General features: G+C 35.1%; 1 protein-coding gene across 1 annotated transcript; it reads right to left on the reverse strand.

Moving 5' to 3' along the window:
* Nucleotides 1–34308: 34308 nt before the first annotated feature.
* LOC111877276 (uncharacterized) lies at nucleotides 34309–35263 on the reverse strand. The gene is made up of 3 exons (XM_023873798.1): nucleotides 35135–35263; nucleotides 34913–35088; nucleotides 34309–34819 (listed from the first exon to the last, which is right to left on the reverse strand). The coding sequence occupies exons 1-3, from the start codon at nucleotides 35261–35263 to the stop codon at nucleotides 34309–34311; spliced, it is 816 nt and encodes a 271-aa protein (XP_023729566.1).
* Between the last annotated feature and the right edge of the window lie 24953 nt (nucleotides 35264–60216).

Consider the following 60216-nt stretch of genomic DNA (forward strand, 5'->3'; position numbering starts at 1 on the left):
GATACATGTCCTCATAGGACTTTTGGAATTCGACGTTCATAATTGCTTTCATGATGCAATGTACCTTCGTTGCGTCACGTTCATGAGTCTCAAAAGCAGTCATTTCAGCCGGAGTAGCGATTTCTGGGTTGATTGTCTCGAGCTTCTCATCGAGGACATACTCCTTGTCCTCGTAGTGAGCAATTGTGCGAATGTATCTTATCCATTCGCTAAAGTTCGTTCCATCGAAAGTCACCTTTTGACAAAGGCTCATCAATGTGAATGAGCTAGCAGCAGCGTTGTTCGCGTTCGACATCTACAAATAGAAAGGACAAAGATAGATTAAAATTTGAATCCCTAATAATCACCCAATAAGAAAATTTAGGGCTAGGATCCAACAACAATATTTACATATTAGAAAATGGATGCCGTAATCTAACATGAAAACAATTTGAAGGTAAGTGAATGACGATTCACTAATTCTCCACCATGAAAACATAACTTTAAGTTCTAAATGATGGGTTTTAGCCATAAGAACTTTCCTATGTGCGCATGCAAAACCCTAATGCTTGGATCTAGGCTTTCTAATTAAACATGCTATGAATCCAAGACTTATAATGACTATTTAGGTGTAATAACAATATTGAAACAGATCTAGAATCATACCTTTGAATTCCTTGTTGATCTTGTTGTCTTGGAGCTTCTAGAGTCACAATTGTCACTCCTCTAATGGCTTACAAACACCAAATAGCAAGGAGGATGATTTGAGAGAGAGGAGAGGGGAGGAAATCGGCCAGGGTTTCTATGCTTTAGATGAAGTGCCGATTTCCATTAGCCATAGGGTCTATTTATACTTGTAGACTCCTTAAGGGTTACAACGTAAACCCTAATTGGATAATCTTCTCTTAAGGCTATCCAAATCCTTTCCATAGATATCCCCTTGGATGATTTGAAGCTATCCTAGCTTCTAGAATCCGTCCATTGCATATCTATATGGATTTACAGTCTAAAGTTTAACTATCAAACAATTGACAGTTTATACCCTCTTATTTAATTAATCTCTTTAAGTCACCAAATTAATTCCAATTAATTCTATGACTTACATTAATCAAATAACAATATATTTTTCTTTATATTATTCTCATAATATATTAATAATATTTACTCTCTCTTAATAAATCATCCTATCAAGTTGCTATGGTGAAGGCTGTTGGATTAGTGTCTAAGTCCATAACTATTTTGGTATGTACTTGACCCGATGGTGCATGGTCCTTTTGGGTTGCCTTCACCAAAGCAACTTGATTGGAGAAATAAATAAAGAGAGAGAGGTTATTATGATTTATTAATATGTTATAAGGATAATATATTAAAGGAGAAATCATATTTGTTTAATTAATATTGGTCAATAACTAATTAAGAATTAATTTTGTGATCAAGTGTAATTAATTAAACTAGAGGGGCTGAATTGTAATTATGTGATAGTTACAAAATAAGGTAAGAATTATCTTATAAGTATGGTGAACGAATTTAAGGTTGGAAAGCCTTAGAATTTGAGTATGATAAGGATTCAAGGATTATCTTATTGGTTGCTTAATGGATAATCAACTAGATAAGGATAATGACTGAAACCCTATCTTTACACCTATATAAACACCCCTAGGGTTATGAATTCGTGTATCCCCTTCCCAAGAAGTCCCAAACACAAATTCTAACCTCCCTCCTCTCTCTATATACCTTCTCCACTTGCTTATGGTGTTTGTGAGCCATCAGAGGAGTGACACTTGTGACTCTTTGCTTTCCAAGGTCAATTCAAGGAGGAATTGGATTGTTATTGCTATATAACAATCAAGGTATGTTCTTAAACCTATTTACATGTGAATTCTGATTTCCATATGCTAGTATTAGGGTTCAAAGTCTTGGATTCAAAGTATGTACAATAGAGAAACCTAGATCCGAGCTTTAGGGTTTGTATGAGCACATAGGATGTCTTATGACCAAAACCCATCAGTGGTATCAGAGCCATGATTGGTTTCTATTGTATTGATGCTTGATGTAACTGAAAATCGTGTTTTGGCCTCACTGTTCGACCTGACTCGGCGAGTCACTCTTGGACTCGGCGAGTCAGCCTTACTCGGCGAGTTCCAGAGGGTGACTCGGCGAGTCGGTGCGTCAGACAGTGCTTATCTCGGGATTTCTTGCTGTTTTTGCATTGGGATAATTACCTTATCATGTTAGATTAATATTAATCCGATTATATGATATATTTGACTATAATTATAATCTAATTGAAGATATTTATCAATTAATAGGATAATTGTTTCCTTATAAGATAATTGATTAATTATTTTAAGTAAATTGATAAATTATTTTGCAAGAAATCATCAAATATGGATAATTATGTGATTAAATGTTAATTTGAATTATTTGTTATTTGATCCTTGTTGTTGTGAAAAGTTTCATATTTGGCCCTTTAGGTTTTATAGTTTAAAATTTGAACCCCAAAAAGTTTTGTTGTTTTGAAATTTAAATAGTTGAAACCCTAATGTTTTGAAAAAGGTTTCAAAACTTGCCCTCAAGTTTTGGAATTTAAATTTTGATTAAATAGTTTATTTTTGATGCATATTTAAATTCTAAACCCTAATGTGTTGAAATGTTTCAAAACTTTCCCTCAAGTTTTGGAATTTAAAAGTTGATTAAAAGTTTAATTAGGAATGTTAAATTCTAAAACTCTAGTATAGTTTTGAAAAAGTTCAAATCACACCCTTATGGTTTTATTAATTAATTAAGGTGTATAATTAAAAGAGATTTAATAAATCCATAAAAGTTTAGGTTAACCATTTAATTAAAAGTATAATTGTTATAGTTAACCACATAGTATTTTAAAAGTTATAAAATACACCTTATACTATATATAACATTAAAAGTCTAACATTATATATATGTATAACTAAAAGTCAGTCTTACCGTTAGTAGGCCTCATTCACGAAGCTGGTCTATAAGGGGTGTTTAAGGAAATTGCCTATAAAATGGCGATTGAATGGGTATCCACTCTTACCCACCGCACTCTTGACTAGTGGAGGGTCGTTAGCCGAACGGGTAGGATAGGACGAAACCTTCCATTATAAGTATAATGAATTACTAAAGTAACTAAATGTTTTTCATAAAATTCCCAATCTTAGTTACTTAGGCAAAAGTGAATTGATGCAATTCCATGAAATTACACTTTGTGCTCTTGCGAAGACGTTAGTGGAGCGTGTGTGGTTAACCGGCACACTAAATGGGTCTAAGCAAAGGTAGCAAAGGGTGACTCAATGTTTGTCATAGTTCGGTGGAGCGTGTGTGGTTTACCGGCACATCGAATAGGTGATTGTAACATGTGAGGGCACCATGTAGTTTGCATGGTTATTCACACCCGCTTTGTGATCCTCGGCATCCCAGTCACAAACAAGAGGGGCATATCGAGATATAAACATGCCATTGAAAGTTCAATGTATCTCAAAGGATCTAGGAGTTTTCATAGATTTAAAACTTAAATTTCTTTTTCGTTTTTCATGGTGGAAATTAGTGAATCGTCATTCACTTACCTTCAAATATTCTGCAACTAGATTACGGCATCCCTTTTCTAGGTTGTAGCGTATTGTGTTGGGTCCTAGCCTTGGAATTTCATTTGGGTGATCTACCAAGGACTCAATCTATCAACTAACTTGAATTCGTTTTTCTCCCGTTTTGTAGATGTCAAAGTTCGACAACTATGGTCTTCTCAAATCCCGTGGAACAAGCATTCCTCATGAAGATGGTATTCCACGATTTGATCGAGGAACAAGAAATCATGCTTCACTTCCTCCTCCTCCTCCTATTGTTCTCCCCAACCCACAAGATCGAAGAATTGAAAGGTTTAATATCACTAAAGCCTTATTGGAAATGAAACATGAAGATGGTAAACCCGTGTGTGCCCACGTTCTAGGAATGAAATCACACATTGATAGGTTGATAATGTTGGGTGTGTCATTCCCAAATGAGTTGGCTGTGAATTGGGTTTTGCAGTCACTTCCAGAATCATATAATGAGTTCAAAAGAAAGTATTATATGATGAATCATGACGACAACCTCATTGACCTAACTTACATGCTCATTGCTGCTGAATCAGAAATGATTTGGCGAAGCAATGGAGCACATTTGTTGGGAAAGTCAACCGACCATACTTCCGAGGACGTTCTAGGAGAACCGACCTGCGTTTGCTGCCAAAAGAAAGGGCGTTGGATACAAGTCTGCCACAAGAGCCTGAAGAGTCCAAAAGATGGGAGAGTCAAAGAGTATGGCTACACTTCAGGTAAAATCCACTATCTAACTCCATTAAGTTCCTATTCATTGATTCTTAATACATAATGTGATATGATTGCATTTGAATGTTTTGTAGGATCGGTGAAAAGAAAGGAAGCTTGGTAAAAGAGCAAGAAGAATCTAATCACAAGGAATGGATCTTGATCGCATGGACTTGAAGATTAGATTTTGAGCTTAGAAAGTTATGATAGAGTTGTTAGAAATTTTCTTTTGTACATAGTTTTCAATGGATTTTGCATTGTAAGGACAAAATTTTCCGCTGCTTTTATAAATAAAAATAAATTTTCGTTTGACTTATTTATTTGTTTATTTCCTTGCAATGAAATCGTTATGAAAATTGATGTTTGAATATTTCTACAACGAATGGATATGATTCTTGTTTATGTTATCTATGGAAATGTCAACAATTTACCAAATAGGGAGAGTTTCTCATTACCCAAAGTTTCAATCGGACAGAAATTTGGAATCATGCAACTTGGTTGCATGATGAATGAGAAATTCATATTTGGAAAATAGACCAATTCATTGACAAAGTGTCAAGTGAAGGACTAAGAGATCGAGTACACAAAGTTGTGTGTTGATCAAAGTCCACCATAAGAGTAACAATGATATTCGTCATGATTTACTAAAGGTTTAGTAAATATGATTATACTTACAAGATTAAGTGTAATTCTGAATTGATTAAAGGGTTTAGATCAATAGCAGAGCGAATAAGAAGAATCAAGTAGGCAGAAAGATAAAAGTTTCTCCATTCTAAGAAGAAGGGAGAGTAGCTTTTATGCTTTATGATATGTCTTAGTGATTAAGAACCATATCTCAATTGATCCTCTAAGTGAGTCTTAGTACAATTGTATGTCTAAGAAGAGGAATCAAGATTTGAAGAAATGGTTAAATCAAGAAGTCTATCATACTTCGTTCCAATAACAAGTCTTAGAGTTAAGATTGTGACAATGAGTGAAAAGAATTAAAGGTTTATAACATTCATCAAATGTAGGAAGTTGTGATGTCTTGAATAAGACAAGGACCAACTTGGACCAATTTATGAAGTGTTTTGATAAAAGCTACACTAACTCTTGAATATTTGTTTGTCAAGAAATGTTTTGACAAGAGAATCGTATATGTCAAGGAGTCAGTGGGAGTCTTAATGGTCTTGAAAGGTTTCAAGAACAAATCAAATAAACCTAATCGATCATCACTAGCACACGAGTTGAGGTTTACAACCTATCGTGTTGACATTATTTTGATTTTTTTTGCCAATCCAATCGAGTTAATTATGCATATGAGTTCTATGAGTTCTCATTTTGAACGCATAAAAGGCAAAGCACCTTAATCAATGGAAGGTACATTGATAAGAAAAGGTGAGCCGCTTAACTACTTGGAAGGCATGGTGGGCAGCTGTGCTACCATAAGGCAAGAAATCAAGATTAAGAAAGTTCGGTCCATATGAATTTGAATTTGCCATAAACTTTGGTTTTAACAAATTCACATGGATAGGAACACATACACCGCTCAAATCTAAGTGTCATAAGATTTCCTCCTTCATGAAAATGATTGTGAGAAAATGCTTTCACTAAGAAAGATTTTAAGAAGATAGTGATTGTAAAATTGCATTCTCGAATTCAATTATGGTTACGGCATCCCTTTCCATAATTTGAATTGTGAGGTTTGGCAATTAGTCTTAATTGTTTAGACACACATATGAACTATCGAAGACAAAGGTGTATAAGTTCAAGAAGCATTGATAAAGGATTATCAAAGCACTAAGTATTAGAAACATGAACTTAAGAAATTCAATAAGTATTGTTTTCTGAAAGTTAAGATGTTTATGAATACATGTCGAAGCTAGTGGGAGCATAAGTGTTATGTTTTATAATAATCATCATGATAGTAGGAGCATAAATGTTATGATTGTATGATTATTAAGGAAAGTATTGCAAGGTTAGCAATATTAATTATAGAAAACAAGAGTCATACTTTGCAAAGTTTTAAGAGTTGAAAGGTTGTTTTGCTATAATTAAGGGAGAGAATATTATGCTTCATTTCAAATCTAAAGGATTAGGTTGAGAAATGTTAATAAATTTAGTCAAAGTTACATAGTGTGTTCTTAAAATTTCGATTATGATTACGGCATCCCTTTTCACAATTCGAATTTTGAGAACATAGCAAATAAAACATTATGCGTCGTGTCCCATACGCTTAGGGTATAGGATCGATTGCAAATGCTTTAATGTTGAACCATTCTAAAATTTTCCAAATGTCGAGCGCATTTAGAGGGAAAAGGGACTAGAATTGGTTTTGACTAAAATAATTAAACAACTATCAAAGGACAATCCAAGTTCGACGAGGATTGGTCACTTGTGAGTAGTTGGAAGTATAGTATTGGAAAATATGGAAATGTTTCCATATTGGATGGACCATATTGACATCATTACGAATAGATAAGATTCTATCAAGAATGAGTTGTCATATGGAACATATGGAAGTGTGTCCATATTGGGAATTGAATATTGAGAAATCTAGATTAGAAACTTCTATGCAAAAGGATGTTCAAAGAAAGTACTTTGAGTGAGAGACATCACATCTATGGAATTGTCTTGTAACAATCTCCGATAGAAGACTTTGTAATATCATTGCGATAGTCTTTGTGACTTTGGTGCAGTGACATTACGAAAGGATAGTTGCATAGAATGTTGGAATCTAGCATATTCTATAAGTAGCAAGAATTTGATATTCTTTAACTTATGAAAAACGGATTTGGAGTTGTGAAATGAGAAGGATTGGAAATGTGTTCAATGTGATCTATTTCACAAAGTAAGAACCATAGGTAAACATTGTGTGCATGCTAGGAGCATGAGACAAGTGTTGGAATTCAAGTAAGAAGTTGATTACCCGAAATGACAAATAATGAGTAATCAATATGGTGATAAATAAAAGGTGTTTCATTTATACTCAAGGGTTTGAGGCCATATGGGATTAGTATTATGCTTGTGTTTCACATTTGCATGTTTTGACTTCCAGAATAATTGAGTTTATTAAGAATAATCAAATTATTCAAACGGGCCACAGTCATTCATATGTTGGAAGTAGATATGAATGAAGACTGTCGTGAATTGGTGTGTGGAATGTCTAGAAAAGTATTAGACATAAGCAAATGTTTGCTGCAACGTTCATGAGTGCTTATGAATGTGATTTGAGCATTGGATTAGACCCACGCTCACTTGGATCACTCCATGGATTGTATCACGAGTGATTGGTGAGACGATAACATCTTATATTCTTGAAACCGAGATGTGTGAGTTGTATCTTGCAAATCGGTTACACATTGATAATATGTAAACGCACCAGTAACTTGGTGTTATAAAACATATTGTTGTGTGTGATTCGGTGCGTGAGTACAAGCAAACATTGTATCAAAGTTTATCCGTTCCTTTTATCCAAAGTAGGATAAAAGCGATATCTTTGGGCCCCTCGATGGTTTAGTGATGACAAACGTAAATGCTCGGCCGGGCTAGGGCTAATTTGATTTGTTCAATTAGTCAGTCGTCATAAATCGAAAATCGAGATATAGTACAAAGAGAATGATTTGAAATCATATCTCATATGATATCTAGAATGGAGGAATATATGATCCCTTATCTAAGGACACGCGTATTTGATATGATCAGAGTTGACAGCGGCTTTGGAAAGCTACGATTGCAGATCGGGATCTGAAGTTATACGCAGAATAGTTATTAGACTTATCCAAGTGGGAGACTGTTGGATTAGTGTCTAAGTCCATAACTATTTTGGTATGTACTTGACCCGATGGTGCATGGTCCTTTTGGGTTGCCTTCACCAAAGCAACTTGATTGGAGAAATAAATAAAGAGAGAGAGGTTATTATGATTTATTAATATGTTATAAGGATAATATATTAAAGGAGAAATCATATTTGTTTAATTAATATTGGTCAATAACTAATTAAGAATTAATTTTGTGATCAAGTGTAATTAATTAAACTAGAGGGGCTGAATTGTAATTATGTGATAGTTACAAAATAAGGTAAGAATTATCTTATAAGTATGGTGAACGAATTTAAGGTTGGAAAGCCTTAGAATTTGAGTATGATAAGGATTCAAGGATTATCTTATTGGTTGCTTAATGGATAATCAACTAGATAAGGATAATGACTGAAACCCTATCTTTACACCTATATAAACACCCCTAGGGTTATGAATTCGTGTATCCCCTTCCCAAGAAGTCCCAAACACGAATTCTAACCTCCCTCCTCTCTCTATATACCTTCTCCACTTGCTTATGGTGTTTGTGAGCCATCAGAGGAGTGACACTTGTGACTCTTTGCTTTCCAAGGTCAATTCAAGGAGGAATTGGATTGTTATTGCTATATAACAATCAAGGTATGTTCTTAAACCTATTTACATGTGAATTCTGATTTCCATATGCTAGTATTAGGGTTCAAAGTCTTGGATTCAAAGTATGTACAATAGAGAAACCTAGATCCGAGCTTTAGGGTTTGTATGAGCACATAGGATGTCTTATGACCAAAACCCATCAAAGGCAACCCAAAAGTACCATGCATAACCGGGTCAAATATTTGCCTAATATAGTTGCAGCCTTAGACACTATTCCAACAGTCTCCCACTTGGATAAGTCTAGTAACTATATGCACAAATACAATTCGGCTTGCAATCGTAGCTCTCAAAGACGCTGTCAAACTCTGATCTAATCAATCTTGTCCTTTAGATAAGGGATCGTACAGTCCTCTGTTAGATATCATGCTGACAATCCTATGGAATGGTTAGTCAAGCATTTAGGTTTCTCGATCTCTGACTTATTTGACACAGAACTTAATCGAACACATCAATTCAGTTCTGACCGGGCCCGGTACATAAGTCAAAATAAATCATCGAGCGGCCGAGATATCGCTTTTACCTTCTTAGATAAAAGTTACAGATAAACTTCGACTTATATGCATTTACTTATTCATTAACCAACTATACACAACAATGCTTTTTATAACACCGAGTTACTGATGTGTTTTCGCATTATCAATGTACAATCAATTAACAAATAACAAACCATATATCTAGGTTTTAAGACTATATGATATTATCGTCTTGCGATCATCTTTTTATATCATATTCCATAAGATGATTCCAGCAAGCGCGGGTTTGTTCCAATGCTCAAAACTAGTTCATAAGCACTCATGAATGTTGCAGCAACCCTTTGCTATGTCTAACACCATTTAGACAATCTACACACCAATTCATGACAATCTTCATTCATATCTACTTCCAACATATGAACGATTGTGGACAATTTGAACAATTCGATTATTCCTAATAAATTCAATTATTTTGGAAGTCAAAACATGCAAAGTGAAACAATAGCTAAACAATTAACATAAGATAGTAACATTACTCATAAATAAAACTCCTTTATTTAATCACCAAATGTTAATTACATTTATCTATTACATGTTTCTAATACTATCTAATCTATGCTAATATCATCCTTCAGCCCAATACTCCTAGCATGCTGCAACTGCTTAACCCTACTCAGTCCCTTCGTAAGCGGATCTGCTGGGTTATCTTCTGATGATATCCTCTTCACTACGAGTTGTCCTTCTTCAACACGATGTCTTATGAAGTGATATTTTCTGTCGATATGTCTTGATCTACCATGATCCCTCGGTTCCTTGGTTAAGGCAACCGCTCCTTCGTTATCACAGAAAATCTCCATGGGCTCCTTTATGGCAGGTACAACTCCAAGATCACCGATGAAGTTCTTCAGCCATATCGCCTCCTTCGACGCTTCGCTCGCTGCAATGTACTCTGATTCGCACGTTGAATCAGCTACAGTTTCCTGCTTGGAACTCTTCCATGTCACCGCTCCTCCATTCAGGGTAAAGACCCAGCCTGACTGCGAACGGTAGTTGTCCCTGTCGGTCTGAAAACTGGCGTCACTATACCCTCGCACCTTCAAGTCATCACTCCCTCCGAGGACTAAGAACCATTCCTTCATCCTCCGAAGGTACTTAAGGATATTCTTAACCGCAATCCAATGTGCTCTGCCAGGATTCCCTTGATATCTGCTAACCATGCTCAAAGCGAAGGCTATATCAGGGCGAGTACAAGTCATAGCGTACATGATTGAGCCAACTGCGGAAGCGTATGGTACTCGGCTCATTTCTGCTATCTCAGCTTCGGTACTCGGACTTTGAGTCTTACTCAACTTGGCATTACTTTGTATCGGTAATTCTCCCTTCTTCGAGTTTTCCATACTAAAACGTTTTAGTACCTTCTCCAAGTAAGTGTTTTGACGAAGTCCAATTAGTCGCTTACTTCTTTCTCTTACTATCCTTAGAATAATAGAAGGAGATCATACTTGTGTGATGGTCCTCACTTGATCCGAGATTGTCCGAAGAAAAAGACATTTTATGTGATCGTGTTGTAAGAAGAAGAAAAAAAAAGCTCACATGAGTTCCATGTGACTTCTAAACTCTATGGCAAAAGACGAGACATGGTTCTAAGGTAGGAAGTCTCATGCTAGTCGAAGCCAATGTGAATGGAGTAAATACCAAGGCGCTAATAGATTCAGGTGCGACTCACAAATTCCTTTCTGAAAATGAAGCAAAGAGATTGGGGATCCACTACATGAAAGAAGAAGGCCAATTGAAGGTTGTCAATTCTCTATCCAATCATATCATATGAGCTTTCACTTGGAGTACTCATGAAAATCACAGAATGGGAAGGCACCATTGATTTGGTAGTCGTACCCATGGACGACTACAACACGGTATTAGGAATGGAATTCCTAGAAGAAGTACATCCATGGTCATTCAAAAATGATAACAATATGTGTATTTCTAAAGGTACAATCATCGTACCTCTGGAAAGGACTAGAACAAGGTCTCGAACACAATCGACTATGATGTTTAACAAAGACCATAAAGAAGTCGTGAAGATACTGAACAATACCCTAAGTTGGAAGAAGGAACATAATTCACAAGCGAATAGTAATCATAATGATCGAATTAAGAAGTATGTGAGACCAAACAACATAGTTCAAGGTATCGACACATGTCGATGCAAGATGGGGTCGCGATCACCCTTGAGAATTGGTTTGGTATTCCATGAGGCTACAAGAAGACCCAAAATAGGCAAAGTAGTAAGAAAACAAGTGATACCTCACCTGAAAGATCGCTATACAAAAAGACTCGACGTGGACATCAAGGGTTTAAGTGGAGGAAGGTGTCATGGACCAAGTTTCTGGAAAATTCCACGATCGTTTAGAGAACTCTGGCATGATCAAATATACTTGAGAAGGCTCTAGAGAGATCAGGAATGCTCTACGAAACCCTGGAATATGCTAGAAAATTATAGATGTCTGTGGAGCAAATGAGAACGATCTGGAATAATCAAGAGGGCACTAGACGAAGCTAGAACGACCCAGAAGACTTTGGAACGATCTACAACATGCTAGATCATACAATGACGATTTGGATAATGTCTGGACGACCTAGAAATTAAATGATGTAGAATATGTAATAAATGCAACATGATTAACTAAAGGAATCCAATAATGCAACGTTATACATTTAGTAGCGAGTTTACACTATTGTAAATCATGTCATAATTCCAAGTTTATATACAGTATCACTCGATAAAACGTATACAACACCAAAACCCTGAAGGTTGAAACATCTACGTTATTGGACTAACCAAATGAGATCTCAACATATATAAAAGTCTTTCGATCGAACTCTAATACTTATCGGTAACTTGTTTAATAAATCGAAGCAAAAGTTAGACCTGATATTTGTCGTCTACAGCGATGGTTTCGTAAGCATTTTGAAGCTCCTTCACGCCATAGTTCGTCGAATAGGGAAATTGTGTCCCGCCAAATTTCCAGAAATAACCATTGGAGTTTGGGCGCTGATCGAGAAGCGGCCACCCATTTGTCGGAGCGTTTGGTTTTTTGGCCAATACTGGGACTCTTGACCTTGGTGAGCGGCAACCAAGTTTGTTTTGCTTAAATGGCGAAGGGGAAAAGGCTGAGAGGTGTCTAGTAGGTATAATGAAAGAGAATGCCAATTTCGAGATAAACGCATAAAGTATAGGAGATTTCCGAAGTGGCTACACAATAAAGGAATAAGGTTTTGATTTGATTTGGAGGCTTTGCAATGGTGATGATAGCTGCTCTTTTTCTGTCTCTCTCAAACTTTTTTTTCTCATAACAGAGTACGGATGGACAATGAGCATTAGAAGGCACTAACCGCCAAAATAAATATTTTGCAAATCAAATTTCTTACAATAACTCGTTTTTAACTCTATATTTTTTTCATATTAAAAGTATAGAATTTTGAATATTTCATCTACTATTAAAGTTAAAGTTATACATTAAAAAATATAATATGAAAAATATAATTACGTTATATTATTGATGATATTTTTTATACAAATTGCATTTTAATATTATTTTGTATTAAAATGACATTCGACATTTGCTAAATTCAACCTTTAAATACCAATGAATCATTATGTTGTGATATAACACGATAACCAAAATACACCGTGGACAAAATTTTTGCATATAGCAATTATAGAAAATTGACGAAATTTTGATAACGCATGACATTTAAGTGATTATGAAAAGATATATATTAAACGATGAGAATTGCTTTTTATTTTTTATACCTTCAAATATTCTTTCCCGTTAACATTATTACAAGTGTTATAATTCCATATTTTTTTAACTATCTCATTAAGAGTATATTAGGAATATATAAAATCTAATTAAATTGAATGGTGGAATAATGACACGTGCCATAATATTAGTGAGTAAGAATATTTGTAAGCATAAAAATTTGAGACAATTTAATTTCTCTAACATGAAATGTCTTGAAACATATATTTAATTTAACTTAAATTATATTAGAATGGCTATTTCATTTTCTTGTATAAAAAGTTATAAATAAAACGACTAATAACAATTGTGTTCTAAAAAACTCCAACTACTTGTAGGTTGTAACAGATTTCGTATTAACTTAAAATCATATTAAAAGTTAGTTGTAGTCTATATCTTAGAAACTATATAAAGTTCGGTGCAAGAGATATTTATATTTTCATTTATTTCTATTATAACTCTTTTATATATATATATATATATATATATATATATATATATATATATATATATATATATATATATATATATATATATATATATATATATATATATATGGAGTGGTTCAAATGAAAACCACAAAAAAATTAAGAACTCTAAGAACCTTGATTTCATAGTTATTAAACATTTGGATGCTTATTAAACATATAAAAATCCTAACTTTTTTATGTCTTTTTTGCTAATAAAAGGGCAAATTCAAAATTTTACAGTTTAATATTTTCATTCATATTTTAACAAAGAAAAAACATATTTCATAATTGAATATAGTCTTTTACAATTTAATATACAAAAACCACAACTTAATACAACCATTTTACAATAATTCAAATTTTCAAAAAAATCAAACCATAAATCTACCACCACGACTAACTAACACACGTTGCTACCAACCATCTATGTCAATGTCGCTACCATCATTCTTTCAAAATCATATCTGTATACTATATTCACAATTTAATATATCTATTAATTCACTAATTTAGAGTTTAATGCTAAAAAAATTGTAAATAACAACACATTTTTACATATTCATGCAACACAAAAAATTAATACATTCACAGCTTAATATAATAAATTTCCAGTTTAATACACAAAAAGTATGTATTCACAACCATATTATCAAATTAAAACTCTTACAGTCAATTAATAAAATTGACAAAAAAAAAAACATTCATTTGTAGTTTAAAATTTATAAAACAGTAAATTACGCGAATGGTCCATGTGGCTTAGTATAAATTGCACGCTTGGCCCCTAACTTATTTTTCTAACTCGGATTGTCCTCAAGTTTTAATTGTGTACTGCGTCTAGTCCCTATTTTAACAATCTGTCAGTTGTTTCCGATAGATACCCCACGTGCCTTGCACGTTAGGGGTATAATAGTCATTTGCGATTGCCAACGTTCTACCGCCAAGAAATAAAAGATGTACCTAAACCCTGAAGGTTAAAACATCTACGTTATTGGACTAACCAAATGAGATCTCAACATATATAAAAGTCTTTCGATCGAACTCTAATACTTATCGGTAACATGTTTAATAAATCGAAGCAAAAGTTAGACCTGATATTTGTCGTCTGCAGCGATGGTTTCGTAAGCATCTTGAAGCTCCTTCACGCCATAGTTCGCCGAATAAGGAAATTGTGTCGCGCCAAATTTTCAGAAATAACCATTGGAGTTTGGGCGCTGATCGAGAAGCGGCCACCCATTTGTCGGAGCGTTTGGTTTTTGGCCAATACTTGGACTCTTGACCTTGGTGAGCGGCAACCAAGTTTGTTTTGCTTAAATGGCGAAGGGGAAAAGGCTGAGAGGTGTCTAGTAGGTATAATGAACGAGAATGTCATTTTCGAGATAAACGCAGAAAGTATAGGAGATTTTAGAAGTGGCTACAAAATAAAGGAATAAGGTTTTGATTTCATTTGGAGGCTTTGCAATGGTGATGATAGCTGCTCTTTTTCTTTCTCTCTCAAACTTTTTTTTGTCATAACAGAGTACGGATGGACAATAAGCATGAGAAGGCACTAACCGCCAAAAAAATATTTTGCAAATCAAATTTCTTATAATAACTCGTTTTTAACTCTATATTTTTTTTCATATTAAAAGTATAGAATTTTGAATATTTCATCTACTATTAAAGTTAAAGTTATACATTAAAAAATATAATATGAAAAATATAATTACGTTATATTATTGATGATATTTTTTATACAAATTGCATTTTAATATTATTTTGTATTAAAATGACATTCGACATTTGCTAAATTCAACCTTTAAATACCAATGAATCATTTTGTTGTGATATAACACGATAACCAAAATACACCGTGGACAAATTTTTTGCATATAACAATTATAGAAAATTGACGAAATTTTGATAACGCATGACATTTAAGTGATTATGAAAAGATATATATTAAACGATGAGAATTGCTTTTTATTTTTTATACCTTCAAATATTCTTTCCCGTTAACATTATTACAAGTGTTATAATTCCATATTTTTTTAACTATCTCATTAAGAGTATATTAGGAATATATAAAATCTAATTAAATTGAATGGTGGAATAATGACACGTGCCATAATATTAGTGACTAAGAATATTTGTAGGCATAAAAAATATGAGACAATTTAATTTCTCTAACATGAAATGTCTTGAAATATATATTTAATTTAACTTAAATTATATTAGAATGGCTATTTCATTTTTTTGTATAAAAAGTTATAAATAAAACGACTAATAACAATTGTGTTCTAAAAAACTCCAACTACTTGTTGGTTGTAGCAGATTTCGTATTAACTTAAAATCATATTAAAAGTTAGTTGTAGTATATATCTTAGAAACTATATAAAGTTCGGTGCAAGAGATATTTATATTTTCATTTATTTCTATTATAACTCTTTTATATATATATATATATATATATATATATATATATATATATATATATATATATATGGAGTGGTTCAAATGAAAACCACAAAAAGATTAAGAACTCTAAGAACCTTGATTTCATAGTTATGAAACATTTGGAAGCTTATTAAACATGTAAAAATCCTAACTTTTTTTTTTTTTTGTCTTTTTTGCTAATAAAAGGGCAAATTCAAAATTTTACAGTTTAATATTTTCATTCATATTTTAACAAAAAAAACATATTTCATAATTTAATATAGTCTTTTACAGTTTAATATACAAAAACCACAACTTAATACAACCATTTTACAATAATTAAAATTTTCAAAAAAATCAAACCATAAATCTACCACCGCGACTAACTAACACACGTTGCTACCAACCATCTATGTCAATGTCGCTACCATCATTCTTTTAAAATCATATATGTATATAAAATCATGTATATTCACAATTTAATATATCTATTAATTCATGTATATAAAATCATGTATCGTCAGATTAAATACTATATTCACAATTTAATATATCTATTATTTCACTAATTTAGAGTTTAATACTAAAAAATTGTCAATAACAATACATTTTTACATATTTATGCAACACAAAAAATTAATACATTCACAACTTAATATAATAAATTTTCAGTTTAATACACAAAAAATATCTATTTACAACCATATTATCAAAGTAAAACTCTTACAGTCAATTAATAAAATTCACAGCTTTAAAAAAACATGCATTTGTAGTTTAAAATTTATAAAACAGTAAATTACGCGAATGGTCCACGTGGTTTAGTATAAATTGCACGCTTGGCCCCTAATTTATTTTTCTAATTCGGATTGTCCTCAAGTTTTAATTGTGTACCACGCCTAGTCCATTTTAACAATCTGTCAATTGTTTCCGTTAGATACCCCACGAGCCTTGCACGTTAGGGGTATAATAGTCATTTACCATTGCCAACGTTCTACCGCCAAGAAATAAAAGATGTACCTAAACCTTGAAGGTTGAAACATCTACGTTATTGGACTAACCAAATGAGATCTCAACATATATAAAAGTCTTTCGATCGAACTCTAATACTTATCGGTAACTTATTTAATAAATCGAAGCAAAAGTTAGACCTGATATTTGTCGTCTACAGCGATGGTTTCGTAAGCATTTTGGAGGCTTTGCAATGGTGATGATAGCTGCTCTTTTTCTGTCTCTCTCAAAATTTTTTTTTGTCATAACAGAGTACGGATGGACAATAAGCATGAGAAGGCACTAACCGTCAAAAAAATATGTTGCAAATAAAATTTCTTATAATAACTCGTTTTTAACTCTATATTTTTTTTCATATTAAAAGTATAGAATTTTGAATATTTCATCTACTATTAAAGTTAAAGTTATACATTAAAAAATATAATATGAAAAATATAATTACGTTATATTATTGATGATATTTTTTATACAAATTGCATTTTAATATTATTTTGTATTAAAATGACATTCGACATTTGCTAAATTCAACCTTTAAATACCAATGAATCATTATGTTTTGATATAACACGTTAACCAAAATACACCGTGGACAAAATTTTTGCATATAACAATTATAGAAAATTGACGAAATTTTGATAACGCATGACATTTAAATGATTATGAAAAGATATATATTAAACGATGAGAATTGCTTTTTATTTTTTATACCTTCAAATATTCTTTTCCGTTAACATTATTACAAGTGTTATAATTCCATATTTTTTTAACTATCTCATTAAGTGTATATTAGGAATATATAAAATCTAATTAAATTGAATTGTGGAATAATGACACGTGCCATAATATCAGTGAGTAAGAATATTTGAAGGCATAAAAAATATGAGACAATTTAATTTCTCTAACATGAAATGTCTTGAAACATATATTTAATTTAACTTAAATTATATTAGAATGACTATTTCATTTTCTTGTATAAAAAGTTATAAATAAAACGACTAATAACAATTGTGTTCAAAAAAACTCCAACTACTTGTAGGTTGTAGCATATTTCGTATTAACTTAAAATCATATTAAAAGTTAGTTGTAGTCTATATCTTAGATACTATATAAAGTTCGGTGTAAGAGATATTTATATTTTCATTTATTTCTATTATAACTCTTATATATATATATATATATATATATATATATATATATATATATATATATATATATATATATATATATATATATATGGAGTGGTTCAAATGAAAACCACAAAAAGATTAAGAACTCTAAGAACCTTGATTTCATTGTTATTAAACATTTGGATGCTTATTAAACATGTAAAAATCCTAACTTTTTTTTTGACTTTTTTGCTAATAAAAGGGCAAATTCAAAATTTTACGGTTTAATATTTTCATTAATATTTTAACAAAAAAAAAATCATATTTCATAATTTAATACAGTCTTTTATAGTTTAATATATAAAAAAACCACAACTTAATACAACCATTTTACAATAATTCAAATTTTCAAAAAAATCAAACCATAAATCTACCACCGCGACTAACTAACACACGTTGCTATCAACCATCTATGTCATTGTCGCTACCATCATTCTTTCAAAATTATATCTGTATATAAAATCTTGTATCGTCAAATTAAATACTATATTCACAATTTAATATATCTACTAATTCACTAATTTAGAGTTTAATGCTAAAAAATTGTAAATAACAATACATTTTTACATATTTATGCAACACAAAAAATTAATATTTTCACAACTAAATATAATAAATTTCCAGTTTAATACACAAAAAGTGTGTATTCACAACCATATTATCAAATTAAAACTCTTACGGTCAATTAATAAAATTGACAAAAAAAACATGCATTTGTAGGTTGAAATTTATAAAACAGTAATTTATGCGATTGGTCCATGTGGTTTAGTATAAATTGCACGCTTGGCCCCTAACTTATTTTCCTAACTCGGATTGTCCTCAAGTTTTAATTGTATACCGCGCCTAGTCCCTATTTTAACAATCTGTCAATTGTTTCCGTTATATACCCCGCGTGCCTTGCACGTTAGGGATATAATAGTCATTTACCATTGTCAACGTTCTACCACCAAGAAATAAAAGATGTACCTAAACCCTAAAGGTCGAAACATCTAAGTTATTGGACTAACCAAATGAGATCTCAACATATATAAAAGTCTTTCTATTGTAACTCTTATATATATATATATATATATATATATATATATATATATATATATATATATAGAGAGAGAGAGAGAGAGAGAGAGAGAGTGGTTCAGATGAAAACCACAAAAAGATTAAGAACTTTAAGAACCTTGATTTCATAGTTATTAAACATTTGGATGCTTATTAAACATGTAGAAATCCTAACATTTTTTTTGACTTTTTTGCTAATAAAAGGGCAAATTCAATATTTTACAGTTTAATATTTTCATTCATATTTTAACAAAAAAAAAACATATTTCATAATTTAATATAGTCTTTTACAGTTTAATATACAAAAACCACAACTTAATACAACCATTTTACAATAATTCAAATTTTCAAAAAAATCAAACCATAAATCTACCACCGCGACTAACTAACACACGTTGCTATCAACCATCTATGTCAATGTCGCTACCATCATTCTTTCAAAATCATATCTGTATATAAAATCTTGTATCGTCAGATTAAATACTATATTCACAATTTAATATATCTATTAATTCACTAATTTAGAGTTTAATGCTAAAAAATTGTAAATAACAATACATTTTAACATATTTATGCAACACAAAAAATTAATATATTCACAACTTAATATAATAAATTTCCAGTTTAATACACAAAAAGTATGTATTCACAACCATATTATCAAATTAAAACTCTATCAGTCAATTAATAAAATTCACAGCTTTAAAAAAACATGCATTTGTAGTTTAAAATTTATAAAACAGTAAATTATGCGAATGGTCCATGTGGTTTAGTATAAATTGCACGTTTGGCCCCTAACTTATTTTTCTAACTCGGATTGTTCTCAAGTTTTAATTGTGTACCGCGCCTAGTCCCTATTTTAACAATCTGTCAATTGTTTCCGTTAGATACCCCACGTGCCTTGCACGTTAGGGTATAATAGTCATTTACCATTGTCAACGTTCTACCGCCAAGAAATAAAAGATGTACCTAAACCCTAAAGGTCGAAACATCTACGTTATTGGACTAACCAAATGAGATCTCAACATATATAAAAGTCTTTCGATCGAACTCTAATACTTATCGGTAACTTGTTTAATAAATCGAAGCAAAAGTTAGACCTGATATTTGTCGTCTACAACGATGGTTTCGTAAGCATCTTGAAGCTCCTTCACGCCATAGTTCGTCGAATAGGGAAATTGTGTCCCGCCAAATTTCCAGAAACAATCATTGGAGTTTGGGCGCTGATCGAGAAGCGGCCACCCATTTGTCGGAGCGTTTGGTTTTTTGGCCAATACTCGGACTCTTGACGTTGGTGAGCGGCAAGCAAGTTTGTTTTGCTTAAATGGCGAAGGGGAAAAGGCTGAGAGGTGTCTAGCAGGTATAATGAACGAGAATGCCATTTTCGAGATAAACGCAAAAAGTATAGGAGATTTTCGAAGTGGCTACACAATAAAGGACTAAGGTTTTGAATTGATTTGGAGGCTTTGCAATGGTGATGATAGCTGCTCTTTTTCTGTCTCTCTCAAACTTTTTTTTGCCATAACAGAGTACGGATGGACAATGAGCATGAGAAGGCACTAACCGCCAAAAAAATATGTTGCAAATCAAATTTCTTATAACAACTCGTTTTTAATTCTATATTTTTTTCATATTAAAAGTAAAGAATTTTGAATATTTCATCTACTATTAAAGTTACAGTTATACATTAAAAAATATAATATGAAAAATATAATTACGTTATATTATTGATGATATTTTTTATACAAATTGCATTTTCATATTATTTTGTATTAAAATGACATTCGACATTTGCTAAATTTAACCTTTAAATACCAATGAATCATTATGTTGTGATATAACACGATAACCAAAATACACCGTGGATAAAAAATTTGCATATAACAATTATAGAAAATTGACGAAATTTTGATAACGTATGACATTTAAGTGATTATGAAATGATATATATTAAACGATGAGAATTGCTTTTTATTTTTTATACCTTCAAATATTCTTTCCCGTTAACATTATTACAAGTGTTACAATTCCATATTTTTTTAACTATCTCATTAAGAGTATATTATGAATATATAAAATCTAATTAAATTGAATGGTGGAATAATGACACGTGTCATAATATTAATGAGTAAGAATATTTGTAGGCATAAAAAATATGAGACAATTTAATTTCTCTAACATGAAATGTCTTGAAACATATATTTAATAAAACTTAAATTATATTAGAATGGCTATTTCATTTTCTTGTATAAAAAGTTATAAATAAAACGACTAATAACAATTGTGTTCTAAAAAACTCCAACTACTTGTAGGTTGTAGCAGATTTCGTATTAACTTAAAATCATATTAAAAGTTAGTTGTAGTCTATATCTTAGAAACTATATAAAGTTCGGTGCAAGAGATATTTATATTTTCATTTATTTCTATTATAACTCTTATATATATATATATATATATATATATATATATATATATATATATATATATATATATATATATATATATATATATATATATATATATATATATATATATATATATATATATATATATATATATATATGTGGAGTGGTTTAAATGAAAACCACAAAAAGTTTAAGAACTCTAAGAACCTTGATTTCATAGTTATTAAACATTTGGATGCTTATTAAACATGTAAAAATCCTAACTTTTTTTTGTCTTTTTTGCTAATAAAAGGGCAAATTCAAAATTTTACAGTTTAATATTTTCATTCATATTTTAGCAAAAAAAAACATATTTCGTAATTTAATACAGTCATTTATAGTTTAATATACAAAAACCACAACTTAATACAACCATTTTACAATAATTCAAATTTTCAAAAAAATCAAACCATAAATCTACCACCGCGACTAACTAACACACGTTGCTACCAACCATCTATGTCAATGTCGCTACCATCATTCTTTCAAAATCATATATGTATATAAAATCATGTATCGTCAGATTAAATACTATATTCACAATTTAATATATATCTATTAATTCACTAATTTAGAGTTTAATGCTAACAAATTGTAAATAACAATACATTTTTACATATTTATGCAACACAAAAAATTAATACATTCACAACTTAATATAATAAATTTCCAGTTTAATACACAAAAAGTATGTATTCACAACCATATTATCAAATTAAAACTCTTACAGTCAATTAATAAAAGTCACAGCTTTAAAAAAAACATGCATTTGTAGTTTAAAATTTATAAAACAGTAAATTACGCGAATGGTCCATGTGGTTTAATATAAATTGCACGCTTGGCCCCTAACTTATTTTTCTAACTCGGATTGTCCTCAAGTTTTAATTGTGTACCGCGCCTAGTCCCTATTTTTACAATCTGTCAATTGTTTCCGTTAGATACCCCACGTGCCTGGCACGTTAGGGGTATAATAGTCATTTACCATTGCCAACGTTCTACCGCCAAGAAATAAAAGATGTATCGCTTATTAGCGTAATCATACACAAACATTCACAGATAAAACCTTTGAAAACCCTTGATCGAAAGAACCCTACATTTGAAGACGACGATGGCGCCTTGGAGGATACGTGCTACCATGGACGAGATTGACGTTGCTCGTCGATATGGTAAGTGTTCACTCCCTCGATCAGTTAGTAACTTAAACAAAAAAATATGTGACTGATGTATCTTCCCCTCAATCTACAGTTGGACATCCGATGATATTCTCTATTCGATTACACCATGGTGGACAGTTTACATAGTTCCCTGGAAGAAAGTACGTCAAAGGCAAGCAAAATTAAGTTGATTTACTAGACACTGACACCTTTTCCATTCACGACATTGACGAGATGATGGAGGAACTTAGGCATATTGATTCAGACCAGACACTGCTCTACTATCAATTCCAGAGACTGTTTAGCGATTTGGATTTTGGGTTATTTGCTTTGGGTTCTGATTAGGATGTTCACCATCTGGGTGCGTATGTTGGTAACCATAAGCTAATAGATGTATATATTGAGCATGGGAAAACAAACTTACACACTTATTCTATGTCCCTAACTTTAGTAAGGTTAAAACCGTTGAAATTAAAAAGCCACCAGCTTGCTCCGAAAGGTTGTTCTTGGAGTGGCATGACTCTCCAATTGAGCATGAGAGTGTTCCAGACCTAACCCTAGTTGACCATGAGAGTGTTCCAGACCAAACACAAGTTGAGAATAATAGTCACTTATACAAAGAACCATCTGTGGTCGACCATGTTGATTTTGAAATGAATTTAGAGAATAGGGATGACGATGATGATGATGATGGTAGTGGAAACAACAATGGCAGTGGAAGTGATGAGTTTGGTGATGATAGTGAGGGTCGAGATAATGATTTTTTTTATTGATGGGGACAATCTCATACATGATGTTGATGTGGATATTAAAGATTTCCATATAAACATTGACAAGGATGTAGAATAGGTTGGAGGTTCTTCTGAAAGTAATGTATTTGAAGATACACAACAAGGTGACTTGGAAGTGATTAACACAGAGGTTTTGTTGTCTGGGTCTTCATCGGATGAAGAAAATGATGGTAAGCGAAGGAAAACTATTAGATCCATACAAAGGGCTTATGAAAATGATGCAGCTTTGGTTAGTGAGCCTTTCTACATTTTTCAAACTTTCAGTTCATCTAAGGAATTTAAGACACAAGTGAAACTACATTCCATAAGGACAAGAAGGGAAATACAATTTGAGAAAAATGATAAGAACAGGGTTAGGTTTATGTGTAAGGGCACTATACCAAATCTTGCTACTAATGAAGAATACAAATGCCCATGGGTTATCTACTGTAGTAAGTGGAAGCGTGACATAGATTGAATGGTTAAGACATACACAAAAAAGCATTAATGTCTATAAAAAAGGAAAGTTAAAGCATGTGACTATAAGTTCCTTTCAGAGCATATAGTACAAGTTATTGAAACAAACCCAAAGATTCCTATTAGGGCTTTACGAGAGCAACTCCAACGTAAGTACCAGATGCACATTTCACATATGAAAACTTTTAGGTCAAAGCAGGAAGCTTTAAAGCATGTTCAAGAAGATTATGTCAGCCAATACAGGTTATTGAAGGATTAAGTTTTATAGGTACAGGCATGTAACCCAGATACTACAGTTAAAATTGATGTTGAAAGTGAAGAGAATCCAACTGCTGAGACAAGAACATTCAGACGTATCTATGTTTTCATTGGAGCTTTGAAGCAAGGTTTTGCAACGGGAAGAATGGACTTTTTTGGAATTGATGGAGCCTTCATGAAAGGTCCATATCCATGCCAAATCTCATGTGTCTTCAGCTATCTCGAGGCATAGGCTATGACTTTACCTCGTTGCATTAGAACACATCCGATTCCTTGATTGGATGCATCGCAATAGACAACGAAGTCTTCTACCCCTTCGGGGAGGGATAGTATCGGTGCGGTGCACAAGGCTCGTTTGAGCGTTTGGAACGCTCTTTCTTATTTCTCTTCCCAGTCAAAGGCCACCGCTTTCTGGGTCAGGGTTGTAAGAGGTTTCGCTATGCTGGAGAAGTTCTGAATGAACCTGCGATAGTAGCCAGCGAGACCTAGAAATTAATGAATTTTTGTAGGTGTCTTCAGTGCTGACCAGTTCTCAATGGCCCTGATTTTGGAAGGGTCCACGTGTATTCCCTCTTCGCTAACAACATGGCCCCAAAATTCGACTCGCCAGATCCAAAACTCGCACTTGGAGAACTTCGCATAGAGCTTCTCCGCTCGTAATGTTTCTAAGACTCTACGGAGATGTTGACTATGTTCCTCCTTACTTCGAGAGTAGATAAGTATGTCATCAATGAAAACAATGACGAACTGATCCAAGTAAGGCCGACACACCCTATTCATTAGGTCCATGAATATTGCGGGCGCGTTAGTTAATCCGAACGGTATCACCACAAACTTGTAGTGTCCATAACGAGTTCGGAAGGCTGTCTTGGGAACATCCTCCTCTAACACTCGCAGTTGGTGATATCCGGATCGTAGATCTATCTTCGAGAAGTAGTTGGCTCCTTGAAGTCGATCAAATAAATCATCAATGCGGGGCAAAGGATAACGATTTTTAATGGTAAGTTTGTTGAGTTCTCTATAGTCGATGCACATGCGAAACGATCCATCTTTCTTCTTGACGAACAAGACCGGTGCTCCCCATGGTGAGAAGCTTGGCCTAGTGAATCCCTTCTTGAGAAGTTCGTTAAGCTAACTGGAAAGTTCCTGCATCTCGGCCGATGCCAGATGATAAGGAGATTTGGCTACGGGGGTACCTCCTGGCACTAAGTCGATTCTGAACTCGACTTGGCATTGTGGTGGTAAACCGGGAAGTTCTTCTGGGAAGATGTCGGGAAAGTCGCGTACTTCTGGGATGTTCTGAATGTCTTTCATTTCTTGACTTGTATCGACGACGTGTGCGTGGAATGCATGATATTCCTTTCGCAAGCACTTGTGGGCTTGAATGCACGAAATGATGTGAAGGCTCGTACTAGGTTTGTCGCCATAGATAACTAAAGTTTCGTTGCTAGGAAGGTTAAGACGAACTGCTTTTTCAAAGCACAAGATGTCGGCGCGAAGAAGACTCAACCAATCCATGCCGATGATAACGTCGAAACATTTAATTGGGACTGGCATGAGATCTATCTTGAAAGTATGGCCATCTAAAGTTAAAGTACAACCTACGTATATGCAGTTTGTACTCTCTGTTTTCCCGTTAGCCATTTCTACTGTGAATGTATTATCTAGTGCGCATGGTTTTTTTTAAGCAGGTGTGCAAATTTGTGACTTACAAAGCTTTTCTCTGCTCCACTGTCGAAAAGTATGCATGCATATGAGTTATCGAGGAGAAACGTACCAGTAACTATCATAGGATCAGCTACCGCTTCCTCGTGGCCTAGGGCCATAACTCTTCCTACCCCTCCAGCCGTCCCCGCTTTAGGGCAGTTCCTCTTGTAGTGGCCCACTTCGCCACAACCGTAGCAAGTTTGAACCATACCGGCGTTAGGTACCTAGGCGGCTTGAGTTGTTAGAGTCTAGCAGAAACGGACTGTGTGCCCCTTCCTGTTGCAGTTAGTGCACTGCATCTCCCTGCAAGGTCCGCGGTGGTGGAAGTTGCATTTGTTGCACTTCGGGAGAGATTCAGCATAAGTTTTTGCTGGTAAGGGGTTCGCAGGGACAACGGGAGTTACTGTGGCAGCATTGATTGCCACAAGTTGTTGACTTTTGTAGGATTCTTGCGAAGCCCCTCTTTTCCTCTTGTTCCACCCTTTCCTGTTGTTGTCGGGGTTGGACTTTTGTGGTACGGGTGTAGGGATGGTTGGGTTCTGAGGTTTCCTGTGATCTATGAGAGATTGTGCCAGTTCCTTGGCACTATCAAAAGTGATAGGCCTGGAGGCTAACACACTTGACTGGATCTGGGGTGACAGTCCCCAGATATATCACTCTATCTTCTTGCTCTTGAGAGCAACCATATCAGGGCATAGGTTTGCCAGATCACAGAACCTATTTGTGTAGGTTGTGATGTCGGATCCAACCATTTATAGACCCCAAAATTCCTGCTCGACTTTTTGTACTTCGCCTCGAGGACAGTACTCTTTCATCAGCATGTCCTTCAATTTTTCCCAGCTGATGGAATACGCCACCACCAAAGTCAGATACTTAACATGGCCGTTCCACCATGTTAGTGCTCTGTCAGAGAAGGTACAAGCTGCAAACTTGACCTTGTTGCCCTCATGGCAAGCACAGATTTCAAAGACGGATTCCATCTTTTCAATCCATTGCCTTAACACCATAACCCCACCCGTACCATTGAAGTTGCGAGGCTTGGCGTTTGTGAAATCTTTATAGGTGCATTCCCGAGGGTGTCCATGGCTTTCGCCGTGGTTCGAGGGAGGTGCACCTGTTCCCGATCCACTAGGGACAGGGGCGTTGATGGCTGACACAGCAGCTGCAACTGCTACTGTGAAAGCTGCCTGGAACATAGTGGCATCGAAGGGAGGAGGTGGTTGAGGAGGTTGAGGTGGTGGTATCAGTGTTTCGTTGATTGGGTTACGTCTGGGATTTCTGCGTGGCGGCATCTTTAACTATACGTTTAAAAGATGACGACATGGATAAGAATAAATGAATAATGAATGTGTCTCATGGACTAACTCCCCATAGTCCAACAACAAAATGAATAGTATGACTAAATGAAGATGACAACATTTGGATAAAAATTTCCATATGATTAGACATCTGTCAATAATACTGGGATTACAGATGTAACAAGTTCGGGAAAAATGGCCTAGGAGTAGGCCTTACATCAACCAAGATAGGAAAATTTTGACAGAACTATGACTAGATCAAGACCTAACAGGTCTAAGATTTATAAAGATCGGAAATTAGACCAAAGTTTTACATAAACTAGGTTATATCCAAAAGATAAGTTGACGAGATTCTATCGGCGACGAGAACTGCTAGCGTGAGTCCTTGATCCCGATAGTAGACGTTCCATGTCCCTCATACGCCTGTCAGCTCTCACTTGCTGAGCTCGAAGTTCCCTAACTTCAGCTTGAGTTTCAGCAAGTTCTCTTTGCAGAGCTCCATTGCGGACCAGAGTTTCTTTCATGAGCAGACTCTAGTTGGCGAATGTGGACTGTGTTGACGCCAGAGTTGGCATCAATCTCCAAGACTCGATTGATAGTTGATTCACCCAGTATCGTGTTCCGAGAAATCCTACGAACCATGATGGGTAGGACTCTGTCAGCAGAACCTCCTTCAATGAGGTTGTTGAAAATTCGGTCTCCGTTGTAGGGAATGGGTTGACCCTGTTCGTGACTCCATGTATTCAAGTTAGTGGCCCACAGAGGTGTGGGTCCTTGAAATGCGGGACGGGGGTTTAGGTTTGGGTTTTGAGCAGCTAGGGGTAGGTTGTTGACTTCAGGCTTCGAGTCAGAACTATCGGAAAAAACCCTCCGCATGGTGATCATCCAAAGGGATTGGGTGATCATCTTCTGGTTCTTCCTCTAGCCATCCAACGTTGCCTTGGTTTGGGAAGTACGGATCGCCATGGTGAAATCCAGCCATTTTAATCTACGCGAGAAAAAGGATATAAGGAATAGCTAAATAGACGAACTGACTAAGATAATTACAGTAAGACCAAATACCCCTATGGTATTTCTTTATTATTGTGTTGGTAAGTTTTTAGACTTGTTGCCACATCACAACCATTCTTGGGCACATGCTAATCACTCCTCGGACCAGCATAGTTGATCAGGCTATGCCATTCCCAAGACTGACCATATATCCCCAGGCTTACTTGTGATATTCAACAATCATAATACTTTTGTTCTTGTCATTGTGACACTGATTTTAGTATGAATGCAGGCACGTATACTTACTTAAATATTTTATTATTTAAAAGTATAACTCTTAGACAGAGTGTTTTAATCCCTATGTATTTATAGTTAGTATATCTTTTATGGGTTGATATACTATATTCACTATAAACAAAGCTCTGATACCAATCTGTCACACCCCAAAACCAAGAACGGCGGAAACGTTCCGGGGTGGAGGACGTCATCTACAGTATCACAATAGTGTAAAGTAGTAAATAAGCAACAACATCATCCATTTCATTATAAGTAAAGTTTTAATACATGTGTGTTCTTTCATTGTAATAAGACACCAAAAATAATAATCAAAATAAAAGACGAGACTTGTCTGTGCTCCCTCTTCTCAAAACCTGGCCATCGTACCTATCTACCAAGACCCAAATGTTTTGTAAGTAAAATGATAGTTTTTCCTTTTGATTTGACTAGTACTAAAAGTACTTAGTCTAACTCCTCGTTTATGTGAATGTATCACAAAATAAAGTAAATAGGAAAATGTACTAATGTAAGTGTTATCTTTTGGTACTAAGACTAACACGACATCGCTGTAAGCGAAATGTATAACCTAATGAACATCCGAAGATTGTCCAGAAAAAGTACTAATGTAAGTGTTATCACTGGGTACTAGGACTAACACAACATCGCAATAAGCGAAAAGTATAACCTAATGAACATCCGAAGATTGTCCAGAAAAAGTACTAATGTAAGTGTTATCACTGGGTACTAGGACTAACACAACATCGCAATAAGCGAAAAGTATAACCTAATGAACATCCAAAGATTGTCCACTTATCCTCTGTAGCAGCAGATGGGGGCAGGAAGGGTTAGTCCCGTAATCGATCTACCTAGTATAAGTATTAACCGTAGACCTCTGTAGATGGTCATCAACCACTGGTGCTAATCAGTTGGGATTCAGAATGGTTAGTCCCGCCTAGATATCCCGTTGAACTGGGATAGAAAGGACAATTTACACAGAAAGTACTAATAAATCATCCTACTAAGCCAAGATACAAGTATTCATGTAAGCGTGTTCATGCATCATGTAAGCATATGTAAACGTACTCATGTATCAGGTAAGTATATGTATATGTACTCATGTATCAGGTAATGTACTCGTATAGACTCATGAATGAACTGACTCTTGTGTGATTCCTTGTAATAGGAATAATGTTTTGTTTCTTCTAACTATCTCTATGATAATTAACTGAAAGGTAATTGGTTGTTCAAGAAGGTAAAGGTAATGGTTTTGCAAGATATCTAAGAGTTTTGAATAATAATTAAGAGTGACTTGATGTCATTTTAATAAACATTTCAAAACTAATACTTTTGTTATCAAGGTATTTTAAGATAGAAAACCATTTCATGTATCACATTTTGAAGTATGTGAAATCTACTGGATGAAAACACAGTTATAAAATACACAAGAGTGATTTAATAACATACTGTTTTCTACTTGTATTCCCCCCCCCCCCATTAAAGCATTTAAAATCATTTAAAACATTGATTAAGGGGTATGAACTCACCTGTAGATGGTGGTTTGGATGAACTGAACGGTGTAGGACTGTTAGGTGTCAAGTGAGAACTTGTACACACACTATTATCCTAAAGAACATATAATCACACATATATGCACCCAATTAGTTTTAAACTACTAATTGTAAATGTTAAGACATCCTAGAACATAATAAACACTTTATATAAGTGTTATAAGCCCTAAGGATTGCATCTAAGTTGTTGTGGGACAAGGCAAATGGGTTTAGGGTTCCAAAGGACCCTATACATGAGTTTACTCTCTCATAACCATCACACAAGGAGTTTACGGTCGTAAACCCTTGTGTTTACGGCCGTGAACTCCTAAACTTGGTGTTATTTTGTGTTTGAAGTTCTAAATGACCCCTAGAAGTATTCCAACTTGGTGGTTTAATTCTTGGAAGGGTTTAGGACACTAATAACCTCCTTTGAGGAGTTTATGGCCCCAAGGCCAATTCCTTTGGAGTTTACTGCCGTAAACTCACATGGAATGGGTGTTTTTGATGCTTTCAAGTCTCATGCACATGTAGGATAGGTTCTATACATTTACCTAAAGCAATTGAAGGGCTTAGGCACACTTTGGTGCCCTAGTTTGATGTTCACGGCCCAAGCATAATCTTAGGGTCGTAAACTCTCAAAAGAGGGGTTTATGATGTGTTAAAGTCCTTAATTTATGTAGGAGTAAACCTAGGTAATTGTCCAAAGCTTTAGGAGTGTTAAAAGCACTCTTTGGTCCATGTTTTTGGAGTTCACGGTCCAAGATCTTCTTGGGCCGTGAACACTTAAACTTTGGTGTTTCTTTGATGTTTTCTTGTCTTAATTAAACCTATATACAAGCCTAAGTTCGTTACATATCACGGGGGGAAGGCTAGGCATCGTTTCGGGAGTTTACCGCCCAAGAACACCTTGGGGAGTAAACTCCTAAATCTAGTTGTTTAGCTATGTAATCTATGTTATTAACACATTATAAGCTATATAACACTACTAGAGAGAGGTACTCACGATTTGGGATGAAAACCCGAAGATCCGTGAGAGAGAAAATGGCTTTTCTCTAGTTGTAAATGTAAATAATGAATGAAATTGTTCCAGAATTCTATTTATAGTCCTGAGATTTTTGGCAGAAAATATTTTATTCCCAAAATGATCCCTAATATAATAGAGTGTTGGAATAACAGTGTTGCACAAAATCCTAGTGCATCCACTTTCCTGGTATTTCCTGAAGTGTAAACCCTGAATTACTCAAACTTACACGAAAAAGTCTGAAATTTTACTATGACTGTTATAACTTCTATTGAAGTGATATTGTTTGTACATAATGGAAATTTCGGGTTGTCACACCTACAGCTACAACAATATTGGATAAGATAAAGAGTAAGGCAGAACAATATATTGCAACATTTTGTGGTGATGGAAAATATCAAGTTGTTGGACCTTGGTAAGATCAGTGTATTATGGATGTAGGTGTAATAATTTGCACATGCAAAAGGTGGGAATTAACAGGAATACCGTGTAAACATGGTGTGGCTGCTATTTGGGACATGGGGGGAGTAATAAGGATGTGGGTATCCCAAAATCATTTGTGCATCCATGTTACTGGTTATCAAGCTGGAAAGAGATGTATTATTTTTAAGTTAGTCCAATCAATGGAAGGTCCATGTGGGAGAAGTCAGTTATAACAACAACTTTATGCCTCCAAAACATCGTGTTCCCATAGGAAGACCAAAGAAGAAGAGGATAATATCAACTGTGGAAAAGGAGGACTTTGTTAGAGGAAACATAGCATCGAGAGCCCATAGATCAGTAACATATAAGAAGTATAACAATGTTGGTCACAATGCAAGAACCTGCAAAGGAAAAAGACCAATTGTTGGTGGGGTGGTAGACAGTCAAAAGTCAAAAGAAAAAGGAAAGGGAAGGCAACAACTTGATGGTCTGTAATAGGGCTAGTATTTTGTTACTTTCTATATGAATGGATTGTCTTATGTTGCTACTTGTAATAGGGCTAATATTTTGGTACATTATTTATGAATAGTTTGTAATAGGGCTAGTATTTTGCTATTTATTTTGGCCAATATGTTAGCACTTTTGAATGAACTAGTTTGTAACAACTAATCCTAATTGCCTTGTAATAGTTTGGTACTAGTTAAGGGAATGTTTTCTTCTTATGATGCACCATTGCTACTTGTTTTGGTCAATATGCTACTTATACATCACTTTAAAACATAATCAATACAACACAATACCATTTTCATTGATCTTAAAGAGCTTAACCATTTGCATTACAATACTTAGACAACTTAACCATTACAAAAGAGGATACCATTACATTCACTACTACAACCTAACCATTACAGAAGACTTTACCATTACAATAACAACTCATCTCCACCTTACAACTTGTAAACAAGTATCACCAAGAATAATACCCAACTAACAAATAAACATATCTTCAAGAATAGATTTTCATTTTCCAGCTTCTTGTTCAACCTCACAAGCCAGGAGATTGTCAATCCGTCACCATGATCCTTTTCATCATCATCTACCTAAGCAATAAGTCCTTTACGTGGTCCCTGTCAATTTCAAAAGCCACGATTACAATACCCACAATCGCATACAGTGATATCTCTATCTAGGGTTACGATTACAAAATTCTCAACTACAACATACCTTACTTGGACATGTGTAATAGGGTCTTCCTGGATTATTGTTAGTAGTTGAAGTCCGAATTACAACAGCAGGCCCATAAGCACATTTAATCACCCCTGATTTGAAGGAGAGAAGGTGTAACGGATTCAACGATGGAGAAATTGAAAGAAACTCAAGATTAGGGTCGATATGATGAAAAGGCGACTATTTAAAAATCGTTGGCAATGGTAAATGACTATTATACCCCCAACGTGCAAGGCGCGTGGGGTGTCTAACGGAAACAATTGACGGGTTGTAAAAATAGGGACTAGGCGCGTTACACAATTAAAACTTGAGGACAGTCCGAGTTAGAAAAATAAGTTAGGGACCAAGTGTGCAATTTATACTAAACCACAAGGACCATTCGCGTAATTTACTCTTTATGAAAATTATGCATTAAAACTTATAAAACTCGTGAATTCACAACTTACTACTTAGATTTTCTTATTAATAACAGTTAAAGCTAACATTAAAAAAACTAAACAATAAATAAAACATTAAAACATCGCAATCACAACTTAAAAAACATAAATTAACATTTTTTTTTTTGAGAAAACACTAACATGATAACCCACATTCTAAACTATATTCACAACATAAAAAAATATAAAACATAAGTTATGAATAACAATTTTATACAAATATTATAACAAATAAGGAAACAAACTTGGATTCACAACTTAATAATAGTGAATTCACAACTTAATTTTTTATGCAAATATTATAAAAAAAAAACTTGGATTCACAAATTAATAGTAGTTAAAACTAATATTAACAAAAAATAAGTAAAAATTAGAGATTTAAACATTAAATTCACACATTAACAAAAGGAAAAATGATAAAAAAAAATGAAACTAATTTTATAATGAAATTCAAAGTTCAATACAATAAATTCAAAATTTAATACAAAATTTCAAACTTTCATTCAAAGTTGAATACAATATTTCGGACACTCATTTACAATTTAATATATCAATTCAGACATTTATTTACAATTTAATGACTTATACTAATCTACTAATACATTTTATTAAACATCTTGTATATATTCCAAATTTTAAGATTATATAATATTTTATAATTAGAGATCCAAAGGATCAATCTCTTAATATTTCATCTAGGATTAGAAAATTAATGCTCATATTATTTAAAAGTTCATTTGATTCGTATATGTCTCAATTACTAATATTCAAAAACTTCTTTATTTGTTTTGAAGAAAAATATGCGACAACTTAAATAATTAATGAAAATGAAAAACTTAATAACAATTGTTGTTAACTAATTCTTAATATAATATTATTTCATCTAAGTAAATGTGTTCCTATTAATAAATGTAAAAGGAATGAGCTGTATGACTATTTTTCTTGGAACGGAGCAATATCGCTATATAGCAATATGTGTAGTACAGGGCCGGTCCTGAGGATTCAAATGCACAGGACGAACCGGAAAAAAATGCCCTAAGCCCTAACGTGAAACGACTAAGAATAACTAAATTATTTTTTAAAAACGACTATAAACTTTATAGCAATAAACAAAGCAAAAACATAGTATTTTAATGAGTAATTACATATTGTAACAGCTAGCCGACGATTTGTGAAGCTCTCCTAGCATTCTTGATAGCAAATTGGTTGATCAACTCATCGTACTCTATATTCTCTAAGATTTCGTTCTCGATAGATATCATGGCCAAACCGCTAAGTCTTTGTTGGTTCATTGCTGAGCGTAAGTAAGATTTCAACAACTTCAATTTCGAAAAATTTCTTTTTGCAGATGCCACTGTTACTGGAATAGTCAACAATATTCTATATGCAATGCTTGCATTTGGGAAATAATCAAGTTCTTTCAAAAACTTCAAAACATCTATAGGGTTGTTAAATTCATTGGTGTCCAATGTCTCAAATAATTTCAACTCTGTATAAAGTTCTTCAGCATCAATATCCGATCTTTCTTCAAACTTGAGTGCTTTTTCAAGGCGATGACAAGACGACTTAAGATCTTTATCTTCCATTCCCTTCAAATTATGTGGAAATAAAAAACCAAATAATTTGTCATACTCTTTGAATTGTTCAAATCTTGTCTCAAGAGAAGAACTAGCTTGATCAACAATGTATAAGAAATAATTGACTCTGAAATTCTCTTCGGCTATAAATGAAACTTATTCGCTACTTGAACTCTCATCAAACCTTCTTTTCCTTTGAATCAAACGCTTTTGTGGAAATATTGGATCAATACCCAATTCAATAGCAATCTCCTTAGCTTCAATAATCGCTTTAGAAAAACCAGTTTCTCTATAATCTTTGAAGTATTCAATCAATTTGTTTATTTCTTTAATAGCATTATCAACATGCATATCCTTTGACTGTAACTTTTTACTCACAATATTCACATGGTTTAATACTTGATACCAAATAATTGTTGATACCAAAGTCACCAAGTTCTTTCTCTGCCAATGAAGTTGCTTCACTTGCAACCGCAACATCATTATCCTTTTCTCCAACTTCAAGTAAAGCTTCTCGTACATCAACAAGTTGCATTTTAATAGCCTTTACACTCTCAACCCGACTTTCCCAACGAGTTTGACACACTGACTTAAGACTCGAAGCTTTAACATTATCTTTCAAAATTTCCCACCTCTTAGTAGAATTTGCAAAGATAGTATAAATACGTTGGATGAGTCCAAAATAGTTCTTTCCTTTAACGCACTTGTTAGCATATCACATAATGTAAGATTAAGAGAATGGCAACCACAAGGAGTGTAAAATGCTCTAGGATTTAGATCTAAAAATCTCTTTTGACTCCTTGGTGCTTTCCTTTCATGTTTGCTCCATTATCATAGCCTCGACCACGCATATCATCAATTTCAAGACCAAGAGACTTTAACTCCTCAAGTGTAATATCAATAGTCGTTTTCCGGTGGTATCATCAACATTCACAAAATCTAAAAATGACTTCTCCACAGTAACAAAATTATATGATAACTTTAAATACCTCACTATCATAGTCATATGTTCTTGGTGACTTGAATCAAGAGTACAATCAAGTATGATTGAGTAGTACTTTGCTTCCTTTATCTTCTTGATAAGTTCTTTTTTAATTTCTTGAGCTATCAAAAGTATTAATTCATTTTGGATCGTGTGCCCAAGATAATGCACATGAAGTTCGTCACTTGTGATCCGCAACACATGCTCTTTGATAACCGGATCAAACTCTTCCAACATTTCAATGACACCCAAAAAAAAATCCATTATCTATTAAGTACAATTAACAAATAAGAAGTGGAATCAGTTATAATAATTAACAAAAAGGTATTTGGTGGAATTGGATAAAAAAAAATATAAAATTTATAATTACCTTTATCATACAACTTTTCATTTGATCCACGGAATGCTAAATTATGTTTAGCAAGAAACTTCACTACTGCAATGATTCTCAAAAGGACTTGTTTCCAGTAATCTCTTTCTTTCTTGAATTGCTCGTATTGAATTTTATCAATTGTTTCATTCAAGTTCAATCGTTTATGCATATCAAACCATTTATTCCTATTTGTAAGATGATCCAAGGAAGTTTCATGTTCTTTAACTCTAGTGGTAACATGGTGCCAATCTGAATAACCTTCATCGCCCAATTTACCTTTAGAAATCCCTTTTCTAAACACTTTACAACAGAAACAAAATACCTTGTCAAGCTCTTTTGAATATACTAGCCATTCTCTATCACACTTCTCCAAATATGGTAAAGTTCTTGTATATAATGTTGCGGAAAATCGTCTACCATTTTTATCGTAAGGACCATACATAATACTAGTATCTCTTTTAGGACCTCTTTCGACCAAAAGTTTTATCTCCTCATGATTAAGTTTTTTCCACCTTCTTGGATCACATATATCAACAAGCTATTTAACGGGCTCTACCTCTTCTGCCTCTTCTAATACTACTTCTACATGCTCTTGCTCTTCAACATGATCTTCAACATGCTCTTCAACGTGCTCTTCAACATGGTCTTCAACGTGATCTTCAACATGCTCTTCAATAGGTTTTATATGGATAAACTTATCTAGAGAACCAACGTCAGCCTTTCTCTTTTCTTCATCAAGTTTTCTCTTTTTACGTTTTTAAAAACCGGATGGTTGTTTAGACTTCATCACTACAAGTTCAACAGTTTCAAACTTTGAACTTTCAACATTCAATTTACATCAATCGATAAACATAATTGATAATCTCATAATCTAATTTCAATTTCTGATAAACAGTTAACACTTAACTTATTCTAATTTCTCATAATTCGATTTCTGCTTTCAACATACATTAACATATTCTAATTTCTCAATTATCATAATCTTATTTCTTATTTCAAAATTCAGTTTTTGATCAATTATAATCTTATTAATCTGATTTTGTGATTCAATTTCAAGTTCATTAGTTCAACTATTCAACATTCAGAAAAAGTAGAAAACATTCAAGTTCATTATTATTTATTAAGGAGATTGTAAAGATGAAGTCCAAAAGTTAAGAACAAGATCTAACAACAGACATGGCTAAGGAGATTGTACAGATGAAGTCACAGATTAAAGGACTGAATATGCTTCAAAATCTTAAGGACTATCAAACTATACATTATAATGAATTTTGTGTAGATGGTCAATGATAACATTCTGAGCCCTGATTTTTTATAAGATTATATATAATCTGGTAACATTCACATTCAATTAATCATAACTATTATTAAGTAGTTCATTATTCACTAATTCTGATAAGTTGTTTCTGAAAAGTGTGCAATGACAAAACTTAAAGAATGATTAACTGGAAGTGGATTCTGGTCTTCTGGAACAAAAAAAAAAACAAGAAAAATAGCGACTACAAGAAAAATAGCAACTGATAAATTGAAAATACCGTTGTTGCCCCTTTAAGCCTTTTGATTTTTTGAAATCTGAATGAATAAATAATACTTTGTAATCGCAGAAAAATCAATCGTCCCTTCCTCACGCAGTCACGCTCTCTGTACGCTGTTGTTCGCTCACGATCACATAAAACCGGACAGCATTCTGCCTATGTGGATCGCTAGAGTTGGACTTCTAATGAAAGCTGGGCCTAAATTTGATTTAATTTTTTGTTACATATAATATAAGTAAAAAAAATTGGGCCCCTGAAAATAAAAGGCCCTGTGCATAGGTCCTTCTTACCCCCCCTTATCATCGGCACTGGTGCAGTAATTGCGCAAATCAATAAATGTAAAAGAAAGCTATATGCCATCTAGCAATTAAACAATTGTTGAACATCTCGATCAAAGCAAATGACAAAAACATATTCACGCAACGGAGAAATTGATAACCTTGAATACGGCATATGTACCTTGCAAAGTTGCAATTGTTCTAGCATCTCCATAAAATCATCGGACATTCATCTTCGTTTTGCAGTTATAACATCACAGACGTTTTCAACTCAAAATTCACAATTTAAATTTTACATAATTTATTTAAAATTAGAGATATTTGCATAATGCGTTTTTTATCTCATATTTAAAAGGGAGAATTTCATATATGCCCCTCTTAAACCTCAAAATATTATATTTGCCCAACTTAATTTATCAATATCATATTTACCCTTCATAAATCTTCAAAATCTCATATTTGCCCAAATCCTTTTATAATGTTTTAATATTTTATAATCATTTTTTATACCTTAGGATTATTATAATAATTAAAAAATTTAACCATTTTATCCTTACGTCTATGATAACGGAATGTGAACTTCTAAATTGTTGGAATGTCGTCCTCTTGACAAACAAAAAGATTCGTCTTCAACCCACTCTATAGAATGTATATTTTGATTTTTTAGCTTTTGTTGTTTTTGATTATTATAATGTTGTAGATAAAGGATATTTTAGATATTATCATTGACATTTTGTTGTTTAAAAAGTGCATATACGATATTTTGATATTTAAGAAGGGCATATATGATATTTTGATAATTTTTAAAAAGGATATATATGATATTTTGAAATTTTATTAATGGTAAATATGATACTTAGAAATTTTATGATCAAAAGAATACTAATTAAATAAATGGTCTAATTGTGTAATCATCCATTTCTTTAATAGTGGGCTTGTAGTCCATGGTGTATTGAGTTGGGCTAAAACCCATGAGATGCTCCATGGATGCTCCATGGTGGATTTGAACCCATGGATCCAAGAAATGAAAAGTCATGTCATTTAGGGTTTACATGGTGTAACACTACTTGTGACACACTATAAAATGGATGTGTTAACTATCAAAATCGGCCACTAGTGAAGAACAAGAGGGCATAGCTGATTTCTAAGTGTGTTGCATTTCTCTCTAAGTTATTCCAAGTGTACTTGGTGTTGTGTGAAGCATTTGAGGCATCTCATTTGGGGTGCTTGGCTCACAAGGTTCTCAAAGGAATTCCAGCAACAAAAGGTATGTATTTCTTACTAGCTTTCATGTTAAAAGTTCCCCATGTATGCTAGATAAGATATGAACCTTGGAAAATCAAATTTGCATGTATTATAGTTAAACATAGATCCAAGGTTTCTAGGGTTGCATGTACACCATAGGAGTGTTAGAATGCTCAAAACTCATCAGCGGTATCAGAGCCTAGGCTTGTTTACTTGATACTTTATGCAAACTTGTTTTTTCAAAAGCCAAAAACTGCCAGACAAGAAAACTCGAAGACTTCTGGCCAAAAACTCATCGAGTTCATGTGTTATTGCATGAACTCGACGAGTTCCTTGATGAACTCGATGAGTTTGTCATCCAGTGAGCAAGGTTTGGAGTTTTGCTGCTGGAAATGGACTAGAAACATTACCCTAAACTTTTTTAGTGTTATAAAACTTGTTTTAGATGGTGTAATGGTTATGCTAATCCATTTACAATGGCTAATATCAAAATTCCATGTTTATATGTGTTCATGTGATTCTTGAAGTTTTGATATGCATGTTCATGTTCTTATGAATTATTGTTAGATCATAGGAATTACTTGCTAAATTGTTTAATGATTAATTCTTGATCAATTATGTGTTTAATGGGATCCATAACTTGTCCTCAAATTATGGATAACCAAGAGTCACTTTCTTTTAATGTCCATTTAAAACACATAAGTTACATAAAAATGAAGAGTCTTCACTTTTATGAACTATTAACTCATAAATAATGAAATGAAGAGTTTTGAATAGTTTCAAAACTTGCCCTCAAGTTTTGGAATTTGTAATGTTGCACATTTAAGAATACTTTAATTCCAAACCCTTAGAGTTTTAAAAGTTAAAATTCAACCCTTATAATATTATAGCATTAATGATTAATAATTATATATATGTATAAGATCAAGTCGTTTTACCGTTAGTAGGCCTCATTCATGAAGCCGGTCTATAAGGGGGTATAAGGTTGTTGCTTACAAAATGGTAGCTTAATGGGTGTCCACTCTCACCCACCGTTTCCTTGATCGGTGGAGGGTCGTTAGCCGAAAGGGTAGGACAATGACTTTAATTCTCATTAAAAGTATGATAATTATTATAAAGTAACTAAATGTTTTATAATTCCCAATCTTAGTTACTTTAGGAAAATGTGAATATTGTGTTAACCCATTAAATTCACACTTTGTACCTTACCAAGTCGTTGGTGGAGCGTGTGTGGGTAACCGACACACTAACTTGGACTAGTAAGGATAACAAAGGGTGACTTAATATTTATCATAAATCGGTGGAACACGTGTGGGTAACCGGCACATTGATTAGGTGATAATATTAAGGGTACCAAGTGAATTTGCATGGTTATTCACACCTGGTTTTGTGATCCTCGGCATCCCAATCATAAAACTTGAAGGGCACATTCGAGATTGAAACATGTCATTGAAAAAGTTTAATGAATCTCAAAAGAACCTAGGGATTTCAAAACCTAATTTTTTATTTCATTTTCATGGCGGAAATTGGTGAATCGTCATTCACCTACCTTCAAATATGTTATGGCTTAGATTACGACATCCTACTTCTAAGTTATAATATATTGTGTTGGGTCCTAGCCTTAATATTACATTTGGGTGTTTTATTAAGGACTCTATATATTTAATCTAAACTTGTTTTCTTCCTTTCAGATGTCTTCCAACAACAATGCTTCGAGCTCCAACCCTACAGGCTCCTTCTCTCTCATGAACCTTTGTGGGAGAGTCATCTTCGATGGCACAAACTTTATGGATTGGATCCATAATATAAGGATGGTCACTTGTTACGAGGACAAGGAATATGTCCTCGATAAGGAGCTTAAGGAAATTTATGAGTCCACTACTACTCCTGAGGAGATCGCTGAATTCAGGACACATGAGAGAGATGCCACTAAAGTGACATGCATTATCATGGCCACAATGTCAGCCGAGCTCTAAAAGTCCTATGAGGACTATTACCCTTTTGAGATACACCAGCATTTGATGGAAAGGTACCATCAAAGTGCTCGTCAAGAGCATTATGAAATAATCTCCTCCATGATCACAACCCGAATGAAGAATGGTGAACCCATCACGGGCCACATGCAAAATATACAAAGGTATGTGGACCATTTGCTGAAACTGAATGTTAACTTTCCTGAGGAGTTGGCAATTGACATCATTTTGCTTTCCTTACCTTCGTGTTATGACCAATTTTGAAATCCATACCACATGAACAAAGAGGAAGATACTCTCAACAAACTTCAGGGACTTTTGAAGACCGAAAAAAGTGTTCTTAAAGGTAAGTCGGTTGTTACTTCTACTCTTACACTGACAGCTACCTCTGTTTTGGCTATCGGGCAAGGTAAAGGGAAAAAGAGGAAGACCCCTTCGAAGGGTACCAAGGAAGAGTCTCTTGAAGGCTCCTCATATGGAACCAAAAGTGGTTCTATCACTCCTTCTGCCAACCCCAAAGAGGCTGAGTGCTTCTATTGCCAGACTAAGGGGCACTAGAAGCGAAACTGCCCAAAATACTTGCAAGATGTCAAGGATGGGAAAGTAAAACCATCCCATGCAGGTATATACACTATATTGTCTAATAATTCACCATATTCTAACTCTTGGGTCCTTGATACAGGTTGTGGTATTCATATATGTTCTGATTTGCAGGGCCTAAGAAGAAGTGAGGATGTGGAGCTGTAGTAGTGTTGATTATGATGGCATGTGCGGAATTAAGAAAGATCTAGTGATTCATCATGTAAAATCAAGAACAAAAGGAGTAAATAAATCTTTGTAAGCTCTTATTAGATCTAGAAAGATTATACAAATGGGTTTGTATACAATTTCTCTCTCTAGTCTAACACTCCAAAATGGACTCTTACATAATGGGAGTCACTCACTTCCTATTTATAGGAAAAGACTCAACCCATTTACACATAGAAAGAGGAAAGCCTAAAACATTACATCCAAGCATGACTTTGCACCCTAACATTCTCCCCCTCAAAGTTAGGATTGGATGTCCGGCTTTAATCTCTAACGAGCTAGCGCGATCAAGACCAAACTCCCCCTCGAAGTAACACCGGTCTTCAAATCCGCAAATGAATATTCGACAAACCCAAGAAGCTTCGAATACCCATCATTCTCCCCCTTTTTATAATCAAAAAATGATTATAAAACCCACTAAGGATGAGAAGCGCCTGAGGAATAGTGTTCACAATACTCCCCCTTGATGTGTACCAAAAATGAATCACCAAAAATCTTGCACGGAAAAACAATCACGGAAAAGCCACAAAAAATTTTCCAATTTATGAAAATTTTTGACTTTTTGAGTGAAAGTTGCAAGATTTTTCAAAATCCGGGTAGAAATTGTCACTTTCTGAAATTTCCAGGGACCTGTTGCGCCAAAAACAGTCAAATATGCGAAACTCTAGCCCATTTGAGAAACCGGGCATAAAGCGTAAATTCGGACAAACTGCAAGGACCAAAACTGAAAATTCTGCATTTTTTCAGCTTTTAATTACCCATATGCGAAGTTGGGTATAAACTGTCATTTATCAGGGGTCAAATTCGAAACTTTTTGCTTTCTTCCCCAATTCACCATATGTAGTGAAAGACTTCGCACGTTCCTTACTTCGCATCTTTAACTCTTCGCACGTTTGTGAATCATGAATGCGAACGCTGTATAAGAAAACTTCGCATCTTTATCCCAAGTAACCAAATGCGAACCTGATTTTGATTCACACAAATTGAACAAATCTCACTCTCATATGCGAACCCGATTTTAGATGCAAACATTTTTGACCTCCATATCACAGATGCGAACATTTTTATATGCAAACTGCTCCCAGATGCGAACTCCATATCACCATTTCATAACAAAATGCGAATGAATCGTCTGGTCTGACTTCCAAATTGCGAATCGTATAACAACCTTATGTGTGAACCCAATTTTGATCTTTAAACTGATTCACCAAATGCGAACTTAATAACACTACTGTTCAGTTCTTCAACCATGCGAAATCAAAATTGACCAAATCGAAATTATCGATCTATCACACCAAAGACTCCGATCGATCGACTCCAAAATCTTCGTTAATTGAAATCATCGATTCCAACATCAACTGTTCGTTCATTATTTCAATCAACATCAAACGAACTCGCACAAATCAATTCTTGCGAACTGAATGAACCAAATCAATAAACAAAACGTGAATTCAATCTCACGAACTTCACTTCCCAGAAACAATCAACCAAATCAAAATCGACATATACGAAATCAATAATTTTCAGAACAATTTCAGACCAAACTCATCCTGTTCTTCAATTGTTCTTCATTTTTCTAGCACTGCTTCCGGTCGATTCTTAACATCAAATCAAACTATTCGTTTCTGCTATGTCGAACGGTCAACACAGTGCAATCGACATCAAAATAACTATCTTCAAACCAAGACTCCAACCTATTGATTCAATCGAACTATTGTCTCCATAACCGAATAAATAAATTCAAAATCGACATCACAAACTAATTCTAGATCAACATACCAACAACAACCCAATTATCATCAATCGAATAACCGACTCAGGCTCCCCAAACACGATCGATTGACGAAACCAAATGAATCCAGTTATCGACTCTAACACCTTTCGAAATCAAAAATCAAATTTCTACATTTGTTCTTTATCAATCATTGAATCCATCACAATTTCGAATCATCAGTCACTTAACGAAAGCTAAATGACCAATTTTGACTTTAACAAAAACTCGGTTGACTTTCAATTGAATCAATTATTGACATCTTGATCATAATCGATTTTATGGTTGTACAATCCAAATAGAATCGATTCACAAGAGAATTCCACAAGAAACAAACATTGACTGTTAAGAATTACCATACGAATCAAAACTCGTATGAACACAGTCAAGAATAGTTGAGAGTACAAACACTTGAAGCATGTGATGAGGATCGATCAAAGTGTTTGTTCTTTTGGGCTTCCCCAGGAACAATCTCGTATGAATCAAATTATGTAAATGGACTCAAATGAATAAAAGAACAGTAATGGATTAAAATTGAGTTTGGGCTTCAAAAATTAGTTCATGAACAGTGACTTTCAAATTAAAAGAAACGATGAACAGTGAATTTAGAAGTTTGATAAAATGATTTTGATTTTTGAATTTTTTTATCTAAACAAAAATAATTGGATCAACTATGGGGTTGAAACAGATTAGATCCAATGAGGCAAATCAATCAAAAACGAAAAACGAAAAGTACGAATCAAAATCATGGACGTTTTGGAATCCATTTGAGAATTTGAGATACCTTTTTGACAAATCGAGATCCATTTTCAACGAACGAATCAAATTTGGAAGATCTTGGTTCTTTTGTCGGAATGAGAAAATCTCCAAATCGAACATTATACCACCCATTATGTGAGATGTACAACTTGTTCTTCGTGTTCTTCGTTGATCCAAGAACATCTTCAAAAGAACCACCAATACATTTGGGTTTTGACTTTAAATTCAATGCAACCTTTGGAGATTGTTGCTTTGGAACCCAAATTTGCTTCACGGATTTTGGCTTCACAACATATGACGATTTTTGTGAGTAAACCCGCTTGTTCTTCCGATTCATCTTCTTTTTCTTTTTCTTTTTCATCTTTTTGCATCTTGAAGACTTGACTTCATGAACAAACCCACTTTCAACAACATGAACATTTTGAGTTTGAATCAAATCTTTTGGAGTTTGATGCTTGTGATTTTCTTGGATCACCGGCTTCCGATAAGGAATCATTCCTTCAAACGAATCACAAGAACACAAAATATCATCGGTTTGAACTCCAATTGAGCAAAAAACTTTTTCATCTTGAGAATCAACTTAAACTCCTTTTTCTTGAACATCAAGAACATCACATTGAACTCCATTGTTTCGAACTTCTTATCCTTGAACATAATGAACACGATGAACATCATCAGGAACATGTTCTTGAGCTTCACGACAATTTGCATAATATTCAAGTCTATTTCTTCCCGGTTTACAATTAGCAAGAAGAATTCCTTTTATGACTTCACCATTCCTCTTATTTCTTCGTCTTTCTTGATATGTTGTAATCAATCGATCAAACAAATCTTTGTTTTGATAAATTGGATAACCAATGAAATCTCCCTTTCCATCCCTTTCTCCATTTGACATAAGTGCATATTCACTTTGCAATCCAACAGTCAATTGATCAAGAATGCATTCAAAAGAAGTGTATACGTATACAAAAACTTTCATTCCGAACCAAGCATTGCTCCATAATTGCTTCTTTTCTTTTGAATCAAATGTTATGAACTTGAGTTTTCTAGAAAGAGAAAGTGTAAATCAAGGAGATCTATAGAGAGAGAAAGTGAATATGAACCAAATTCTAGTGAGAGAAAGTGGTACAAACAAGTATTCTAGAGAGAGAAAGTCGAATTATGGATCAAATCAAGGAAAAATTCGACTTCAAGAACACAAAAACACTCTAATCACGAAGATCCATAAGAACATGAAGAATCACCAAATCAAAAATCGCCATCAAGGATCAATTCTTGATGAAATCAAGAACACCCGCTCTGATACCAATTGTAGTGGTGTTGATTATGATGGGATGTGCGGAATTAAGAAAGATCTAGTGATTCATCATGTAAAATCAAGAACACAAGGAGTAAATAAATCTTTGTAAGCTCTTATTAGATCTAGAAAGATTATACAAATGGGTTTGTATACAATTTCTCTCTCTAGTCTAACACTCCAAAATGGACTCTTACATAATGGGAGTCACTCACTTCTTATTTATAGGAAACGACTCAACCCATTTACACATACAAAGAGGAAAGCCTAAAACATTACATCCAAGCATGACTTTGCACCCTAACAGGAGCACGTGAAGATAAACCTAATCATGGGGAATAGGAAGGCTTCGCCTGTTACCAAGATTAGAGTTTATACTTTGTTCCTAACTAGTGGGTTAAAGTTAGATTTGAATAAATGTGTTTACTCGTCTGAAATGGCGAGAAATATTATTTCCTTTCATGCTTTGTATAAACTAGGGTTTACCTTTTCTTTTGATAATGAATATGGTAGTATTAATGTTTTCTTTAATAATGTTCTTTATTTTAAAGAATTACCTTGTGATGGTGTGTATGAAACTGTGTCAGTTGTGGATAACCTAGGAAATAATGTGTTGTGTATTGATTTTTCTACTAGCTTGGATAAAGCATCATTATGGCATTGTCGTCTTGGTCATGTAAGCAAGAAACGCCTAAGCCAACTCTAAAGGGATGGAGTCTTGGAGTCATTTGACCTAAAGTCAGATGATAGTTGTGAGTCTTGTTTGCTTGGTAAAATGACAAAATCACCCTTCACTGGTTCTTGTGCAAGGGGTGAGGGTTTGTTGGACCTTATACATACTGATGTATGTGGCCCCTTCAAAACCACCACAAGAGATGCTAATCGCTATTATGTGACTTTTACTGATTATTTTAGTAGACATGGTGTCTACTTAATCAAGCATAAGTCAGATACTTTTGAAAAGTTTAAAGAGTTTAAACAGGAAGTAGCAATCAATTGGGCAGGAACATTAAGATGCTTCGATCTGATCGAGGTAGTGAGTATCTTAGTACAGAGTTCCTCAACTATCTTAAGGAGTGTGGGATTGTCTCACAATTGACACCTCCCAGGACACCACAGTTGAATGGTGTGGCTGAGAGGCGTAATCGGACCTTGTTGGACATGGTTCGCTCCATGATGAGTCGAGATTCACTACCAATCTCTTTTTGGGGGTATGCCTTAGAGACTGCCGCCCATATCCGTAATCTAGTCCCTACAAAGAAGGTTACCAAAACACCTCATGAGATGTGGGCTGGGAAAGTTCCCAATTTGGACCACATAAAGATTTGGGGTTGCGAGGCTTTCGTGAGACGCGAGACTCAAGATAAGCTCGAACCTCGAAGTGAGAGGTGTATTTTCATCGACTACCCACAGAAATCCTTTGGTTACCTCTTCTACAGACCCAGTAAGAATGTGGTCTTTGTGGCAAGAAGAGGGGTCTTTCGAGAGAGAGATAGAGAGTTCATAAGCCAAGGAAACAGTGAGAGGCAAATTGACCTTGAAGAAATTCAATAGTCAAGTGATGAAGGTGATGGGTTTGAGCTATAAGAACTTTCCTGTGTGCACATGCAAACCCTAATGCTTGGATCTAGATTTCTCTAATTGAACATACAATGTATCCAAGTCTTACAATTCTAGATCTAGGTAAACAGTTGATTCACAACATATGAAATCAGATCTAGAAGAATACCTTAAGTTGCTTGCTTGAAAATTCTTGTTCTTGGAGCTTAGAGTCACAATTGTCACTCCTATAATGGATTACAAACACCAACTAGCAAGAGGATGATCTTAAGAGAGAGAGGAGGTGAGGAAATTGGCTCTAGGGTTTCTTTCTTGCAAGAGTGGCCGATTTCCCTCACCCACAGGGTCTATTTATACTATGAGCTACTAGGGTTACACCCTTAACCCTAATTGAATAACTTAGGCCCTAAGCAATCCAAAGATCCTTCTAGATATGAGGCTTGGACGATTTTAAGATATCCAAACCCTAAAAATCATCCACCCTTATATCCATAAGGATTCATAGCCCAAAACACAACTATCATACATTTGACAGTTTATGCCCCTTTATTCAATTAACCTCTTTAAGTCACCAAATTAATTCTCAATTAATTTATGACTTATATTAATCAAATAATATTATTATCCCTTTAATATATTATTCTCATAATATATTAATATAATAATATCTCTTCTCTCTTTATAAATCACCCTGTCAAGTTGCTATGGTGAAGGCAACCCAAAAGGACCATGCACTACCGGGTCAAGTACTTACCAAATATAGTTACAGTCTTATACACTAATCCAACAGTCTCCCACTTGGATAAGTCTAGTAACTATATATGCAAACACAATCCAATTAGCAATCGTAGCTCTCAAAGACGCTGTCAAACTGATCTTATCAGTATCATGTCCTTTAAATAAGGGATCGTACAGTCCTCTGTTCAGATATTGTGCGGACAATCTCATGGAACATAGTCATACTTATTGTCCAGCAGTTGGTTTCTCGATCTCATATTCATTTGACGTATAACTTAATTGAAGACATCAATTTAGTCCTGACCGGGTCCAGCACATAAGTCAAATTAAATCATCGAGGGGCCATAATATCGCTTTTACCCTCTAAGGATAAAAGTAACAGATAAACTTCGACTTATATGCATTTACCATTTACTAATCATCCATACACAACAATGCGTTTTATGACATCAATTTACTGATGCGGTTTCGCATTGTCAATGCAGAACCAATTAATAAACAATAAACCATATATCTTGGTTTTAAGACCATATGATATTATCGTCTTGCGATCACTTGCGGTACATTCCATAAAGTGATTCCAGCAAGCGCGGGTTTATTCCAATGCTCAAAACTTGTTCATAAGCACTCATAAACGTTGCAGCAAACCTTTGCTATGTCTAATACCTTTTAGACAATCTACACACCAATTCATGACAATCTTCATGCATACATACTTCCAACATATGAACGATTGTGGACCATTTGAATAATTCGATTATTCTTAATAACTCAATTATTCAGGAAGTCAAAACATGCAAAGTGAAACAATAGTTAAACAATTAACATAAGACAGTAGCTTTACTTATAAATAATACTCCTTTATTTAATCATCAAATATTTATTACATGTTTCTAAACTATCTAATCTAAACTAATATCGTCCTTCAGCCCAATGCTACTAGCGTGCTGCAAGTGCTTAACCCTACTCAGTCCCTTCGTAAGCGGATCTGCTGGGTTATCCTCTGACGATACCCTCTTTACTACGAGGTGTCCTTCTTCTACTCGATGTCTAATAAAGTGATATTTTCTATCGATATGCCGAGATCTACCATGATCCCTCGGTTCCTTGGTCAAGGCAACCGCTCCTTCATTATCACAGAAAATTTCCATAGGCTCCTTTATGGCAGGTACAACTCCAAGGTCACCAATGAAGTTCTTCAACCACATCGCCTCCTTTGATGCTTCGCTCGCTGCAATGTACTCTGATTTGCACGTTGAATCAGCTACGGTTTCTTGCTTGGAACTTTTCCAAGTGACTGCTCCTCCATTAAGGGTAAAGACCCAGCCTGGCTGTGAACAGTAGTTGTCCCTATCAGTCTGGAAGTTGGCGTCACTATACCCTCGCACCTTTAAGTCATCACTCCCTCCGAGGACTAAAAACCATTCCTTGGTCCTCCAAAGGTACTTAAGGATATTCTTGACTGCGATCTAATGAGCTCTGCCAGGTTTCCCTTGATATCTACTGACCATGCTCAAAGCAAAGGCCACATCAGGGTGAATACAAGTCATAGCATACATGATTGAGACAACTGCGGAAGCGTAAGGTACTCGGCTCATCTCAGCTATCTCGGCTTCTGTACTCAGACTTTGAGTCTTACTCAATTTGGCATTACTTTGTATCGGTAGTTCTCCCTTCTTCGAGTTTTACATACTAAAATGTTTTAATACCTTATCCAAGTAAGTATTCTGACTAAGTCCTGTTAGTCTCTTACTTCGTTCTCGCACTATCCTTATTCCCAAAATATAGGAATCCTCTCCGAGGTCCTTCATAGCGAAGCACTTCCCGAGCTAGGACTTAACCTCCTGCAAAGTCGGGATGTCGTTTCCTATGAGTAGTATGGCATCGACATACAAAACGAAGAAGCTAACTATACTCCCACTGGCCTTGACATATACACATGATTCATCTTCACTTCGTACAAATCCAAACTCTTTGACTTTCTCATCGAAGCAAAGATTCCATCTGCGAGATGCTTGCTTAAGTCCATAAATGGACTTCTCAAGCTTGCACACTCTATTGGGATGCTTCGTATCGACAAAACCCTCTGGCTGAGCCATGTAAACATCCTCAGCCAACTTCCCATTAAGGAAAGCGGTCTTGACATCCATCTACCATATCTCATAATCATGAAATGCAGCAATGGCTAGCATCACTCTTATAGACTTTATTTTAGCAACTGGTGAGAAGGTCTCATCATAGTCAACTCCGAGAGTTTGAGTAAAGCCCTTCGCAACCAATCGTGCCTTATACGTGTGCACATTCCCATCCATGTCAGTCTTCTTGAAGATCCATTTGCACCCAACCGTCTTACGTCCGGGCACATTGTCATCCAAATTCCAAACTTGGTTGTCATACATGGACTGAATCTCGTTGTCCATCGCCTCTTTCCATTTTTCAGACTCTGGCCTGCCATGGCTTCCTTATAGCTATTAAGTTTAGCTAGATTTATTAATGTAACATCACTAATATACGTGTCCATTTCAGTAGTAATATGAAAGCCATAAAACTGGGGTTGAACTCTAACTATTTCGGAACGTCTAAGAGGTAAGGACTCGTCAATCGGTTCAACCGGAGTTTCCTCCTCGGGTTGAGTGCCAGCGGTAGAGGTTCCTTCATCAATCGACTCTTGAATCTCTTCAAGCTCGATTTGCCTTCCACTGTCTCCTTGGCTTATGAGTTCTCGTTCTCAGAAAACTCCTCTCCTCGCAACAAAGACAACATTGTCCTTCGGTCTATAGAAGAGACCAAAGGATTTTTGCGGGTAGCCGATGAAAATACATCGCTCACTACGAGGTTCGAGCTTGTCGTGAGTATCTCGTCTTACGAAAGCCTCGCAACCCCAAACCTTGATATGTGATAACGAGGGAGCCTTCCCTGTCCACATTTCGTGAGGTGTTTTGGCAACCTTCTTAGTAGGGACTCGGTTAAGGATATGGGCGGCAGTCTCTAAGGCATACCCCCAGAATGAGATAGGTAGTGAAGCACGACTCATCATAGAGCGGACCATGTCTAACAAGGTTCGATTAAGCCTTTCTGCCACACCATTTAACTGCGGTGTCCTAGGTGGCATCAATTGTGAAACTATTTCGCATTCCTTGAGATAGTCGTGGAATTCAAGACTTAGGTACTCTCCTCCTCGATCGGATCGAAGCATCTTGATTTTCCTTCCCAATTGATTCTCCACTTCATGTTTGAACTCTTTGAACTTTTCAAACGTTTCTGACTTGTGCTTGATTAAGTAAATATACCCACATCTACTATAATCATCAGTGAAAGTCACGTAGAAGCGGTTTCCATCCTTTGTGGTGGATCTAAAGGGCCCACACACGTCGGTGTGTATGAGATCCAATAAACCCTCACCTCTCTCACAAGTGCCAGTGAAGGGTGACTTGGTCATCTTTCCAAGTAAACAAGATTCGCACATGTCATCTTCCCTAAGGTAGAATGACTCCAACACTCCATCCTTTTGGAGTTGGGCTATGCGCTTCTTATTGACATGTCCAAGACGACAATGCCACAAGCATGCTTTATCCATACTATTGGAAGAATCCATACACAACACATCATTTCCTAGGTTATCTACAACCATAACAGTTTCATAAATTCCATTACAAGACATTGCTTCAAAATATAAAACACCATTTAGATAATCATAAATCGAACCATTCTCATTATTAAACGAATATCTAAATCCTTGTCTAAATAAACCATGAAAAGAAATGATGTTTCTTGCCATATCTAGCGAGTAGCAACAATTATTTAAATCTAAATTCAATCCATTACTAAGCACTAGAGAATACACTCCAATCTTGGTCACAGGCGACGATCTTCTATTCCCCATGATTACATTTATTCTTCCACGATCCACATCCCTATTTCTTCTTAGTCCTTGCAAATCAGAACAAATGTGATAACCACATCCTGTATCAAGAACCCAAGAAATAGCATGAGGTGAATCATTAGATTTAATTGTGTAAATACCTGCGAAAGATGGCTTGATCTTCCCATCCTTGATGGCTTGCAAATATTCCGGGCAGCTTCTCTTCCAATGCCCTATTTTGTGGCAATTGTGGCACTCTGCCTCCTTTGGGTTTGGGTTGGGCTTAGCAGGGCCAACCTTGGTCCTACTAGAAGAGGAACCATCTTGGGACTTTCCCTTGTGGTGGCTCTTTGAAGAAGCCTTCCTCTTCTTGCCCTTTCCCTGCCCAATAGCCAAAACAGGAGCAACGGGTTGATTGGGAGTTAATGCAACAGACTTGTCCTTGAGGTTGCTCTTAGCAGTCCTTAGGAGCCCTTGGAGTTTGCTTAGGGTGACCTCTTCCTTGTTCAAGTGGTACATCCTAAATTGGTTGTAGCACGAGGGCAAGGAGCGAAGAACGATGTCGATGTCCAAATCTTCCCCAAAGTTAACATTTAACTTGCGAAGACGATCAACATATCTTTACATCTTTTGCAAGTGCATGGTTAGAGACTCTCTACTTCCCATCTTAGCAGTGATCATGTTCATGATGATCTCATAGCGCTCTTGCCTCGCAATTTGGTGGTATATCTCCATTAAGTCTTGATGCATTTCATACGGATACATGTCCTCGTAGGATTTTTGGAATTCGGGGTTCATTGTGGCTAACATGATGCAATGGACTTTCTTTGCATCACGCTCATGGGTCTCAAAGACAGACATTTCTTCGGGAGTAGCGATTTATGGATTGATCTTTTCGAGCTTCTCGTCGAGGACATACTCTTTGTCCTCGTAGAGCGCAATCATGCGAATGTATCTTATCCATTCACTAAAGTTTAATTCGTCAAAAGTCACTTTTTGACAAAGGCTCATTAGCGTGAATGAGCTAGCAGCAGCGTTGTTCACGTTAGACATCTACAAATAGAAAGGATCAAAGTTTGATTAGAATTAAGTCCCTAATTAAACACCCAAATGAAAAATTAGGGCTAGGACCCAATAACATTATTTACACATTAGAAAAGGATGCCATAATCCGACATGCAAATGATTTGGAGGTAAGTGAATGACAATTCACTAATTCTTCACCATGAAAAACATAAGCTTGATTAAGTTTTAAATGTATTGAGAATTCCTAGATTTGTTTGAGATTCATTGAACTTTTCAATGGCATGTTTAAATCTCGATATGCCCCTCTAGTTTGTGACTGGGATGCCGAGGATCACAAAGCGGGTGTGAATAACCATGCAAATCTACATGGTGCCTTCATTGTTACAGTCATCTATTCGATGTGCCGGTAAACCACACACGCTCCATCGAACTATGACAAACAATGAATCACCCTTTGCCACCTTTGCTTAGAACCAATTAGTGTGCTGATTAACCACACACGCTCCACTAACATCTTAGCAAGGGTGCAAAGTGTGACTTCATGAGATTGCATCAATTCACTTTTCCTAAAGTAACTAAGATTGGGAATTTTATGAAACATATTTAGTTACTTTATATAGATTCATTATACTTATTAATGAGGAGAGGATTTGCCCTATCCTACCCGTTCGGCTAACGACCCTCCACCAGTCAAGCAAGTGGTGGGTGTGAGTGTACACCCATTAAGCGCCATTTTATAGGTAGCAACCTTATACCCACCTTATAGACCGGCTTCGTGAATGAGGCCTACTAACGGTAAGACTAACATTTTAAATCATATATATATATATATATATATATATATATATATATATTAAGCTTGTAACAATATAATAGTATAGGGTTGAATTTTAAGCTTGTAAAATTCTAGGGTTTGAAATTTAAATTATTCAAATTAAACTTTTAATCACAAAACTTAAATTTCAAAACTTGAGGACAAGTTTTAGACTTTTTAAAAACACAAGGATCAAAAAGCAAATAATATAAATCAACTAATTAGATTATTTAAATTTGATCTAGTCAATATAACTTGCAAGACAGTTCACCAAATCAATTCAAATAATCAATTATTATCATATAAGGAAATTATTATTCAATTAAATGGTAATTATCTTTTGTTTGGTCAAGAATATACTCAAATATATGATAAAATTCAGATTTTAATGACCCAAAACAATTAAGGCAAGTATCCTCAAGCAAAACAGCAAGAAATCCCGAAATCAACTCTATTTGGCGCTAGAACTCGCCGAGTTCCACTGTGAACTCGTCGAGTTGGAGCTACTCACCGAGTCCACAATGGAACTCGCCGAGTTCACCAGTCAGAGTCACAAAAAACGAATGTTTTCAAGCAAAACAATCAACCAAAGCATCAATTCAATAGAAATCAATCAAAGCTCTAATACCACTGATGGGTTTGAGCCATAAGAACTTTCCTATGTGCACATGCAAACCCTAATGCTTGGATCTAGGTTTCTCTAACTGAACATGCAATGTATCCAAGGCTTACAATTCTAGATCTAGGTAAACAGTTGATTCACAACATATGAAATCAAATCTAGAAGAATACCTTAAATTGCTTATTTGAAACTTCTTGTTCTTGGAGCTTATAGTCACAATTGTCACTCGTCTAATGGCTTACAAACACCAACTAGCAAGAGGATGATCTTGAGAGAGAGAGAGAGAGAGAGAGAGGAGGTGAGGAAATCAGATCTAGGGTTTCTTTCTTGCAAGAGTGGCCGATTTCCCTCACCCATGGGGTTTATTTATACTATGAGATACTAGGGTTACACCCTTAACCCTAATTGAATAACTTAGGCCCTAAGCAATCCAAAGATCCTTCTAGATATGAGACTTGGACGATTTTAAGATATCCAAATCCTAAAAATCGTCCACCCTTATATCCATAAGGATTCATAGCCCAAAACATAACTATCATACATTTGACAGTTTATGACCCTTTATTCAATTAACCTCTTTAAGTCACCAAATTAATTCTCAATTAATTTATGACTTATATTAATCAAATAATATTATTATCCCTTTAATATATTATTCTCATAACATATTAATATAATAATATCTATTCTCTCTTTATAAATCACCCTGTCAAGTTGCTATGGTGAAGGCAACCCAAAAGGACCATGCACTACCGGGTCAAGTACTTACCAAATATAGTTACAGTCTTAGACGCTAATCCAACAGAAGGAACCTCAAATCCTAGCAATCAACCTGAGGAGGAAACTCCTGTTGATCCGGTTGATGAGTCTGTACCTCTGAGGCATTCCACGAGGGTTAGGAATGCACCTGAGCATTACTATGGTTTCCATATTACTGCGGAAGGTGATACATTTATCAGTGATAGTACACTGGTAAATTTAGATGAACCTAACAGCTTTAAGGAAGCCATGGTAGGCTTGGAGTCTGCTAAATGGAAGGAGGCTATGGATAGCGAGATACAGTCCATGTATGACAATCAAGTTTGGAACTTGGTTAATAATGTACCTGGCCGTAAGACAGTCGGGTGCAAGTGGATCTTCAAGAAGAAGACCGACATGGATGGTAAAGTTACTTATAAAGCGCGACTAGGTGCAAAGGGTTTTACTCAGACTCAGGGTATTGATTATGATGAAACCTTCTCACCAGTAGCGAAGGTAAAATCTATTAGGGTCATGCTAGCCATTGCTACATTTCATGATTATGAAATATGGCAAATGGATGTCAAAACCGCTTTCCTTAATGGAAAGTTGGTTGAGGAGGTTTACATGAGTCAGCCATAGGGTTTTGTCAATGCGGAGTACGCAAATAGAGTATACAAGCTTGAGAAATCCATTTATGCATTGAAACAAGCATCTCACAGCTGGAATCTTTGTTTCGATGAAAAGGTCAAAGAGTTTGGTTTCTCGAGAAGCGAAGATGAGTCATGCATATATGTCAGAGCTAGTGGGAGTATAGTTAGATTTTTGGTATTGTATGTGGATGACATACTACTCATAGGAAATGACGTCCCAACCTTTCAGGAAGTGAAGTCCTGGCTTGGGAAGTGTTTTGCTATGAAGGGACTTGGAGAAGCTGCCTATATCCTAGGGATAAGGATATTAAGAGGAAGGAGTAAAAGACTAATTAGACTTAGTCAGAGTACTTACTTGGATAAGGTGTTGAATAGGTTCTGCATGCAACACTCCAAGAAAGGAGATTTACCGATCCAGAGTAACGCCAAGCTGAGTAAGACTCAGTGTCCGAGTACAGAGGTTGAGATAGCTGAAATGAGTCAAGCATTGTATGCTTCCGTTGTAGGCTCGATCATGTATGCTATGACTTGTACTCGTCCTGATGTGGCTTTTGCTTTGAGCATGGCCAACAGATATTAGGGGAACCCTGCCAAGGCTCACTGGACAGCGGTAAAGAACATTCTCAAGTATCTTTGGAGGACTAAGGACTGGGTCCTTGCCTTCGGTGGGAGTGATGACTTGAGAGTGGTTAGGTATAGTGATGCTAGCTTCCAAACAGATATGGATAATTTCCACTCTCAGTTAGGCTGGGTCTTTACCTTAAATGGAGGAGCAATTACTTGGAAAAGTTCCAAGTAGGAGATGGTAGCAGATTTGACTTGTGAATCAGAGTACATAGTAGCGAGTGAAGCTGATAGGTGCATTTCATGCACCTATTTTGCATGTTTATTTCTGTTTTTTTATAGCATTCTACTTCATAATTCTTGCATTTAGTTGATTATTAGGGTAATTGCATATTTCATTAAGAATGCCTGGTACTTCACTATTTTTGATTTATTTTGAAGGCATTATGGAGCATGGAACATGGAGCTTGGATGCTTGGATGCTTGGAGCATAGAGCTTTGGAACATGAAGAGAAGATGAACCGGTCATTCCATGGCAGAAAACATGAAGATTGAGCCAAAAGTGAAGACTTTTTGGAATTTTAGCAAAACGCATGGGTCATGCCAAAAACACATGGTCAAGACAAATGGTCATGCCAAAAACACATGGGCAAAAGGCATGGCCATGCCAAAAACGCATGGCCTTATGGCAAGTCACGTAAACTTTAATAAAAGAGGAGGAGACGTCATTTTGAAGGGGAGAACGGTTTTGGGAGCAGTTTTTGGCGGTCTTGGGTGATTTTAGGAGAATTCTTGGAGTTTTTGAGAAGAATTAATCATTGCAAACACTTGATTTCATTTTTGTAAGCATTAAACATTTCAATTCCATCATTTTTCTTGTTTGATTTGTTCTTAGCCATGTGTGGCTAAGAAACCCTAGTTTCTAGTTCTTGTTCAAAACATGTTGATTGCTTGACTTGAAGCATATGATTTGATGTTTGATTTGTGATTCTATTCTAGTGATTATGTTTTTGTTTAAACTAGAATACTTGAATTTGATTTGTGTTTGATTGGCCACTTTCATGAATTGAATTTTTGTGCAGTTAATTAACTTTTAGGGCACCTAATCGTTCTATTGAGTTAATAATTGGTAACAAGCAATAAGTTTTCTTATTGTAAAACATATATCACATGTTTTCACACTTCCGAGCGTATGAGAAGAAATGAACATTGTTGGGAAGCTTGTACAAAACTTAATGCAGTTTTTCAATGTAATCTAAGAGCGTGTTTAGGTTGAATTAGTAAAGCTAGGTCTAGTCAAAGAGCGTGTTTTGGTTAGATAATTTGGCAAGCGAGAGGTATTAGAGCGTGTTACTATCTTTCAGTACCAACTTAGAATAGCAATCATGAATTACATCAAGTCATAATCAAGTTGAACAACAACATTGAGAACTAGAACTAGAAGCACTTTTACAATTTGTTTACAAATCTATTTTCATTTTGTGCATGCTTTTAAAGTAGATTGTTATTTAGTTATTTACTTTTGCGAACAAACCCCCCTCTGTGACCAAAGTACCTTGTGCAAAGAGGTATAGACTTTTGTCCCGTGTCTCTGTGGTTCGACCCTGCTTGCCTTGTACTACTTTTTAGTGCATTAAAGCAGTGTATTTGGAGTCTATTGTACCCTTATTATTTGTTGGGTCTGACACACCTAACAAATTGGCGCCGTTGTCGGGGACACGGTGTTACTAATTGTTTATACCAAGATTTTTGCGAGCAGGCACATCTCTATAAAAAAAATAACAAAAAAAATAACAAAAAGTGTGGCTTGGAGATGAACACTCCTTACAATAAAGACCAACTTTCTGAGCTAGCCTAGATAGTTATGATGATTGAAAGTGACCAAAGTGTGCATCCCACATCTATTCCTTGTGATTTTTGCACTCAGAATGGACATCACACCAACATGTGTCCATATTTACAAGGGGAATGGGTGGAAGTGCAAGAAAAGGGAAGCTACTACTGGCCAAATCAATGGAGTCGCGATCAACCTCAACATGATCAATGGTGGGAAAACAACCAAGCTTGGGGAAACAACCAATGCCAAAACCCATACCAAGCTTGGGGAAATGACCAATACCAATCAACTCCACAGTTTCGTCAACCATATTATGTACCTCCACAACTAGCTAAAACTTCGAGCATGTCCTTGGAAGACATTGTGAAAAGCATTGTCACTACTAACCAAATCTTCCAGGAAACAACCAAAGCTAGCCTCAAAAGCTTAGAGGAACAAATTGCACAACTTGCTCAATCTGTGAGTATATTGGAAACTCAAGGAAAATTACCATCGCAGACTAAAGAGGACCCACGACATATAGTTTTTGCCATCACCTTGAACGATGGGAAAATTTTTGATGACCCAACATTGCAATTTGAAGATGGGGAAGAGGAGGAAGAAGTAGAAGTGGAAAAGGTTGTCGAGGAAGAAGTAGAAATTAAGAATGCTGACATGGAAGTTGTAGAGGAGGAGTTGGAGGTTGACAAAAAAGAGGCTGAGCCACCCACTACCAATGAGAAACTCCTTTCGCCGGTAGACCAACCACAAGAGCCAAAAACGATACATTTGTTGGACCCTTCAAGGGATATGTACCCCGAGAAGGAAGACTCCAAACCGATCATCAAATCGACCACCTTATCAAAGAAGGAATATTTGACCACCTTACTGGACAAGTACAAGAAAGGAGTCGGCTGGACGATTGTTGTCATTAAGGGTCTAAGTCCAACATGGTTCCCACGCAAAAAGAAAGTCAAGTACAAGATACGTGTTCTATTGAAGGAGGCGGCGAAAGTTCATTGAGTTGGAAAGCCCCAACATTCAAAGAATAACATATAAGGGCCAAGTCAAGCCAAAGACTTGAAACAAGGGCAGCTAACTAAGAGGCAACTCGGGCAGTATTTTCTTCCTATTCTTCTTTTATTTACTTTATCGTGTTGCAATGTTTTTAAGTCTTTTTAAAGTTCCATGCATTAAAAATAACTATCAACAAGATTGAGAGGGATGCATGTGTTAAAAAAACGTTTTTGTTAGGTTAAAGTAAAAAAAAACATGATATTTTGGTTAACAGAAAAGAAAAGCATGGCCATGTGAAATTGGCATGGGCGGGACTCAAAAGGCATGGCCTAATTTTAGACCATGCAAGACTATTGAGGTTTTAAAAGAAAAAAAAATTGGCATGGGCAAACTCCAAAACTCAGGGGCCATGCTAAAAACGCATGGCCAAAACCCAGGGACCATGCTAAAAATGCATGGGCTGATTGAAAACACACGGCCTGTCCTTAGACCACGCACATTTTCGAAAAAAAAACTCATAGGCTACCTCCGAAAAAAGGCATGGGCTATCATAAAAAAGCACGGTCTGGCTTGGACCATGTGTTTTGTGTTATTCTTCCTCCTAAAAATTCACGACCCATGCTAAAAAAGCATGGGCTACCATAAAAAAGCACGGTCTGGCTTTTAAACCATGTGTTTTGTGTCATTCTTCCTCCGCACTCTCTCCTCCTAAATACTTATAAACCATGCGTTTTGTGTCATTCCTAACTCCATCTTCTTCTTCATCTATGTAGAACTCCCTCCATGAAAGTGTACAAAATCAAATCTTGCATAAAACCCTAGTTTTTTTTTTCTTTGTAAAATTTGACTTGATTCTTGTATTAGGTTTCAAAATTCTTTTGTAGGGTTTCAAGAGCAAGCTTGGGGAGGTATTTTGTAAAGAAGAAGGGAAGCTTTTACCTCCGTTTGTGTATTCCACCATTGAAGAGCTCAACTTTTCTTGAGGTTGAAGATGAAGTGAAAAAGTCAAGCACACATCACAAATGCAAGCATTTGAATGGTACATTCCTTCCATATCT

Source organism: Lactuca sativa, chromosome 7, assembly GCF_002870075.4.
Source record: "Lactuca sativa cultivar Salinas chromosome 7, Lsat_Salinas_v11, whole genome shotgun sequence".
Lineage (NCBI taxonomy): Eukaryota > Viridiplantae > Streptophyta > Magnoliopsida > Asterales > Asteraceae > Lactuca > Lactuca sativa.

Coding starts and splice junctions, on each gene's coding strand:
- LOC111877276 (XM_023873798.1), bottom strand. CDS start 35,263: ATGCAACTTGTTGATGTACGAGAAGCTTTACTTGAAGTTGGAGAAAAG. Junction 35,089..35,134: donor TTGGTATCAACAATTATTTG/GTATCAAGTATT, acceptor AAAAAGTTACAG/TCAAAGGATATGCATGTTGA. Junction 34,820..34,912: donor TTGATTCAAAGGAAAAGAAG/GTTTGATGAGAG, acceptor TGATCAAGCTAG/TTCTTCTCTTGAGACAAGAT.